Below are 72089 nucleotides of genomic sequence, written 5' to 3'. Positions count from 1 at the left end.
TATGGAATTTGATGGAGAAGTTGTGAAATTCAATATTTATGATGCCATGAAATTTCCTGACAATGATGATTGTGTATATTGTGTTGATATTGTGGATTACTTGGCACAAGATTGTTGTGAGTATGCAGGAAGAGATGAGCTAGAGGTGGCTATTGTTGCACCCATTCATCAGGATGATGGAGTTGGATTCAATATTGAAGAAGTGAAAGAGATTGAGAGAATTCTGAACAATGCTCCTGAACTACCTCAGTCAGGTAATGTCTCTTATTTATCTTTACCAATCTCTAATACTCGCCGCCTTCCATCTGTTTTGCAGGAGCCAGTGGTTGAACTAAAGACGCTTCCCAAACATCTTAAGTATGTTTTCCTTGGAGAAGGAGAAACATTACCAGTCAACATCTCCAACAGTTTGGAAGTCGAACAAGAGGAACAATTAGTCGAAGTGCTAAAGGCGCACAAGACTGCTATTGGGTGGACCATAGCAGACATCAAGGGAATTAGCCCTTCTACATGCATGCACAGGATTCTGATGGAGGAAGGAGCGAATCCCTCATGTCAGCCGCAAAGAAAGTTGAACCCACTTATGATGGAGGTGGTGAAGGCTGAAATTCTGAAACTTCTTGAGGTTGGAGTCATCTACCCGATTTCTGACAGTCAATGAGTTAGCCCAGTCCAAGTGGTACCCAAGAAAACCGGAATTACTATGGTGAAGAATAAGGATGACGAATTGGTTCTCACCCGAATTCAAAATGGGTGGAGGGTTTGTATAGATTATAGGAAATTAAATGCTTGAACCCGAAAGAACCACTTCCCTTTACCCTTTATTGATCAAATGATTGAACTTTTAGCATGTCATCCTTATTATTGTTTTCTTGATGGCTATTCTGGTCATTTTCAGATTGCTATTGCGCCAGAAGATCAAGAGAAGACAACGTTTACTTGCCCGTTTGGCACCTTTGCATATCGACGGATGCCCTTTGGACTTTGCAATGCACCGGCTACTTTCCAACGGTGTATGGTTAGTATCTTTTCTGATTTCATTGAGCATATCTCAAAAGTTTTTATGGATGATTTCACTGTCTATGGTGATTCATTCGAAAACTGTCTGTCTAACCTTGATTTTGTCCTTAAGAGGTGTGTCGAAACCAACCTAGTCCTAAATTCTGAAAAATGTCATTTTATGGTTGGGCAATGTGGTGTTTTGTGTCATGTCGTCTCATCTAAGGGAATTGAGGTAGACAAGGCTAAAATTAATATTATTCAGTCTCTCCCTTACCCCACATGTGTGCAGAAAGTGCGTTCTTTTCTTGGCCATGCAGGTTTCTACAAGAGATACATTCAGGACTTTTCCAAGATCGCATCTCCCATGTGCAAACTGTTGTAAAAAGATGTCCCGTTTGAGTTTGATGAACCATGCAAAACATCTTTTGACAAACTCAAAGACTCATTGACATCTGCAACAATAATCCAACCACCGGACTGGATCAAACCATTTGAGATCATGTGTGATGCCAACAACTATGCTGTGGGCACGGTTTTGGGCCAAAAAGTTGGAAAAGCATCGCATGCTATCTACTACGCTTCGCGTATCCTGAACGATTCCCAATGGAACTACTCCACCACTGAAAAGGAGCTCTTGGCTGTTGTTTTTTGCATTAGAAAACATTCGCTCTTATTTACTTGGTGCTAAAGTCATTGTTTATTCTGACCATGGAGCTCTTCGCTTTCTAATGGCGAAGAAGGAGGCAAAACCAAGACTAATAAGATGGATACTACTCTTGAGCGAATTCGATGTGGAAATCAAGGACAAAAGAGGAACCGAGAATCGAGTCGCAGACCACTTGAGCCGTCTAGTTCATATTGATGAGGAGCTGAGCTTGCGAGAAGAATTTCCTGATGAGCAAATATTTTCCGCAAGCACAGAATTACCCTGGTATGCAAATATTGTAAATTATTTAGTTACTAAAGGGTTTTCCTCTGAATTTTCCAAGGCACAAAAGGACAAAGTGAGAAGTGATGCTAAGTATTTTGTGTGGGATGATCCATATTTGTGGAAACACTGCACTGATCAAGTCATACGACGATGTGTACCTGCAAGCGAGGTAATCCCTATTATCACGTTTTGTCATTCTTATGCGTATGGTGGCTATTTTGGAGCAAAAAGGACAGCAAGAAAGGTGTTGGATTGCGGATTTTTCTGGCCATCCTTATTTCGAGACGCTTACATGTTCTGTAAGTCGTGCGCTCAATGCCTGAAGACAGGTAATATATCACAATGTAAGGAGATGCCCCAACAACCTATTTAAGTTTGTGAAATTTTTTATGTTTGGGGTTTCGAATTCATGGGACCTTTTTCAAGTTCGCATGGATATATATATATATATATATATATATATATATATATATATATTACTTGTTGTGGACTATGTATCGAAATAGGTGGAAGCAAAGGCCACCCATACTGATGATTCTAAAGTTGTTGCAGAGTATATCAAGCACAATCTTTTCTCTAGGTTTGGGATTCCACGAGCCATCATCAGTGATATAGGAACGCACTTCTGCAACCGAACTGTGGCCAGTCTGCTGAAAAAGTACCATGTAACGCACAAGATCTCCACTGCATACTGATAAGTGCATTTTGTATGCATTAGTTCGTGACATTTTTATGTTTATTTTGTGTGCATTCTGATAAATATATTTTATACACTTAATTTATATATGATTTTAATTATTAATTGTTTGTTTCGAGCAGATTTATGTGTGGGTTTTGTTGTTTTTGTGTTTGTAGGGAATTATGGAATTTATTTGGAGAAGAGAAGACAAATAAGAATTTAGAAGAGAAAGGAAAAAGAAAAGAATAAGTGAAAGAAAAAAAGAGATTGAAAAGAAAGAAGAAAAGAATCGATAAGACAAGGAGAAAGAAAGTTATTGGGCTTTTCATTGGGCCAAAGATTAGCGCTTCTTGTTAGCGCTTAATCTAGAGCAATCGCGCAATGCTATGTTTCAGAGAGAATTGAAATCGAGACTAAGGCGCGCCCGCGCCTTCACTTGGAGCGTCCGCCCCGATCGGAAATCTGAGTTTTAATTATTTCGGGCAATAAATTCATGGGCTTTTGAGTGGGCTTTTGAGTGGTCATATAAAAGGAATTTTATCAGACAAAAAATGAAGAGCCGCCATAATCATAATTACAGAATATCAGAGTTGATCGTGTGATTTTTCTGGAGGATTTTCTGGAGCTTAATTGAAGAACAAAGACGGAGTTTGATCGACCGGACACGGCATCGACGACGGATTTGTTTCTTATCTTTTATTTAATTCTGAATATGTTTGGATTTTTGAACATGTTTTGTTTTATTCATAATTTTATTATGAACTAAATTTTTAGAGTCTAGAGGTCGGATGGAACCTGGTGCAGACGCTTTTATGAATTTTTGATTTTATTGAATTGAGTTTCTTCTAGATTAATTATTTTTTCTAGAATTGATTGTCTTTTCAATTATCTGATCAATAATTGATTTGTTATATTTATTTGAAATCATTTTTCGGGAGAGGGGATTTTGAATAGGACATTAGAAACTACACTGTTAATTATTTATACAGCTCGGGAGAGTGTATGATTTTAACAGAGCTTTTAAAAAGAACATTGTTTTGTGATAGATCACTGCGATAAATTCTGAATAGGAATATTAGAATTGAATTGTAGTTGATAAACATTATTTGTTGCTCGGGAGAGGGAAATAATAAACTTAAGTGTTCTTGGCTATTAATTGACTGAAATTCATGAAGATTAATCATTTAGGATTGACTGTTGTTGAAACCAGGTGAAATCTATACCTCTAGAACAATTTTCTCTGATTGATTATATATGCAAGTTGTGTGCGTGCTATCAAAAACATCCTGATTATTTTTATTTATTGCAAATTTCTCAAATATTGATTTTCTAGATAAAGTTTAGACTATTTTAATTACAAGCACTAAATATTTTCATTTTACTCCCTGAGGGATCGATATCTGATTTAATCACTATATTAAAACTTGACACTCGTACGCTTGCGAGGAATTTTCACAACAAGTTTTTGGCGCAGTTGCTGGGGAGTAAATTTTGATTATTTTTTAATCTTGTTACCAATTAGTCTAGATTTTAATTTAGAGTTTTTATTTATGTGATTTTTAATTTTCTAATTTGTTTCTTTTGTTTTCATTGCAGTTTTAGTGAATATATTTGGCGTGTGAGAGTGAAGGAAAAAATCAACTAACACCGGTGAAAGTCGGGCTGACGACTATAAACCAAGCGCTACTTGGGAGGCAACCCAAGAATTTTATTTTCTTTTATTTTATTTGCTTTTATTTTCAGTTTATTTATTTTTTGTTATTTAGTTGTTTTTAAGTATTTTTATTTTAAATTTTTGAGCTTATTTTTTTCTTAGTTTTCAAAAATTTTCAGGCTCTAAAAATATCAAATTCGAGGAAGAGGGGCGCCCGCCCTATTAACCGAGCGCCCGCGCTACACCTGGGAAGAAAATAATGTTGAAATGCGGACAAACGGCGCGCTCGCGCCAATATTTTTGAGCGGCCGCACAGCCCCATCGCAAGAACACTTACGAACCGCGCAAGCCAAAGCTCAATCGCGCGTATCATCTGCGCAATCTCAGGCGCAAACAAGAACTCCCATCTGCGCAACTCATGCGCAAACAACATCTCATCTGCGCAGCTCCTCAACAACAATATCTTGCGCAAATGATCTCCTCAATTGCGCCCCACCAAGCGCAATCGCGCTAGCATCCTTAAGCGCATACCAGCAATTATCTGCGCTCCACCTTGAGCAAACGCGCAACACGCCCAAACTCTGCGCAAACAATTCTCAGCTGCGCCTATTGAAGTGCTATCGCGCTCCCAGTTGCCCAACATTCTTCAGCTGCGCAAAAAACTCATATGCGCCACCCCTTAAGCGCAAACCCGCGTCCCCAATATTCTCCATCTGCGCAGGCCCACCATGTGTGATAGCGCTTCTCCATGCGCCAACAACCCTCAACAGCGCACCATGCTCGAGCCTCCAGCTGCCACTCCTCCATGCAGCTACACATCCATGCACAGCTTTAACTTCCAGCAGCTTATCTCATCTTGCCCATACGATTTACCTCCAAGCATCCAAACCATTCAAGATCAAACATATGATCATGCTCACCATGACTCGCACTCTTCCTTATTTTCCCATTCATTAAGCGAGTTATATTGTTTATTTGCTCAGGATTCAATTTTATGTGTTTTATCTTATCGTGTGCATGTACTCTTTTCAGGTTAAAATGGATGTTAAGTCGTGTATCTCTACCTCCTCCACCTTGGTTTTGCGGCTGCAAGTTATTTTATTGGACATTTTGATTACGCTGAGTACTGATGCTCGGTGTCGAAGGTACGTGTCCCTTGTTCTCTTTATTGTTTTTTTTTAATCATTAGGGACAATGATTACATTAATTTTGGGGGGATGAATCAATGTTTGATTTAGTTGTTTGGTTGATAGTTGAGTAGTTAAATTTTATTGTGTGCTTAATAGATAAAATTTTTGTTGAAGTTTAGTTGTTGTGTTAGTTGAGTTGAGTTGAAAAGAAGTCAAGAAAGAATTGGATGCATGGCTGAAAATTTTTTGTTTTGTGCTATAACTGAAATCCATGACTGTCTGTCTATCGGACAAATATTTTGAAAAAATGGAACCAAGTGTATAAACAATTTCCTATATACTATGTGATTAATACTTGAATCTGATTTTTGAGACATACAGACATAGATATGATTGAGGCATTGTTTGGATTTTTTGGGCCTGATTTTCATTGAATTAATTTATCCCTTGTTGCCCATTTGAGCCTACACGTTTATTAGTACAGTGACGTACGAGAAAATCTGAAATTTGTTATGAAAATCATCGTTTACTGCTGATGATTGTTTTTTTCTGCACTGATTGAATTTGTATGATTTAATTGTGGATTGATACTTGTCTAGAACTAGTTCGGACACTCTTCGAGGCGCAATACGTGAAAAACTGAGATTAGGAATGATTTAGGCGATTTTTCTGAATTCGTCAGAGCCTTTCAAGCTACCTATTATATATGTTATCCCTAGTACCTTATTTGAGCTTTATTGAAAATCGAATGGCATGCGTGTAAACGTGTGAATAAACCCCCATTCGTCATTATTTCAAGGTCCTACATTGACTACCTAATTAGCCTAAACACTAATTTCTACCTTTAAGGGAGTAATTTGAATGCTAAAATGTTGTATGCTCCTAGTTTTATTTGTGAAAAATGGAATGGTGTGGTGGATGAATTGAAAAGATGAAAAGAGGTAGTAGAAGAAAAAAAAAATGTGGTTGGAAAAGTTATAAAAGAGAGTTGAAAAAAGTTGTGAAAGAAGTTGTGAGAAAAAGTTAACAAATCAATAAGGGTGAAAGAATTAAGTGTGAAAGTGTGAAAGAAAAGGAGTTGAAATTAGAGTTTAAGCATGAATATAAATTACTCCTTAATTTGAATTCTTATCCTTTATTTATAGCCATGAGCCAGGCCTGACATTATAAGCTTATTAAGTCCTATTGACCGATTCTCAGTTGCCCAATATACTAGTGGAGAAGAGTTGCGAGAATTTAGCCTATGGACTGTTGATTGATGCTTTTAATGATTATGAATTTTGATCGAAACACGCACACACTATTATTCTTTGCATTTACCTAATTGTGAGTGTTTTTGATTTTTTATCCTTTATTTGATCCTATGCTACCTTGAAAAGTCCTCATGATCTATAAATGTTTGAATTGAACTTGGATAAGGGTGTTTTGAACGTGAGTTGCAGAGATTGTGAGTTTATGCGGTTATTTTGTTATGACTGAAACTTTTAAGTGTTAGTAGGTTGGATGAGATTGGATTTGAAAATTCTTTGAAATCATTGTCGAGGCCATTGCTCCATAATATTTCTTGACTATTCTTGTGAGTTTATGATGATTTGAGTTTTTTTGAAGTTATTTGTTTTGAATTGTTTTGCTCGGGACTAGCAAAAGTCTAAGTTTGGGGGTATTTGATAAGTGTATTTTATACACTTAATTTATATATGATTTTAATTATTAATTGTTTGTTTCGAGCAGATTTATGTGTGGGTTTTGTTGTTTTTGTGTTTGTAGGAAATTATGGAATTTATTTGGAGAAGAGAAGACAAATAAGAATTTAGAAGAGAAAGGAAAAAGAAAAGAATAAGTGAAAGAAAAGAAGAGATTGAAAAGAAAGAAGAAAAGAATCGATAAGACAAGGAGAAAGAAAGTTATTGGGCTTTTCATTGGGCCAAAGATTAGCGCTTCTTGTTAGCGCTTAATCTAGAGCAATCGCGCAATGCTATGTTTCTGAGAGAATTGAAATCGAGACTAAGGCGTGCCCGCGCCTTCACTTGGAGAGTTCGCCCCGATCGGAAATCTGAGTTTTAATTATTTCAGGCAATAAATTCATGGGCTTTTGAGTGGTCGTATAAAAGGAATTTTATCAGACAAAAAATGAAGAGCCGCCACAATCATAATTACAGAATATCAGAGTTGATCGTGTGATTTTTCTGGAGGATTTTCTGGAGCTTAATTGAAGAACGAAGACGGAGTTTGATCGACCGGACACGGCATCGACGACGGATTTGTTTCTTATCTTTTATTTAATTCTGAATATGTTTGGATTTTTGAACATGTTTTGTTTTATTCATAATTTTATTATGAACTAAATTTTTAGAGTCTAGAGGTCGGATGGAACCTGGTGTAGACGCTTTCATGAATTTTTGATTTTATTGAATTGAGTTTGTTTTAGATTAATTGTTTTTTCTAGAATTGATTGTCTTTTCAATTATCTGATCAATAATTGATTTGTTATATTTATTTGAAATCATTGCTCGGGATAGGGGATTTTGAATAGGACATTAGAAACTACATTGTTAATTATTTATACAGCTCGGGAGAGTGTATGATTTTAACAGAGCTTTTAAAAACAACATTGTTTTGTGATAGATCACTGCGATAAATTCTTAATAGGAATATTGGAATTGAATTGTAGTTGATAAACATTATTTGTTTCTCGGGAGAGGGAAATAATAAACTTAAGTGTTCTTGGCTATTAATTGACTGAAATTCATGAAGATTAATCATTTAGGATTGACTGTTGTTGAAACCAGGTGAAATCTATACCTCTAGACCAATTTTCTCTGATTGATTATATATGCAAGTTGTGTGCGTGCTATCAAAAACATCCTGATTATTTTTATTTATTGCAAATTTCTCAAATATTGATTTTCTAGATAAAGTTTAGACTATTTTAATTACAAGCACTAAATATTTTCATTTTACTCCCTGAGGGATCGATATCTGATTTAATCACTATATTAAAACTTGACACTCGTACGCTTGCGAGGAATTTTCACAACACATTCATATTATTTTGTGTGGTATTATGTGTTTTATTGCATTTGTGTGCATTTTATTCTTCGGGTTCTATTTGTAGGAAAAATGAAATTTAAAATAGTTTTAAAGAGAGGAGAAGAGAAGAGAAGAGAAAAGAAAAAGAATAAAAAATAAAAAAAAGCGCGTTTGCACAACAATGTTGTGCAAACGAATTTGTTTGCATTACATGTTTTGCAAATGCACAACAATGTAGTGCAAACAAGCATGAAGAGGCGCTTTGATCTTTAGCGCATGGAAGAAAGAGTTTAGCGCCTAAAGCAGCGCAATCGCGCAAGGGCTGTACTGTGATTAGTTTTTCGGGCAGAAACATGCTCGCTCGAGCAAGAGTTTGTGCTCGCTCGAGCGAGAAATACGGGAGCAGAAATCTTCGGAACAGAGAGTCTCTCGCTCGAGCGAGAGGTTGTTCTCGCTCGAATGAGACGTCGGGATCACGAAAAAATTAGAATTTTTAGAATTAAAATCTCTTATTTTTCGGGCTTTTTTTCTTGGGCTTTTTATAACATATAAATAGGATATAAAAGCCGCACAACGGGGGATTCATCAGGGATTTTTGGATGCACAACCAGAGCAAGGCGGCTGGAGAAGATAAGAGATTTTTGCACTTTCTCTTTTCTTTTTATTTTAATTTTTGTTTAATTCTAGTTTTAATTATTGAGTAGTTTATTTTCAACCAAGACGGCGTGATTGGGCCGAACAAATTCATATAGAAAACTTGGATGTTTGTTTGGTTGAGATTTTTCAGAGTTTATTTTATTTTATTGATTGTCAGATTTATATTTGTCTTGTGAATAGTCTGATCAACTTTTTGCTTGCATGTTAATTGATTCCAAGTCGACAGAGGAGGTTTCGATTTTGATAACTCTGATAATCAACATATTGTAAAACCGACTAGAAATAGAATTTGATTTCAGTGTGCGGTCTGGGTGTAAACTGAATTTTCACAAATATTTAATGCATTCAAATTTAATTAGAATTACGAAAGATTAGTTCATCAATATTTGAATAGGTTTGATTGTTCTAGAAATAGTCCTTTGAACAAGATAGGAGAATTCCCGTAATTTAAGATTAAATCTGAGTCCTGAATCGACTACTTGTTACATGATTTGTTCGGTACCTACGTGTGTCTTGGTTGTCTTTGTTTTAATTATTTTTATCTTTAGTTATTTTAATTCTTATTTTTAAGCAGTTTTTATTTTATTTTATTATTTTATTTAAATCAAATTGCTTTTTATTATTTTGTCTAGATTAAGTAAAATAATTAATTCTTGAAAATTGACAACAGTCCTTGTGGGATCGATACTTGGACTCTCAGTCCACTTTACTATTACTTGACCTGGTACGCTTGCCAGTAGATTTATATCACACCGATTTAGCCGGTCAAGTTTTTGGCGTCGTTGCCGGGGACTGTTTAGTTAATATTAGGATAGATTATTTTTTTGAGACTAGACAATTTTTTTTCCTGCATTTTTTTATTTCTTAATTTTTATTTTATTTTTTTCTTGCTTGTGAGGTACTTGGAGATGGACCATCGACAGGTATTCACAAGATTTGGCCAGCAATACTTGGAGCCTTTCTATGCTGCTTGGGGGAGATTCAATGATTTGGCGAACAGATTTCAATGCCATCAGTTTTCGACTTACACCCTCACTAAAAATTTTTATATTGGTTCTGATGAGATTACAAGAAGTTGGATAGATTCTGGAGCCTTGGCCACTGGCAGTCAATTGTTTAGAAGAGATGAAGACAGTGCGATTCACTTGTTAAATGATATGGCAGATTTCGACTACCGTTGGCATTGTTATCCTTCATTGCAAGGTTGGAGTCACAAATATCCTCCAGATATCAACTCTAAAAATTTTGCAAACCAACCATCGGAGATTCAAGAAGAGTGTGTAGGGTGTTCTGAAGAATATGTGGCTCAGTTGGAGAATCTTTTGTGGCAACAGACAGAGACAAATCAATTCTTAGAAAGCCGTATCAAGTCTTTGGTCTTTTGGATGAACAGATTGCGCTTCTTAGAGAACCAAATTTGGAAATCTGCCAAGAGAGTGAAGTAACTGAGCCAGCGCATGAAGAAATAATTTTTGAGGAATTTTCTTGTGAAGAAGAGCCAATAGTGGACTTGGAGGAGGAAGAAACATACAAGGCTACATATTTTACCTCGTCAATGGTCGTTCCATGTACACCGTTAGAAGATTCTTTCTTGTCATTGACGCCACCTCCAGCATATTCCATCCTCTATGAGCTTCATCCTTGATTCGGAGTCTCCTTCCAAAAGAAAAATTTCAGACCAAGTGTTGTTGGACCGACGAGCTTACAAAGTATATATCACGCCAAGCTTGAGGGCGAAGGAAATCAAGACCCATACGTAGAGTCGTATGATTCTTACTATGGGCGGCAACCGCTCTTTGATGGTGGCTTCTGCATAGTCGGGCTATAGACTATAATTTTAGCGCTGACTGGGAGGAAACCCAGTGTTCTCTTTTCATTTTTTATTTATTTATTTATTTATTTTTATTATTTTATTTTGTAATCCACTGCCTTACCCGTCGCCTTTATTTGTGCAGTATATTGCCCCGATAAGTGAAGTTTCAATGGAGTTTGCAGATGGAGGAAGAGAAAGAATCGAAAACCAGGGGAGTGTTATTTTTGTTTTCATTGTGTTTTTGTTTGTCCTGCATTTGTGTGTTTGTTGCATTATGTTCATTGTTATGAAGCATTGAGGGCAATGCTTTGGATAAGTATGGGGGGTAGACTAGTATATTGCATTGTTTGTTATGTTTATTTGCATTTAGTTTGTTTTTGTTGTTGTTTGCATTGTTATGAGTAGGATGAGTCATAATAGCCAATGATGATGAAGTTTATTTGAAAAAATAGATTTTTGAAAAAATTTTGCTCTTGACTTGACATGAGAAACTGTAGGTTGAACCGTGAATATTTTTAAGCACTAATGTTAGACCAGTGAATTGTAGCGAAAGATTTGATGAAGTTTCTGTCTGTTTGACCATTGCACGACAATAGGTGGTTTGTGGATCTTGATTGTGTTTTATGAATTTTGATGAGGCTCTAGTTTACACTTATGATCTTGGGTGCACCTAGAAAAAAAAATATTTATTTACAATTCCATCCGGGCCTTGAAAGGATTAAAATCCTATAAAAGATTAAATTTAAGGCTAAGTATGCGGGTTAAATGGGATTGATGCTCCATCCGGGCTATAGACGAGGGGATTAGAAAGAAAAAATAGAATGATTTTCGTATCCTAGCAAGTTATAGCTAAGTCAGCGGGTAATTATTGGGGCTAAAGCAATACTGGGTGCAAAATCCGGAGGTGTGTAATTCATTATCTCAAGGGAGGTGGGTTTAGTCTAGAGGTCGTTGGAAGAAATTTGCACTAGATTGTGATAGTTGCACTGATTTGTCATAGGTCCCTAAACAGATTTGAGACGAATTCGATCTAAGTTACATGAAACCGGAATGACATTTCACACACACACGTTCACGTTAAACCGAAAGTGTATTATGAAAAGTTGAGAGCATGTCTGTGTTTTTTTTGTTTTGTGATTGAACTTCTCGGAGGCTGTGCACATTTATGAATCATCCTTACTTATGTTGTTGTGTGCATATTGTTTTTGCATGTCTTGCTCGAGGGCGAGCAAGGTTTAAGTATGGGGGTGTTGATAAGTGCATTTTGTATGCATTAGTTCGTGACATTTTTATGTTTATTTTGTGTGTATTCATATTATTTTGTGTGGTATTATGTGTTTTATTGCATTTGTGTGCATTTCATTCTTCGGGTTCTATTTGTAGGAAAAATGAAATTTAAAATAGTTTTGAAGAGAGGAGAAGAGAAGAGAAGAGAAAAGAAAAAGAGAGGCGCTAAACTCCGGGTTCTATTTGTGCAAACGAATTTGTTTGCACTACATGTTGTGCAAACGCACAACAATGTAGTGCAAACAAGCATGAAGAGGCGCTAACGCGCAACAAGTTGATCTTTAGCGCATGGAAGAAAGAGTTTAGCGCCTAAAGCAGCGCAATCGCGCAAGGGCTGTACTGTGATTAGTTTTTTGGGCAGAAACATGCTCGCTCGAGCGAGAGTTTGTGCTCGCTCGAGCGAGAAATACGGGAGCAGAAATCTTCGGAACAGAGAGTCTCTCGCTCGAGCGAGAGGTTGTTTTCGCTCGAACGAGATGTCGGGATCACGAAAAAATTAGAATTTTCAAAATTAAAATCTCTTATTTTTCGGGCTTTTTTTCTTGGGCTTTTTAGAACATATAAATAGGATATAAAAGCCGCACACCGGGGGATTTATCAGGGATTTTTGGACGCACAACCAGAGCAAGGCGGCTGGAGAAGAGAAGAGATTTCTGCACTTTCTCTTTTCTTTTTCTTTTAATTTTTGTTTAATTCTAGTTTTAATTATTGAGTAGTTTATTTTCAACCAAGACGGCGTGATTGGGCCGAACAAATTCATGTAGAAAACTTGGATGTTTGTTTGGGATTTTTCAGAGTTTATTTTATTTTATTGATTTTCATATTTATATTTGTCTTGTGAATAGTCTGATCAACTGTTTGCTTGCATGTTAATTGATTCCAAGTCGACAGAGGAGGTTTCGATTTTGATCACTCTGATAATCAACATATTGTAAAACCGACTAGAAATAGATTTTGGTTTCAGTGTGCGGTTTGAGTGTAAACTGAATTTTCACAAATATTTAATGCATTCAAATTTGATTAGAATTACGAAAGATTAGTTCATCAATATTTGAATAGGTTTGATTGTTCTAGAAATATTCCTTTGAACAAGATAGGAGAATTCCCGTAATTTAAGATTAAATCTGAGCCCTGAATCGACTACTTGTTACATGATTTTTTCGGTACCTACGTGTGTCTTGGTTGTCTTTGTTTTAATTATTTTTATCTTCAGTTATTTTAATTCTTATTTTTAAGCAGTTTTTATTTTATTTTCTTATTTTATTTAAATCAAATTGCTTTTTGGATAGCATTGGAGATGATACATTCGTTAGTTTGAAACTAAATTATAATGGAAAAATGAAGGGCACAAGTACATTGAAAGAATATATTGGGGGAAGTGTTGAATATTATGACCGGGTGGATGCAAATAAAATGAAAATGCTTCATTTGTATGGATTTGCTGAGGAATTATGTTACAAAGACACAGAGGTTCCGGTGTTTTGGCATAAAACAGGTCCTAGTACGAGTAATGGTAGATATCTGGGGAATGATGCAGAGGTATCGACAATTAAAGATAACATCCCAACCAACCACCAAGTCGAGATATATATAGCATATGAATGTGATGATGAGATTGATAGCAATAGTGCAACAAGTTCAGAAAATGAAGAAAGTGGATCAGAATACGATGATGATTACGTCGAAGAAGATGAGTTTCATGATAGTGATTATGAGTTTGAGGAAGATGATAGGGCTTTTGACAGTAATGTCGATCATGATGTGGGAATGTTGAATGATGTGGTGATGGTAAATCCAGACATTCCTAATAATGTTTTAGTTGTGATGCAGAATGAAGAAGGCGATGATAATTGTGTTGACAGTGATGACTTAGATAGTAATTTGGATTCTGATGATGGTGATGGTAAATCCAAGAAATTTCCAATTTTCGACCCAATCAAGGATGCAAAGAATCCTGACTTGAAAGTTGGAATGATTTTTAGCTCAAGAGATGAGGCTAAATTTGCAATTGGAAGTCATTGTGTTAGACGGGGAAAGTCTGTGAAGTTTGTTAAAGTTGATAAGCAGAGGCTTAGGGGTCGGTGTACGGTTGAAGGTTGTGATTGGGTGATTCATGTGTCACCAATGGGTCGTGATAGTTGTTGGCAGATAAAGACTTTCAAATCGGAACACAAGGGATGTTTTTGGCATAGCAAGAATAAAAATGCTACTTGTAGTTGGCTGGGAAAAACTTTTGTGAAAAAGTTTAAGTCGAACTCAAAGTTGGGCGTCGTACAATTCCAAGACCAGGTTCTTAATAGCTTGAAATTAAGTATTTCGAGGAAGAAATCTTATATGGCTAAGAGGAAAGTCTTGAGTTGCTACAAGGAACTACCACGCAACAATTTAGTAAGATCAGAAATTATTGTCTTGAGTTGAAAAGTATCGATCCAAGTGCGTCGGTTATCTTAAAACTGACTGAGGATGATGATGGGCCAAGATTTCAGCGCATGTATATCTGTTTTTCAGCGTGCAAGGAAGGTTTTAAGAAAGCGTGTAAACCTCTGGTTGGTGTTGATGGATGCTTCCTGAAGACTGAAATTGGTGGACAGTTGTTAACAGCTGTTGGGCTAGATCCCAACAACAACATCTTCCCTATCAGTTATGCGATGGTTGAAAGAGAGACCAAAGATTCGTGGATGTGGTTTTTACAGTTACTAGATGCAGACATAGGCTTTGGAGATGGATTTGGTTGGACCTTCATATCTGACAAACAAAAGGGTCTAATTCCAGCATTTGAAAGTTTGTTTCCTGCTGCGGATAATCGTTTTTGTGTGAGACATTTACACACCAACATGAAAAATGATGGTTTCAAAGGTATGTCAATTAAAAATGCACTTTGGGCAGCTGCAAAATCAACAACAATACCAGAATTTCGACAGAGAATGGAGGAGATGAAACAGATTGATGAGAAGACATATGAGTGGTTGGATAAGAAACCAAAGGAACAATGGTCGAGGTCACATTTGCCAATACCCCCAAGTGTGATGTGCTATTGAATAACATGTGTGAGTGCTTCAACAGTTTCATTTTGGCTGCAAGAGACAAGCCGATAATTCCAATGTTTGAAAATATACGAAATTTGTTGATGGTCCGATTTCAACTTAACAGAGAGAAAGCTCAGAAATTGGACAACAAGATTTGTCCTAAAATTCGAAATGTGGTGGCAAAGATATATATGGATGCGGCACAAAATATCCCACAACAAGCCGATGATACACAATTTCAAGTCAATGGACCATCTGGTCAACACACTGTCGACTTCGGTACGAATTCTTGCAGCTGTAGAAAATGGGACTTGACAGGCATCCCTTGCCAACATGCGGTGTGTGCCATCTGGTGTAAGCATCAAGATCCAATGGATTATGTCAATCCATATTATGAAGTCGATAGATATAATAGATGTTATGAGCATGCTATTCTCCCCATCACTGGTCTTGATCTATGGCCAGAATGTGAATTGGTACCTCCGCTACCACCAGTGTATACAAAGAAAGTTGGCAGACCATGTAAACTGAGAAGAAGAGAAGGAGATGAAGTGCCTAGTGGAACACATCTGCGTGGAGCTAAAAGAATTACCAAGTGCAAAAATTGCGGAGGAGATGGGCATAACAAAAGGACATGCAAAGAAACAAGGGAGCGTGTGGATGAACATCCAACACAACAAAGTCAATCAACATTGATAGTATCTTCAAAGCCAATTGCAAGGAAACTTCAGGTAAGTAGCTACATGTCTATAAGTAATTAACATTATCTATCAACACATTGACATTATTAATATGAATTTCATTTCTGTTAAATCTATCAACACAGGTTCGAAGGCCATCTTCACAGGTCAATATGAATTTCATTTCTATTACGTAGCTATATGTCCATATTTTTTATTTGTCTACTCCTAAACCAGTGAATGTATGATCTATTTTTGCAGGTCATGCAGAACCCTGTGTTCGTGAAAGGGGGAAAAAACTTCACCACTGTTTCAAAACTAAGAGATCGAACTTGTTTCTAATCAAAAGAATCAAAGCCAGTCAGTTCCAGTCCGAGAAGATTCAAGGAACACTTCAGACCAGGTTGATATGAGGGCTACTCCAGCACCAAGAAGAAGTACAAGATCAAATTCAAATGCTTCGATAAAGAACTGACATATGAATCTCGGAATCTAGCACTATATTTTGCAACACAGCATATGACTTTAGTGTATCCAAGCTTTTGGTGATGTTTGCTTTTGGATATGTACATTTATTTTGGAGGAGATTGTGATGTTTGCTTTTGGATATGTACATTTTGGAGGAGATGGTGATGTGTAATTTTTGTTACATTAGACGGATACATTTGCTGTCAATTGATGGATACATTTGTTGTGCTAGGTAATATTTGTTGTTGTGATTTTGAGGTTTTATGATATTTAAGGGAAAACTCTATCATGAATTTTGGTTATTTTATAACTATGTTTGCTTTAAAAACATATAACTAATCATTAGAGATTAAACAAAATAGTAGTGTTCATTCATTCAACACATAACATAAAATTTCAAGTCTGTTACATTCTTCCATCATCAAATTTTGCATGCATCCAAATAAAAAAAAACTAAAGTCACTACACGATGGAACCCTATCAATTAATCACTGTTATGAGCAGAGTCCATTTTCTTCTTAACATCTTCATAAAGCTCAGCGATCTTAGCTGCATTACGACGGTATGCATCAGCCAAATCCAGTTGAATTTTTATCATCTTCCCTAGTTCTTCAATCCGACTCATTGTTTCACCAGAGCTTGAAGATGCAGTTGCATTTGGACCCGAAGTTGAGCTCGAACTACTAGAACGATTTTGGGCAGTAGGGGCAGAGAAAGCATGTTTTTTCTTTTGGTATGCATCATAAGCTCTCAATGCATTCTCTCTAATGGGAAATGATCTGTGCAATGAACCATTATATCCATTAACTTGCTCCCAACATTCTTCCCTAACTATTATAAATACCGGGGATATATCCTTCAAAAACCACATATGTTTTTCCCTACATTTCAATAAACAAACATTTCAAAACATAAATTATACTCAAATAATATAGATTGTCAACATTCGAATAGGAAGCTGAACATCGAATCAAAGCGCTAACCATTATCGTACAGAAAGCAAGCTACGACACTGTTGCAATAATGTAAACAATAGCGTCAGCATATACACATATACACGATACAATCCCATAAAAGCATCAGTATGTCTACCACTTGGAGTAAGAAATACAACTCGTACACATATCAGAAAACTTGCTGCAAAATATGAAACATTGCTTCTCAAAATACCCTGAATCTATTTTGAATCAACAAAAAGAGAAACAAAACATACCTAATGAAATCTCGGGATTCCATGAAATCTCACCACTAGATTGGGATCGGTAGCATAAAAAAGAAGTAACAAAGAATAAGAAACATAAAAAAACTTACATTTGCTACTCTCGAATTTGCTGGGTTCCTGTCGCTTCCCGTCGCCGACCAATGGCCGGTGGTCCGATGGGGTTTGGAGCAAAGGGAAAGGTGAATCTTAGGGATTAGGGTTTGTCAATTTCAGAGAATGGTGTGTTGAGGTCTTCGATTTGGGTGTATATTGGTGTTTCCCGACTCATGTGCCTTGCACGTGACTAATCCGTTATCTCTTAACAGCACAGTTGACGGCAGGGATGTATATTGGAAATCAAAGTTAGAATAAGGGACATGAATGGCACCGAAATGTTTTGAGGGACATAAATGGGAAAACAACGGAACTATAAGGATATTTTAAGGTTTTATCCCATGTATTGAGTATGGATGAGTATTACTTCCCAAATCAATTTTCGACCAGATATTCATTTTTTTGATCTCAGCCCTACTACTATGGTGAGAATACTTACTACGTTCCCACGATTCTATTGGTATTGCATGGCTTGAGTTTCATCAGCAACAAACAACTTTTCCATGCCAAAGTCTGATATTTTGGGATTCAGCTCACCATCTAAAAGTATGTTGCTGGCTTTAAGATCACGGTGAATTATTTTGAGCCGAGATTCTTCGTGTAAATAGAGAAGTCCCCTAGCTATTCTATTCCTCCTATGATCTTGTATCGCCTCTCAGAGTCCAAATTCAAAAGTTCTAGTGGATCTGTAATTATATGTAAAAATAAATAAAAAATCTAAGCCTGAGTGCTCAATAGTATTTAACTTATTAATTCTAGATGGAAATATTATCGAAACATTACCGTATATATATCGGTCGAGGTTGGCATTCTCAACAAACTCATAGACAAGAAGTCTCTCTCTGCCTTCAATGGAGAAACCCAAGAGTCTCACAAGATTCCGGTGTTGTAGTTTGGCCACTAGTAAGACTTCATTCTTGAATTCAATGTCACCTTGCCCCGAATCCATAGCCAATCTTTTTACAGCTATATCATGTCCATTCGAAAGTTTACCCTATTATCAAACACTAACATATTCAAAAACCCATCCACAGCTATATCACGTCCATTCGAAAGTTTACCCTATTATCAAACACTAACATATTCAAAAACCCATCCACACTATATCGATATATATATATATATATATATATATATATATATATATATATATTCCAACGATTGGTACAAGTTCTTTGTTGTTGCCTGATATTCTTCAAGGGTGTCTCGTATAAAAAGGAAGCGCGACCCTATAAATTCTATTACACTATATCGATATATGTCACCACGAATATTGGATGAATGTAGCAAACTACAAAAGATTTTTATGGAATCTGTGTTTGATTACCTTGTAAACAGCACCAAATCCACCTTGTCCTAGTCTATTATAGTATCTGAGAAACCATATATGACAGCTTTGATCTCACAAAAATCATATCGCAGAGCTTCAGCTAAATTAATGTCATGTGCAGCTTCAAATCAAGAAGGGAACGTTTTAGAGAAGTTTCTGCTAAAACCTGAATGACAAGTTGGGAAAAAAGATAGAAAAACTTACACTCAAGTTCTTCCTTGTTCTGTTATTTTGCTCTCTTTATCAACAGGACGCTAGCACATACAGCTAGTGTAACACACACAACGATTGAAACAACAACGGCGATGACTATTCAAGTTTTACTAGCATCTTTTTTTCCTGTAAGATGTAATCAAAAATGATAATTCAAGAAGCATGATTTTGAATTATGAAGGTCCAGTCTCTGTTCATGCTATCGTTACGAGCGCCTGTAATTCTCGTAGCCTGGTTTCATTGTAAAAGGGTACATCTTCATAACGAATATTGCAGCTAGGATGTAGCGCTCGACATCCTCTCCTCTTGTCACAAAATCTTTGGATGTTCGCCGCAGCCCTGGTCAAACAATTACTGCAATCATCCGGAGACAAATCTGGAGTACACTGAACCAGGGAAAACACTGTCCGAAAATTGGCATTAGTTTTATTCCTAGCCGCCACCTTGATCAAAGAACCACCATCTGCTGCTTGCCCACGAAGATTGTCCAGCAACGTTGTAAGATCCGCCATAAACTGGTCAGGACTCGAGACATTCGGTATACTCCACACGTACACCGGTAGATCACCAGCCGTCAGGATCCCCACCATGGACTCATTAGAGTAACGTAACATGCAGAATTCATTCCACAGAACGGCTTGTTTGCGATTGGGACACCAGTTTGCTATCAATGGTGGCATTTTCCATACAACTACGGCATGTATCGAGCTGAACGTCCCCTCTACAGAGCACTTCCGTATGCCGTGTCAGGGGCCTGCCCCATCGTGGCTTTGTTGAATCCATTGCCATGGATACTTTGTGGCAGAGAAGAGAGGACGGAATCGAGATTAGACTTGTATGTGTTGTTGCTCGTGTAGTTGCCGATGTCTGGCCACTAATAGAATTGGGCTGTGGCTGTGGCTGTGGCTGTGGCTGTGGCTGAGGCCAAAAGGTTTGTGAGAATCAAGAAAAAATGGAAGCCACCATGACTCTGAATTTAGCTAGCTTCATCACTCCTCCATACATTTTGTGTTGGTAGATTACTAGATTCTCCCTTTCCAACTTAAACTAGTTTGATTTTTTTTTTTTTTTGACATTCAATGAAGCTTGCGTGCCCGCACATGCATGTAAAATAAATTGGGAAATATGCTGTTATTATTGTTTGGACTAAGAAAAGTTGCGGACGAAACAATAATTTGTATTCTCGAATTAATTATATATATAAGAGGTTGTTGTTCTCGTTATTATTATTGACCAAATGAAAGAATTATTATCTTTTGAATTCATGAATAAGTCAACTTACACCAACAACTCAAGAGGACCCGTTGATGTTACAAATCATGCTATATTTTACTAAAAAAAACTCGTTTGCAAAAATTATTAAAAATTAAATGCACTAAACAACATGGATAAACAAAATATAATTAATTATTAATAAAACTTTTGATTCGTCTATTTTTCAATTAAAAAAATCATCAATACATATTTTACTCATTTATCGTGCTTGAAACACAATTTATTGCCCATTTTAATTGAAAAAATAGGTTAATCGAAAATTTTATCAATAATTAATTATATTTTGTTCATCCATGTTGTTTAGTACATTTAATTTTTAATAATTTGTGCAAATGGAATTTTTTTAACAAAGTGTAGTACGGTTTGTAGCACTAAGTGTAGAAGAGGATTTTGTCCCCGAACGAAGCTGAATGCAAAAAAAAAAAAAAAGAGTGATCTTGCAAAGTTATAACGGTGTTGGCAATTGGCGAGGAGATTATGATTCCGTTTGAATTTATATTTATAAAATGTTTTTATAAAAAAGTGTTTTTAAATTTTTTTTTATAAAAGGTATTAGAAGGTGTTTTAAAAATAAATATTTGTTTAGACAACTATTTTATAAAAATATTTTAATATCATAAAAGTAAAATTTTACGTCATTGTCTTTCATAGTTTCATATGTATTTTGGGATATTTTCATCAATACGACCATCCGTTGAAACGAGGATAAGTTGAAAATAAATTGTGGCTAAGTATTTTGAGGTTCACATTCTAGAATTGTGTAAATACTATGTCTTCAACAAAATATGAGATATGTAAAGATGTTTATCGTTGCGGTGTCCAAATCCTACATTAGTTAAAAAATAATTAATATTGATTTATAATAATATACTATAATGAACTTTTATAACAACTAGAATTAATACTTTTTGTAAATTGAATACAGATATGAAATCTTCGGTATTTAGGATTTATTTTTCATATTGATTCGGTTGTTCAGGGTCAAAATTTCATTCCTCTTCATTTGAGCTGTGCCTGTCCTCCGAAAGATAATGCTAATGAACCCATTTTTCGGTTTTATGCTTATGTAGAACAACATACATGCCACATGAGCAAAAGACAATTGTGATGGAAACTTTCAATTTTTTCCACTACAAAAAAATTTCAGCATTTGTCACGGTTTATATTAAACTGTGGCAAAATTTGCCACGGTTTAACAAACCCGTGGTAAATTTCAACGGTTAAACGGAACCGTGGCAATTTGTCACGATTGTTCTAACCGTTGCAATATTTTTGTCACGGTGAAATTTAAACCGTGACAATTTGCCAATGTTTTTATTTATTCGTGGCAAACTTTGCCACGTTTAACTTGAACCGTGGCAAATTACCGCGGTTTTTCTCACCGTCACCATTTGCCACCGTTAATTTAAAACCATGGCAAAAGTATTGCTACGGTTTTTTCTAAACCTTCATTCTACGTGTTCGAAATAATTAATTATTTAAATTATCATGGTTTAAAATAAACCGTGACAAATCTAATTAAATAATATACATTATACGTTTGCTACAGATTTTTAATCGTGACTATATTGCCACAATTATTAATAAACCGTGGCAATATTGTCACGGTTTATTAATAACCGTGACAAATCTAATTAAATAATATACATTATACGTTGTCACGGTTGAATTTAACCGTGACTATATTGTCACGGTTATAGTTAAACCGTGACAATATTAAACCGTGACAATAAATAATATATTCTCTCTCCCCGATCCCCTTTTCTTCTTCCTCTTCCCTTTTCTTCTTTCCCTTCTTCTGCGAAACCCTACCGCCGCCCTCCGTCGCCGCCTGTTTCTGTACATCTATCACTCTAAATAATATGATATTTCAGATCTACGTTTTTTAGGCTTCATTTTCTTGTAGTTTTTACATTTTTCGGCCGCAACACCATCGCCCACCATGGAGCCACCGTCTGCCGCCGTGGTCTTCACTCCGTGACCGCCGTCGCTTACCCGCAAACGCCGCATTTGGTAATCAAATTTTGTTTTAAATTCTTGTAATTATTAGTTTGTGTTTGATGCTTTATGAATTAAATGTGTTTTTTTTTTGTGTTTGAAAAGTGTCACCCGCCTGCCGACACGCCGCTGCCGACGTCTGTCGTGCCGGTCCTCCTCCTCCGCCGCCTCCATTCAAGTATTTAATTAAATTCACATCATTTTGTTATAATTATTTGCTGTTAATTTTTATTAATATTCCAAAATTATTATTCATTATTAATAATAACATATAATTAACGGTTAACATGAAGCGTGGCAATATATTGCCACGGTTATTGTAACTGTGACAATTTTGTTTCCACGGTTGTTATTAAACCGTGGGAATATATTGCCACACTTTTTCTTAAACCGTGGCAATAATTTGCCATGGTATTCTTTAAACCGTGGAAAAATTTGTCACGGTTAAGGTAAAATTTAACCGTAGCAAACGTTTGCCACGATGCGTTTTCTGACGGTTTGAGTAAACCGTGACAAAACCGTGACAAATTCAATTTTGCCACGGTTTATGGCTCGCTAGAAGCGTGGCAAATGTCATTTTTTTTGTAGTGTTCCGTGTACGCCAAAAGTAATTAGAGTTGTCAAATTGAATTGAGCTCATTGGATTGATTCGTCTCGCCGGCCTGTTTTCACTGTTCTAATAGTCAGACAGTCTTTACAATCCTTGTTGTCATCTACAGAGCTGTTATATGAATTTGTTCAAGATGATATCCCAATAATTTTTTCATATTAAAGGTTTTGTTGAAAAAGACAAAATCTTGTTTTATTTTTTAAATTAAAAAAATGAGAAAATTGATTTTTTAGTCTTGTATGTTTGTCACTTTGCGATTTCGGTCCTTTATATTTTCAGATTTCAAATTTAGTCCGCTATCTTTATTTTTTTTTTGGCAATTTTAGTCATTTTTCTGATGTGACACCAATACAATGCTGATGTGAAAATGACGTGGCATTTCATTTTTGAATAAAAAGGATTGAAATTACCAAAAATCAAAACATGCATGACTAAAACTAAAATATGAAAACATAGATGACCGAAATCGCAAAGTGACAAATATAAAAAACAAAAATTACAAATTTCCCTTAAAAAATCTACGAACTTGTATTTTTAAAGAAAAAGAAATCTTCAACTAAAAACATATAATTAAAATATTCAATGCTTCAAGGTTTGTCAAGAGAAAAACATCATATTGTGAATAATTATTAATAGAATGCTCAAAATATAAATTAATAGATAATTTTTTTAAATACATGTGCAAATTGCATCTCTTATATATTCTACATATTTTTTTGTAATTAAATAATCATAAATATCAATTAAATAATATTAATTAATTTTTATAAAACTACACAAGAATAAGTCATTTCCTATCCATTATAGGATCATTTCAACATTAATAAACAATTATACAGAATAAGAGCACAATTAACTGATGTATAGGATGAATCCCAATAACATTTAATCGCGATGAAAAAAATCCCCAAAATTTGGGTCGGGACGAAAATAATATAAAATTCATGATATATGAGTAGAGAATTCGAGAAATTTTGTCAATCCTAAGAATTATTAATTCTATTCGCGTTATTTTATCTTATTATTTCATTCCTATGTAAGAATTATAAGTTCTATTCGCGTTATTTTATCTTATTTTCATGTAAATAACTTTCAACACCTTTTCTTTCAAAGTTGACATGATTTCTATTTATTATTGCTTCTTACATATGTAGTGGTTTCATAAAATCAGTTTTTGCAATTTTTAAAAATAAGTGATTATAAATTTTTCTTTCACAATTAAGAAAATCTTTGCTGCCTCTAAAAATAAGTGATTTTGGATTTTTTTCTTCACAAATTTATTTAATTTTTTTTTATTTTTAGAGGTTGCAAAAACTATCTAATACTAATGTGTGTTTGTATGGTGCTGGATGTTTGCCCAAACCATCTTGTGCACGATCTCTAGTATTTTATTATAATAGAAAGTGCGGTTTTCACTTCATTTGGTGAATTAATCCTGAATTTAAAATTATATATATCCTGTTTTCTTGTCTTTTTAACCAAAAAGAAAATCTATTGCTTGTATTAATTATATTTGAGTACCACACGCTCAAATCTCGTATGTAGTGCGAACAATTACTTTGTATCTTATAACCTAAATCAATATCATATTTGTACACTAAAAAATATATATTTGACACTGTTCATTTTAAGTTAATGGATGCTTCCTTCACATGGAAAATACGTGTACTGTATATTGGTCAAAATAATATATAAACTCATTCAATTTCTTTTTCTTTCCAAGAAGTAGACCACATATGTAAAATCAAACGTTTCCCATGCCCGATCCAGTGATATGGCGCCACCTTAAACAACGTGTGGGGAACGTAGCAACATATATATAAAATAAACCCCCCCCACCCCCCCACCCACCCCCCCCCCAAAAAAAAATATTAATTATCTCCAAGTCAATTTTGCTTTTATGACGGCGACTAAAGTCAATAGAGGCAAACTAAGTTTCAATATGTGATGTGAGTAATATATATTTTTTCAATGGCAGTCCTTTTCTTTCTTTTTTTTTTTGAAAATTATGGCAGTCCTTTTCTTACTCCTGTCATTGTGGGCTTCTTTGGAAAACAGATTTATTACAGAAGAAGGGAAAAACAAAAAAAAAGGAAAATGAAATTGAGATTGTGAAAGGTTTTGAGATTTATCCGTTTCAAAATATGTTCAATATTATAATTCACAATTTTTTTTAATTAACAATATATATCACGTATTCATGAATAATAAATGTTTTAATAAATCCAAACCATCATTTTAGTGTCATAGGTTCCAAGTTAGCATTAAACTTGATTCACCACTAATGCATGAAAGTCTTCCCACGGTTAACACTTTTGCATGGAAGTATGTAATTATTAAAACTAAAAAAAGGAGTGTAGTTTGGTCCCTATTCCAATAATTTTATAAAGAAAATGCATCATCATTTTAGAAACTGTGAAGGCGTAGAAGACTAAAATTAATATCTACATTTTCTAGAATCAAGAAAAAGTGTCAATGGCATGCACAAGATAAATCATTGATTCATCCGCTGCATATATATACTCCGTGGTTCTTAGAGATTGATGATGTCATTTGATCGAGGAGATACATAAAGTTTTGGGGGAGCAAAGATTAAGATAGTACGACAAATTTCCCAACTCAAGCTTGGAATAAGTTCCAGAAAAGAATGGGAAAATCCGAGAATTAATTAGGCATTTACTTACACTGGGTTTGGTAGGTGAGATTTGCATCGGGACCAATTACTACACATCATATTCCTTATCAATATCTCCTGTCTAATCTATATCTATATATGTCTAATCTATATCTATATCTATATATGTCTAATCTATATCTATATATCTTCTATGTATTATGGTTTCTTGTCAATAAATTGAAAATTAAAAAAAAAAAAACTTTTTCCTCCACTATCTCAATTTTTCCCCCCTCCATTATGATTTATTTATTTATTTAATTTAACCATTTATTTTCTTTTCACCTTAAATTTTGTATTTAATATATAATACAATCATTTTAATTGACAAAATTAATTGAAATATAATTTTATTATAAAAATAAATTATTTAGCACGTTGCTAGTTTGAATTAATGCTTGAACTTCTTGTTTTTTTTTTTTCATTTTTTTTATAACAAGTCAAACGTTTAGGATTCATCGTATATAAAAAACATGAGAATAAAATTTTACTAATATCTTATTGGCAATTACCAAAATCTAAAGTAAGAATATTAAAAAAATTAAGGCAATGGGCTTAATTTGATTTTTTGGGCTTGAAATGTTAAATATATAAAAACAAACAATTATATTATCGGTAAATTATATATTTATATATAGGAAAAATTGTTTTTTTGGTCTTTTATATTTGTCACTTTGCGATTTCAGTCTTTTATATTTTCATATTTCAGTTTTAGTCCACTATCTTTATTTTTTTGGCAATTTTAGTCATTTTTTCCGACGTGGAGCTGACGTGACACCAATTCAGTGTTGATATGGAGCTGACGTGTACAGTGTCACGTAAGCATTTTCGAATAAAAAGGTCCGAAATTGACAAAAATGAGAACATGCAAGACTAAAACCTAAATGTGAAAACATAAATGATCAAAATCGCAAAATGACAAATATACAAAACTAAATTTGCAATTTTCCCATATATATATTAATTTTTTTTGGCCCAATGTAACATGGGGTCATGAAACAATCATTTCTTCTGATTATACTCAAGTTTCGGGGGCCTGTAAACAACTAAGATAAAGGGTAATCGCATTCTTTCTAATATAAACAATTTTCAAATCCAAACAAAAAAATTAATCGAACCCTTACATAGCATTACAGTTCTGTCAATACTTAAAATACAATCCTTCAATGTAAAGATAAATAAATAGCATTCAATGCATTAACCATAGTTTTCAAAAATCATGTCGAATAAAATGCAGAGAATTACGTTATGTTTTTAGATGACTCAATAGAGGTAACTTATTATCAGACGATGTTTTTCCCAACTCAAACTCTTTTGAATCATATGCTCGAAATAATGCATCCTTCGGATCATACCCCCTAGTCGTAAAAAATGTTGGCTCGGAGGAAAGTGACACTGATATGGTAAAGCTGCTAAGCATCAAAATGATTGAAGTCATTGTTGGTCTGTCAACTGGATTATCTTGCACACATAACAGACCAATGTGAATATATCGTAACATATCATGTAACGAACCTAAACTAGCTCTTAACACAGGATCAATTATATCTTCAATGGTCCCTTGACGCCAACATTTCCATGCCTGCGAGATATTTTTCTTTTAAATAAACTAGCATTTAGTAGCATGTAAAATTGCATTTTTAGTCCACTATACTTGATTTTCGTGACTTTTGTTATTTATGTTATTAAATTTCAGTACTAATAATCATGCTATCTTCTAAATTTTTAATAACTTTAATTAGTCAATCTTTTCTTTTGTTTGCAATGCTGATGTGATATTACACATTAGCACTACATCAACATTGTTGATGTTATATCATCGTTTCGAAATTATTAAATTGTCAAAAAAAAGAAGATGGTATACTAAGTCTTAACTTTTACAAAATAGAAGACCAAAATAACAAAAATTCCAAAATTAATGACAAAATTACAATTTTTTCTAATAGCTAGCATCATGAAAAATATGGAAAGTTTCGATTCTTGAATTAAAGATGGTGATGCTAGAATGATAAAAGTTGATGATGCTAAAATATGTAATACTGTCAGTTAAACATGAAATTGTGGAAATATTATTAAAGACAATAAAAAGAGGGTGGGAGCAATTGTGAATGAACATTTACTTACCATACTCAAAAGGTCTTCCATGTTCTCTCCATTTTGAAGCGAGTGGTTTCTTTGGCCGGTTATGATTTCCAGGATTAGTACACCAAGGCTAAACACGTCGGATTTAACAGAAAATTGTCCATGCATTGCATATTCTGGTGACATATATCCACTATATAATATGCAAGATAGTAGTATCTATATATAAGTGAGGAATTCCATCACCTAATCACTAATCATAATCAAATTGCTATCATATAGGTACATGTATGGGAAGAAGTTTGCCAATCAATACAGTCGACAAACGAAATAGTAGCGTGGACCGGCCTTTAATTTGGGCGGGTTGATGAATTGTTAACCCAACCTACTTATTTGACAGGCCTAGCCATTTGTATTTTAGCTTTGACAAGGTGGCCTATAATATATTTGTTATTTGAAAGGGTTGAAAAATTATCAATTCAATCCTTTTATCTGATGAATTAAAAAAGTTGACATCGTAGACCTATCCTTTTTGACCGTTGTCTATGTGTGGGCCAAAGTCCAAACATTAAAATAGTACTTACTTAGTATGCAATTAGGATTAAGTAGCCTAAACAACAAAAAACGTGTAAAAAAAATTCATTTGGCCCTATATTTTTTAACATATTCGTTATTTACATTAATTTAATCCTAATTGCCAGCTATGTGTACGTCACACTCAAAATCTATTTATTGTTAAAAATAAAAATAAAAAATTGAAGTTTCACCCCAAATTAACCCTTATGAACCTACTGATGATTATGAATTATGAATATGTCCGTATTTGAAGTGAAACAACACTTACTATGTTCCCGCAATTCGGTTGGTATTTCCTTGAGTTTCATCCGCGGTGCACAACCATGCCATGCCAAAGTCTGCAATTTTGGGATTCAGCTCACCATCTAAAAGTATATTGCTGGCTTTAAGATCACGGTGAATTATTTTGAGTCGAGATTCTTCGTGCAAATATAGAAGTCCTCTCGAAATTCCAACTATGATCTTGCAGCGTCTCTCCCAATCCAAATAGTTGGGCTTGATTGGGTCTGCAATATACTCAATCACACTGTACACACTATAAAATAGCGAGATAAATATTGTTAGCTTGATATTATATTGCAATATTACCGAATATGAATTTTTCAAGACTCGTATTCTTCACGAACTCATAGACGAGAAGCCTCTCATTTCCTTCTATGGAGAATCCCAAGAGTCTAACCAGTTCGGTGTTGTAACCTGGACATTATCAAGACTTCATTCTTGAACTCCACGTCTCGTTGGCCCAAATCCATGAACAGTCTTTTTACGGCGATTTCTTGTCCATTTGGAAGTTTTCCCTTGCCAAATATTAACATATCCAAAATCCAATCTTACTTTAATTTAATCTATATATATGAATATGACCATGAATATACAATCAATATATGTTTGATTAATTACCTTATAAACAACCCCAAATCCACCTTGTCCTAGTTTGTTAGCATATAAGAAATCATTTGTTGCAGCTTTAATTCCGCAAAAATCATATCGTAGGGATTCAGCTACCATAATGTCATGCACAACTTCAAATTAAAAGGGGAAAATATTATATGTTTTAGCAAGTTTGCTGCCAAAGATCTAGCTTATACTTTCGGTATACGTAAACCATGAGGAAGAAAACTTACATCCGAGTTTTTCCTCCGACTTCTTCTTTCTTCTCTTCATCAGCAAGATGCCAACACATACAGCTGCCACAAAAAATACACCAATTGAAACCACAATGATAATGATCATTGGAGCTTTAGTACTATCGTCCTTTTCCCCTGCAGGCGGCGGTGTCGTAAGCGCCTGTAATTCTTGAAGCCCGGTTTCATTGTAAAAGGGCGAAACTTCATAACGAAGAATGCAGCTAGGCTTTAGAACTCTACACCCTCTCTTGTCTTTGCAAAATATCGGAACATCCGCAGTAGCCCCAATCAAACAACTACCGCAATCCTCTGAAGACAAATCCGGAGTACATTGAACCAAAGAAAAAGCAATCTGAAAATCTACCGAACTTCTATTCCCGGCTGCCACTTTCCTCAAAGAATTACCACCATTAGCAGCCTGGTCACCAAGATTGTCCAATAGCGTTCTAACATCCGCCATAAACTCGTGGGGACTCGAAGCATTCTCTGTATTCCACAAGTACCACGCTACACTAGCCTCCAAGATCCCGAACATGGGCTCATCGGAGTACCGTAACGTGCAGTATTCACTGAACTGAACTGCTTGTTTGTAACTTGGACACGACTCTACAATATCAGTGGTGGCATCTTGGATACAAGTGCGACAAGTACGGAGCTGAACGTCCCCTCTACAGAGAACAGAGGCGTAGACGGTATCCGGGTTCTGCCCCATTGAGGCGTTGTAGAATCCATTGTAATCGACGTTTGAAGATAGAGAAGAGAGGAGGGTGTCGAGGTTACTCCTATACGTGCTATTATTCGTGTAATTGCCGTTGTTGAAACACCAAGAATATTGCGCCGTGGCACAGGCTAAAATGTTTGTGAGAATCAAGAAAATGGAGGCGAGTTTAGAAATCATAACTCTCTGGATTAATTCAACACTACACAATTCAGGACTCTCAATGAGAATAATGGAATGCGTACACATTAATTTGTGTTGAAATCATTTGTATTATTCTTTAAACACTGGTGTGAACTTTGAAAGACACGCACTTGAGAAGTTTGAATAGCTGGTCAAAGTCTAGATTTACTCTTATTTACTATTTAATTAAAAATCCATCTCTTTTAAAAATTTTTGAACTTTTTATTTTAATTTTTTATAACTTTTTATTTTAATTTTTTAAAAAATATTATTTGACATATTTGCCCATCAATTTGTAGCAGATGAAGACGAAAAATATGTCATACATTTCAAGTTTGAATTTGATAAAGAGGAATTATTAGAGAAATATTAAGATGAACAAAGAAGTTGTATAGGTTCTAGACTTTTAATGACTTTTGTGGAGTTTAAAAGTCTAGAGGTATTCAATCTAGACTTTTATATACTCCATAAAAGTTTAGTGGCATTCAAGATGAGTTTTAAAAAATCATGTGGTATTCTAACTTGAATTTTAAAAACTCTATAAAAGTCTAGAGATATTCAACATGTCAATAGACTTTTAAAAACTTCAAAGAATTCAATCAAGTACAATAATTAAAGTCTAAGGTGCAACAATAACAAGTCAATAATTGTCTTTGGTTCAACCTAAAGATTTGGATTGACATTTTCAAACTCACACAGTTTTTTTCATTTCTATAAAATAGTCTATATATAATACTAGTCTCATACATATTTACTATATTAAAAATAATATATATACAGTTTCAAAAACAAATATATATATATATATATACAAACATATTTTTTTTCTATAATAAAATAAAAAATTTTATTATTAATAATTTTTCGAATTTTTACAAAACCGCACGAGATTTAAAATCATATTTAGTAAAAATTTTAAATAAATATTATAATACACGACAAAAAATATAATATTTTATTGATCATAAATTAAAAATAACAATAATTATTTTTTATGGTTAATTCATTATATAAAATTTGATGTTTAATTATTTTCTATAATTTTTTTAATCTGTAGCTTAATTTTTATTATAACTCAAAATATTCGATAGTGATTTTATTCACTTGAATATATATATATATATATATATATATATATATATATATATATATGAATATACATATATATTTATAATAATATGATGTATATGATTGATATATATTGACTTGATATATTAACGTAGTTTTAAAAATTTATTAACAAGCATATATATATATATATATATATATATATTATATAAATAAAGATACTACATAAAATTAAATATATTCAAATTTATAGAGTTAAATTAAATTATTAATTACAATAAATTTAATAATACTTATCAATTTTTGTAAACCAAATTGATAAGTAAAAATTATTTACATTGACAGATAAAAATATTTTAAAGAAATATAATTATTTTAAAGAAATATAAATAGAAGTTATTAACACTCGATTAATAATTCTAAGAATAAATTAAAATCATGAATTACAAAATTCATAAGATTCTAGAAAAAATTTACAAATATCAATAAAAGTCATGAAAAACAAATCTGCAAGATTCTGTGACAATCTTTAAAAATTTGTGAGATTTTATAAAAAGTCTATAGAAATCCATCAATTTTACAAAAAGTCTGTCATTTAAAAAGTCAGTAAATTTCTGCAACGAATACACCCCATTGGACTAAAAAACACCACTTAAGCAGATGAATTCGATAAAGACGTATTATTGGAGAAATTTTAACCATATTCTTCAGAATGATATATCACCTAGGATACAACTCGGTGATTGACATATCATTTTTCGACGATCCTTTATTTTTCGATGATTCAGAAGATTGAGTTGACCTGTTTAAGGATGACGATTTGCTTGTCAGGGCTTCATTTAAATCAGAACCTTGGAAGTTTGCATTGCTCGAGTTATAACCATGGATAGTAAAATGTGTTGTCTCCAATGGTACCGGCAAAGATATAGTGAAGCTGCTAAGCATAACAACAACTGAAGCCATCGTTGGTCTATCAACAGGATTGTCTTGCACGCATAACAAACCGATATGAATGCATCTCAGCATATCATGTAGGGTACTCGAACTATTTCTGAGCACGGGATCAATCACATTCTCAGTCATTCTTTGCTGCCAACTTTTCCATGCCTATGAAATACAAAGCATGCAAATTCCTCTTTAGTAAAGCATCATTCAACGATATCAAGCCTATTCTTATTTTTGGTCTTGTGAATACTTAAAATTTGGTATTAATTCAAGAAGCTAATATTTTTCCTTTTAATTATCACTTTTAGTCACTTTTCGTCAAATGCTAACTTGACACTAAATATTAGTATTGTGGCACTGACCGAAAGTTGAAAAAATTCAACTTATTAATTAACTATGCTATGACCACATGCACTCAATTATACATAGGCACACATGTGCACTTGTATGCACATTAACTACAGGTATGAATGAAGTGGATGACCCTAAATTCATGAAGCCGATCCAGATTAGACCGGGCTCGCTCCTGGTTAGCTAAATTTATTAATATAATAAAAAAAATATTTTATATTTAGAGTATATAAAATTATGAAAAATCATATAGAAAATAAAAGAGAAGGTTTTGTATTCATTTCATGTGGAGCACCCAACATATAAAAATATTGATATAAATGAAGCAAAGTGCTTACCAAACTCAAGAGGTTTTCCATATCCTCCCCATTCGATTGATTTCTTTGACCACTTACAATTTTGAGGACCAGAATGCCGAAGCTAAATACATCGGATTTAACCGAGAGATCTCCGTACATTGCATATTCTGGCGCCATGTATCCACTGCAATAATCATCTGATCATTAGTAGCTCATAAAAATCTTACTAAGTATGCATAAGCATGTAGCCTTCTTGAAACAAACAAGAGCTATGCTGCTAATCAACGGTGAACTCGGAATTTGTTTATTTTTAAAGGTTGCAATCACTATATAAATACAACTTGCGGTTCTGAGTTATTTTGTTGTTATATATCGTGAGAATATACTTACCGAGTTCCCACAATCATGTTGGTATTAGCTTGAGTTTCATCACTGAGAAACAACCTTGCGGTGCCAAAGTCGGATATTTTGGGATTCATATCAGCATCTAAGAGTATATTGCTTGCTTTCAGATCACGATGAATTATTTTGAGTCTAGATTCTTTGTGCAAATAAAGAAGTCCCTTAGCTATTCCCCCTACGATCTTGTACCGTATCTCAGAATCCAAATCCGAACGTTTTCTTGGGTCTACAGTAAGTGATGAAATCTAAAACATTAGATCAACTAGCTCAGTGAACTGATTGTCAATGTTAGAAAGTGAATTCGAGATCGCTAATCTCCTCAAGAATGAAGATTGAGAACAAAGAAGAAGAAGAATTTAGGGAGAGATATTGGCCATGTTTCTTATTGAATGCCCACAATTACAAGTCTTTTTCTATTTATACAATCAAGCAGTTAACTTTTGCTATAACCGTCTACCAACTACTCTTAACAAACTAACTATTATAACAATCTCGTATCATTACATTCTCCCTCAAAAACACCTTGGCCTCAAGGTGGAAGTCGGAGTATGTGCTCCAATAGTCGCAAGCTCATCCCAAAAAAGTTTCTATCAATGATAAGTCATTGAACCAATATTTGAGTGATGCATGTGTCCTTTGGCTTCTCTTCTCTTATGCCGGTACTCTTTGTCAAATGTTAGGTTATAAACTCATGAGGTGTGCATCCCAAAAGGCTTGCCTATTGGGTGGGGTTGCCTCATGAGTTTATAACTAACTCTTTATTAGTTTAACATTTCAATGTGGGATATCATAACATTGCCGACCCCTTGAGAAGCCGATATCCGCGGCGGCCTACTCTAAGCGACTTTCACTCACCTTTCAGTATTCAGTGCATGCACCTTAATCCGGCCTATAATTTTTTCAATTATCGACACTAATCCGATGGTAGCCCTTTCCTAGGTCTCCCCTTTCGCTACGTCGACTCTCAACAAGAGCACCAAATGTTAGGTTATAAACTCTTGAGGTGTCCATCCCAAAAGGCTTGCCTATTGGGTGGGGTTGCCTCATGAGTTTATAACTAACTCTTTATTAGTTTAACATTTCAATGTGGAAAACAAATGTTAGGAAGCGAATTCGAGATCGCTAATCTCCTCAAGAATGAAGATTGAGAACAGAGAAGAAGAAGAATTTAGGGAGAGATATTGGCCATGTTTCTTATTGAATGCCCACAATTACAAGTCTTTTTCTATTTATACAATCAAGCAGTTAACTTTTGCTATAACCGTCTACCAACTACTCTTAACAAACTAACTATTATAACAATCTCGTATCATTACATTCTCCCTCAAAAACACCTTGTCCTCAAGGTGGAAGTCGGAGTATGTGATCCAATAGTCGCAAGCTCATCCCAAAAAGTTTCTGTCAATGATAAGTCATTGAACCAATATTTGAGTGATGCATGTGTCCTTTGGCTTCTCTTCTCTTATGCCGGTACTCCTTGTCGTATCATTACCCACCCCATGAAGAAACACCTTGCCCTCAAGGGGGAACCGATAAAAAAGGCATTGACTGTAGCCAAGAATCGATATCTTCCCTTTTCTTCTTTTTTTTTTTCCATATTACGACCACTGTATCTTCTAATTAACTCGACTGTGAAGTGAACACTGCTTCTATATGAAATTATCATTTTAATTGATTGAATTCTATGTATCCTTGAGTTTTGCTCTTGAATATGGGCATTTCTGAATCGATGAGCAGACATTGTTCCATGAAGTTCAAAAATAGGATATGTCTTCACCAGCCACGTTACACCCTCCAATTTACCTTTTTTACCTGCTTTTGCAACTCCGACGTGATTCACGGCAAGCCAAATCGCAGCACTCCTTTCATCTTGCGGCCGCTCCTGTGCAGCAAATTTCATTGTCACGCTTTGCACCATGGATGACTTCTCCCCGCTGGTTGATTTTTTTCCAGAATCAATAGAAACAACATCATATGTAGGATAACATGCCGAGTTATCGCCAATTGAATGAATATCATCGTAGTCAAGTACCTTCACCATATCTCGAAACTCAATCTGACCCAGGATCTTCTGATGAGAATTAGTACCAAAAAAAACAGTAGGATCCTCGCATGATTTCAGTGCAACCCTATCCTTGTCAATCGTGCTCACTTCTCTTGTTGACTGAATTTTCGAAGGAATTGTAGGGAACACTGGTGGAAGAGAAGAAAAGGGGAGGTTCCTCGGCCCCTTAACATCAATAATCTTGTTGGGCAATTCATCAAACATATGGTGGAACTCTATTGATGAATCAGGTTGCATCACTTCACTTAATATACCAAAAGAATTCACATTGTCCGATACACCAAATTGTTTTTCTAAAGCCAACAAAAAGCCTTTCCAACAAAGGAAGAACTGAATTTTATGCATCTCTTCATACCAAACTAATGCATCACCATCCAAATAAAAAGCAGCAGTTATTAGGCGTTGTGGATCCGGAGTGTTATAAAATTCAAAATACCGTTGAATGGATGAAATCCAAGCCCTTGAATTCTCGCCAGAGAATCGCGGTGCCACTAACCACATCGATTTGGGATGATTTGAAGAATCTAAATAAGAGTGATTCCACGGTGGGTGGGAATGAGGGCTGGCATGCGCAGAAGATTGAATCGCCACGGGTTGCTGGGGTGGCCGATGAGGAAAACTTCTCAACTGGGATTTTCGATTTCTGTAACCCAATTTTGTAGTCCATCTTCGAAGTCGTGACCGATTCAATGCTCCTATGATGTTTTTCGATCAATAATTTGGAATTTTCATGTATAACAGTGAGTTTGGATAGAATTGCATCTAATGTTGTACCCTCATCCATGATAATTTGCTCACGATTTTCACCGGAATGCAGCAACAATCTCAGAAATATGAGATGAAAAGAAACGAGAGCACCAAATGTTAGGAAGCGAATTCGAGATCGCTAATCTCCTCAAGAATGAAGATTGAGAACAGAGAAGAAGAAGAATTTAGGGAGAGATATTGGCCATGTTTCTTATTGAATGCCCACAATTACAAGTCTTTTTCTATTTATACAATCAAGCAGTTAACTTTTGCTATAACCATCTACCAACTACTCTTAACAAACTAACTATTATAACAATCTCGTATCATTGTCATTGGAATTTAGATGGAAATAACATTAGAATATCACCAAATATGAATTTGTCGAGGCTTAAATTCTTAATGAATTCATATATGAGAAGCCTCTCTTTGCCTAGAATGCAGAAACCCAAGAGTCTCACAAGATTACGATGTTGTAGCTTGGCCACTAGTAAGACTTCATTCTTGAATTCTACATCACCTTGTTTTGAATCCATGGACAACCTTTTTACACCGGTTTCAAGTCCATTCGAAAGTATTCTCTATATATTACCAAATATACTAACATATTCAAAAACCAATTGTATATATATATGTGTGTGTGTATTATATGGATAAGGCAATAGATATATACTACAACATGTTTTATGGAATCTATATATATAATGTTTGATAATTACCTTGTAAATGGCACCAAATCCACCTTGTCCTAGCTTGTTAGCATCTGAGAAATCATCAGTTGCAGCTTTGATTTCGCAAAAATCATATTGCAGAGATTCAAATATATTAATCCCTTGAGCAGCTTCAAATTCAGAAAGCGATATTTCAGCGGAATTGCTACCAAAGCTTGAAGGTTAAGTTTGGAGAAAGATGAGGAAAAAACTTACAATATTATTCAAGATTTTCTGTTGGCTTCTTCTTTGTCAACAGGAATCCAGCACCTACAGCTAGTATTAGAGACACAATAACTGAAACAACAATGATGACGATGGTTCGAGTTTTACTAGCGTCCTTTTTTCCTGTAAGTTAGCAATGGATTTCAATTGTATTTCTGAATGTACGTATATGCACTTTTAACTATGAAAGAATTAGGCCAAACCAAATATAAGCTATAAACATGACAAAAAAAGAATATCAATTTACTATTACAAGGACGTTCGAACCATATATATATAGTTCATACTCTCATAGTGTTTGGGAGTAAAGCTTAGAAGGGCTTTACTACCTATATATATATATATATATATATATATATATATATATATATATATATATATATATCATTAGTTACCTGGTGGAGTACTCGAGGTCGAGGGGGGTACTGTTCCATTAAGTGTCGTCTGTAATTGTTGAAGCCTGGCTTCGTTGTAAAAGGGAACATCTTCATAACGAAGAATGCAGTTGGGTTGTTGTATTCGACACCCTCTCCTCCTGTCACAATATGTTGGAATGTTCCTAATAGACGCGACCAAACAACTGCTGCAATCTGCCAAAGACAAATCTGGGGTACATTGAACCAGTGAAAAAATATTCTGAAATTTTTCAGCAGTTGTATTCCCAGCCGCCACCTTGCGCAGGGAACCACCATTTGACGCCTGCGAACGAAGATCGTTTACTAAAATGTCAAAACCCGCCATAAACTTTTCCAGACTGGAGATATTCTGTAGACTCCACCCGGCCACCTGTGTATCAGATGGCATCAGTATCCTAAACATGGATTCACTAGAATACCGCAACATGCAGAGTTCATCGTACTGGACGGCATGTTTGTAATTTGGACACGATTTTACTATCTCGACGGTGGCATTGTCGATACAGCTTCGACAAGCATCAAGTTGGATGTCCCCTCTACATAGCACATTGGCATAGACTGCATCGGGGTCATTCCCCATGGAGGCATTGTAGAAACCATTATCATCTACACTTGAAGATAGAGAAGGGGGGGCTTCAAGATTGGACTTGTATACGCTATTGCTTGTGTAATTACCTTTGTCGAATCAAAATTTATCTGCAGTAGTTTCAAGGTTTGTGACAAGGAAGAAAATGGCAGACAATAGTTTGAAAATCATAATGATTAAGAGACTACTCTGTTTGGTGGAAGAGTACTTTCTTGAACATTATAAAATTGTGGTTTTTTCTCATACTTTGAATTGAATCATATAATTTATATATTCACTTAGCTATTAACCAATTTCATCACAAAAACTGTTATATTTCAGGGTTGACTCGAGACGAAGACTTGGGCAACTTGGCTTAAGGAGAAGGACAGGAGTAAGCCAGCACAAATGGAGTAATTTAGATCAAAATTGTATGGAAAAATTGCAAATTTAGTCCTATATGTTTGTCACTTTGCGATTTTGGTTCTATATGTTTTCACATTTCAGTTTTAGTCCTGCATGTTCTGATTTTTGGCAATTTTGGTCCTTTTTATTCAAAAATTCTTACGTGGCACTGTACATGTCAGCTCCACATCAGTACTGAATTGGTGGCACATCAGCTCCATGTCTGAAAAAGGACTAAAATTGCCAAAAAAATAAAGTTAGCGGACTAAAACTGAAATCTTAAAATATAAAAGACTGAAATCGCAAAGTGACAAACATACAGGACCAAAAAAGCAATTTTCCCAAATTGTATTTGTACTCTAAAAATACATTTAGAATGAATCATACAAGTTTATGATCTTTATTTGCAAAAAAAAAACATTCACTTATTTTAAATTGATTTAATTTAATAACATGCATGTGTTTGGACTCCATCTTCGGGTCCTTTAATGATGATCGCCAAGTAGAAGTGAGCATTTAGTTAATTTGATTAACAATTGAATTGAATTAACCAAATTTTGTTTCGAAGTTAAGAAAACTGAATCAAATTTATACTAAAACCGATTTAACCAAATCGAAGCAAATATTGTTACAAGTCTACGAAGACAACCGAGTCTTCACGCAATGTTTCCGTAATAAATATGTCTTTTCATGTGGTGCTCCTTTTCTAGTTTCTTTCTCGGAATTCCGAGATCTTAATTAATTTGAAAATTATATATTAATTAGTCAATCTTTATGACTTATCAAGGATTTTTATGGGATTTGGTGGGATTTGAAATTACAAATACTTTTTTGGTGTTTGGTAAAATGAGATTTCGAAACGGGATTGATATTTGATGAGATTTCATTTAACTGAATGAAATTCTTATGAAATTGGTTGAATTTTGTGGGATTTCATAGGATTTGGGTTTTAAAAATAATATTTTTTTTTCAAAAAATTATATTATATTAATTACTTTTAGATTTCAAGTCTTCTTAAAGTTAATTCAGGTAACTGCTGTTTCAAAAAATTATATTATGTTAATTAGTAGTTGAAGCAAGGAAAAAGTTACAAAGCATAATCATGGAGCCTCCATAAAGTAAATTAAATCATTAATGTTCGGGATTGGGAAGGAGATAATTTCTAAATCAAAAAATTGATGTAATTTTTAATAGGTAAAAAAAAATTCCCCAAGGACATTAACTTGTGATAATTTATAGAACGTGTAGTAGTCTAAGCTCCACATTTCATGAATCAAGACAAGTTGCTGATTCCAAAATCCATTCAATGCCAGTTGGGGTTGGCTATTTCCACGGCTACTGAAATAGAAAGCTTACCTAGTTCCCACAATTTTGTTAGTATTGGATTGAGTTTCATCCACAGCAAATAACCTTGCCATGCCAAAGTCTGCAATCTTGGGGTTCATATCTTCATCTAAAAGTATATTGCTAGCTTTGAGATCACGATGAATTATTTTAAGTCGGGATTTTTCGTGCAGATATAGAAGTCCCTTGGAAATCACCCATATGATCTTGACGATAGGGTCTGTATACTCAAGTACATGCATAAATTTCTTGAGCTATATGTATAGCCACAAACAATAATTACCATGAACTGAAGTAAAAAGGACATTGAAATATTATTACGGAATAGAAATTTGTCAAGGCTTCTATTCTTGACGAGTTCATAGACGAGAAGCCTTTTCTTGCCTTCCATGGAAAAACCCAAGAGTCTGACGAGATTCTTGTGTTGTAGCTTGGACGCTAAAAAGACTTCATTTTTAAATTCCATGTCACCTTGCCCAGAATCCAAGGATAATCTTTTTACAGCGATGTCTAGTCCATTCAAAAGTTTCCCCTATCAAGTATTACCATTAATCAGTCCCTAGCTACTCCCTATCTATGTTATCACAAATATTTCATATATCTATATATGTAACACAATACAAAACGTTTTAAATGGAACCAATATACTGAGTTACCTTATAAATGACACCAAATCCACCTAGCCCCAACTTTCTAGCAAATGAGAAATCATCAGTAGAAGCTTTGATTATGGAAAAATCATATTGTAGAGATTCAGCTACGTTAATGTCACGTTCAGCTTCAAATTAAAAGAGGAAGTTTTAGTGAAATTGCTGCTAAAGCCCGAAAATTTTGTTGGTCAAAAGATGCGATAATAACTTACGCTGATGATCAAGTTCATCTGTTGGATTCTTTTTATGTCTCTTTATCAGCAGGATACTAGCAAATACAGATGCTATTAGACCCAAACCAGCAGAAACAGAAACGAAGATCACAATTCGATTGTCAGAATCTTTTTCCCTGCAAAATATCATCACGGATTTGAATTATTTTCCTATTCCAAAATAATTGAAGTTTTTAATATATGTTAATTGTTTCTTGTATACGTACTCTTGATTACGTTTCATTTTCAGTAAACATCAGACCATAACTTTTCGCCAATCCATTGCACAAATCATGTTTTTTATGTACAATTTTAAATCTGAAGAAATATATATGTAATTCATCTTGACGTGCTTAGTAGAAACGATAGATCAAAAGATCAAAGATCGAAGTAAACAGAGAAATTATCAATATGATTCTAGCTAGAATCTTGATTTAGTACTATAAAGGCCCAAGAGTACATAATATCATCTCTTACCTGGAGTTGCCAGCTAAACCTGGTGGTGGCATCTGTGGCGGGCGCAGTGGCGGCGTTGGCAGCGTTGCAAGCGCCTGTATAATTCATGAAGCCTGGTTTCATTGTAAAAGGGCATATCTTATAACGAAGATTGCAGCTAGGCCACAGTACTCTACACCTTATGCAATTGTTGCAATATGTTGGAATATTCAAAGCAGCCACAATTAAACAACTAGTGCAATTATTCGGAGACAAATCAGGGGTACACTGAATTAACCAAGCTAGGAGAAAATAATCAGAAAATTTACAGAGCTTCTATTCCCAGTAGCCACTTTCCTCAGAGAACCACCATTAGCAGCTTGCCTGTGAAGATCGTCCAGTAGGCTCGCCAAAAACTTTCCAGAACTCGAGGCATTCGTTTCACTCCACCAGTACTCTGCCGAAAACGTATTCAACATCCCGAACATAGATTCATTAGAGTACCGCACCAAGTAGAGTTCATTCCTCGGACGGCTTGCTTGTAATTTGGACACGATTTTACTAATTCCGCAGTCGCATTTTGGATACAGCTATGGCATTCTTCTGGCTGTATGTCCCCTCTGCATAGACTGTATCCGGGGAGGCGTTGTAGAATCCATTGATATCGATGTTTGTAGGGAGGGAGGAGAAGAGTGTTTCCATATTAGCCTTGTACGTGCTATAATTGGTGTAATTGCCGTTGTTTATGCAGTTATATTGTGCTGCGGCGGAGGCCAAAAGATTTGCAAGAGTTAAGAAAATGGAGGCAAGCTGATACTAGATTGTTATAATAGTTAGTTTGTTAGAGTAGTTGGTAGACAATTATAGCAAAAGTTAACTGCTTGATTGTATAATAGAAAAAGACTTGTAATTGTGGGCATTCAATAAGAAACATGACCAATATCTCTCCCTGATATCTTCTTCTCTGCTTTCAATCTTCATTCTTGAGGAGATTAGCGATCTCAAATTCTCTTCTTAACATTTGGTGCTCTCGTGGCTTTTCATCTCATACTTCTGAGATTGTTGCTGCATTCCCGTGAAAATCGTGAGCGAATTATCATGGATGAGGGTGCAACATTAGATGAAATTCTATCCAAACTCACAATCCTACATGAAAATTCCAAATTATTGATCCAAAAACATCATAGGAGCATTGAATCGGTCACTACTTCAAAGATGGACTACAAAATTGGGTTACAGAAATCGAAAATCCCGGTTGAGCAATTTACTCACTGGCCACCACGGCAACCAGTGGCGATTCAATCTTCTGCGTATGCCAGCCCTCATTCCCACCCACCGTGGAATCACTCCTATTCAGATTCTTCAAATCATCCCAAATCGATGTGGTTGGTGGCACCGCGATTCTCCGACGAGATTTCTAGGGCATGGATTTCATCCATTCAACGGTATTTTGATTTTTATAACACTCCGAATCCACAACGCCTAATGATTGCTGTTTTTTTATTTGGATGGTGATGCACTAGTTTGGTATGAAGAGATGCATAAAATTCAGTTCTTCCTTTGTTGAAATGGCTTTTTGTTGGCTTTATAAAAGCAATTTGATGTATCAGACAATGTGGATTCTTTTGGTATATTAAGTGAAGTGATGCAACCTGGTTCATCAATAGAGTTCCACCATATGCTTGATGAATTGCCCAACAAGTTTATTGATGTTAAGCAGCCGAGAAACCTCCCCTTTTCTGCTCTTCCACCACCGTCCCCTACAATCCCTGCAAAAATTCAGTCACCAAGAGAAATGGGCACGATTGACAAGGATAGGGTTGTACTGAAATCATGCGGGAATCCTACTGTTTTTTTGGTACTAATTCTCATCAGAAGATCCTGAGTCAGATTGAGTTTCGAGATGTGGTGAAGGTACTCGACTTCGACGACATTCATTCAATTGGCGATAACTCGGGACTTTATCCTCCATATATATGATGTTGTTTCTATATATTGATTTTGGAAAAAATTCAACCAGCGGGAAAAAGTCATCCATGGTGCAAAGTGTGACAATGGAAGTTGCTGCACAGGAGTGGCCGCAAGATGAAGGAAGTGCTGCGATTTTGCTTGCCATGAATCACGTCAGAGTTGCAGAAGCAGGTAAAAAAGGTAAATTGGAGGGTGTAACGTGGCTGGTGAAGACAGATTTTATTTTTGAATTTCATAGAACAAGGTCTGCTCATCGATTCAGAAATACCCATATTCAAGAGCAGAACTCAAGGATACATAGAATTCAATCAATTAAAATGATAATTTCATATAGAAGTAGTGTTCACTTCACAGTCGACTTAATTAGAAGATACAGTGGTCGTAAGATGAAAAAAAAAGAAGGAAGGAAGATATCGATTCTTGGCGGCAGTCAACGACTTTTTGATCAGTTCCCCCTTGAGGGCAAGGTGTTTTTTCATGGGGTGGGTAATAATAAGACAAGGAGTACCGACATAAGAGAAGAGAATCCAAAGGACATATATGCATCACTCAAATATTGGTTCAATGACTTATCATTGACAGAAGCTTGTGACTAAGCATATACTCCGACTTCCACCTTGAGGACAAGGTGTTTCTAAGGGAGAATGTAATGATACGAGATTGTTATAATAGTTAGTTTGTTAGAGTAGTTGGTAGACGGTTATAGCAAAATTTAATTGCTTGACTGTATAAATAGAAAAAGACTTGTAATTGTGGGCATTCAATAAGAAACATGACCAATATCTCTCTCTGAAATCTTCTTCTTCTCTGCTTTCCATCTTCATTCTTGAGGAGATTAGAGATCTCAAATTCGCTTCTTAACAAGAGCGGCCATCTAGTCTGTAGTAACCCAGATTTCATTTTAAGATAATAATATGATAATCATGATTAAGGGTCTAGTCTAAACTGCTGAACTGATGAGCAGCTAGGGAATATGAGCAGCTAGGGAAACATGAGCAGCTAGGGAATATGAGCAGCTAGGGAAACATGAGCAGCTAGGGAATATGAGCAGCTAGGGAAACATGAGCAGCTAGGGATTATACAGCTAGGGATTCTACGGCTAGGGAATTCTGCTGTTAGTCTGTTAGGGAATTTCGTTACTAAGGAAGTTTGAAAAGCTGCTAGGGAATCCCGACCTGCTATTAAGGAATCCTGACCTGCTTCTAGGGAATCCCGAACTGCTATTAGGGAAGCCCGAACCCTCCAGGACAGGCAGGCAGGTGTGTGGACGCTTGCATGAATGACAGTTGGCGCCTAAGCATGAGCTGTCAATAATGGTAGTGACTCAGCTCAAGCATCTGATACGTGGCGTGCTTATAGGAGCTCGGACGTCTCGACGTCAGTTCAAGAATCCCGATCACCCCAAATATTTGTCTATAAATAGGAGCTAGGGATTCAGTTATTTTAGACATCACTTCCATCTCACTTCATATCTTAGCTCGGGAAAGAGTATCTCGGGAATTCGGGAAGGAATAGCTCGGGAAGGAAGAGCTCGGGGTCGGACCAAGAGACCAGTTTGGGTCAAGCTTGAGACCAGGTCAGCTCGGGAGTTGACCTAGGACAACTAGGGGTTGTCTTTTTCCAGCTTATTCAGACTTCGGTGTTAAGTACGTACACATTGACTGAGATTGCCAGCGAGTATACATGTTTATATGTTGCATTTATTTGGCATTATTATATGACATGATATATGATTTACCATTTTTCATATTCATATGTCATGTGCATATACACGTTGAGCCTATACCTTGTTATACCTGACTATAGAGCCGCTCATCTCTATACTCGATAGTCTATCACTGAGGGTAATGCCACGGCGGGGGCATTTATGTCTGTCTACTCTGGTGTACTAGACGAGTGTGGTTGCACCCAGAGGTTGATCCGTGCGGTGGCAGCACTCATGTGGCGCCGGTACTGAGCATGACTTTTCGGATGACCCTTTTCCAGTCATCATGTTGCATGCATTATATACATATGTTTACTCATGTCTATGTACTGGGCGTTAGCGCTCACGTCCTAGTTGTTATCTTGGACACCCTATTCCCTGGGGCAGGTCGCAGGATGGACGAAACTGGTAGTTCAAGGCAGGACTAGGGTGCAGGAGCCTTGAGGAGTTTTTTTTATGCAGCAGGATTTGATATAGCTGTATAATGTTTACTTTTAAGAATTTTGATATGGTTATATCACTACAGATTTAAGCCTGGATTTTATTACTAAGCTGATATGTAAATTATGGTTATGTTTCCGCACGTTTTACTCTGTTAAGTTCTTTTGCTGTATTAAGTTTAATGCATGCTATTAGTTGCCAGTTAGTAGGTGATACCATGCAGGGTCACTACATTTTTGGTATCAGAGCATGCATAGAATTTAGGATTAGTACTTGGGATTTAGTCTAGTAATTCTTGCGCATTGGGATTTTAATGTGCAATTCTTTTCAGGATATAGCTGACGAGAGTCACGGTAGTGTTGGCCAGGGAGGTGGTCATCATCATCGTCGCCATCATCATCAGGATGATCGACATCGTTCTCATGAGGGTAGACGTCGCTATACTATTAATAAGTTCATTCAGGTAGGACCAAAACCCTTGGTGGGAGGCGAGAATCCTGAACAGGCGAGGAGTTGGATGTCTAAACTCGAGAGTACTTTTCGTGCTTTCGATTGTACTGAGGATCAGAAGCTGGAAGTTCTAGAATTCGTTCTAGAGGATCGAGCACGTTTTTGGTGGGATGCCAAAGCTGCTCAGACACGTACTGAGAAAGGACAGGTGACTTGGGGAGATTTTTGTGAGCAGTTCCAGAAAATGTATTTTCCTCCGGCTGTTCGCCAAGCACGATCTATGAAGTTGCTTACTCTGAGGCAAGGATCAATGACTATTGATCAATATCAGCAACGATTTCTTGATCTGCTACCTTTCAGTCCTCATATCAATAAGAGTGATGCGTCGAAGTATGATATCTTTCTACAAGGTTTGAACCAAGATATCTACTCTCAGGTTGTCGTCTGTGATGACCCGGTATCTTTTGAGACTTTGGTGAACCGTTGCCGTCTTGTGGAAACTAGCAACAGGCGAGCACAGTTGATGATGCCAGCACAGCCTAGTGGATCTTTTGAGCCTCGAGCTCAATCTGTTGTGCAATCTGGACCTACGTCTTCTTCTACTCCTACTTCATCTGGATCTCGTGGTTCACGAGGTATGTTCCGTTTTGGGAAGAAGAAGAAGAAGGACGAATTTTGTAGCCATTGTGGAGGGAAGCATCCTGCTGCTTCATGTCGGAGGGCTACTGGGGCTTGTTATATTTGTGGGCAGTAGGGACATCTGCGGAGAGATTGTCCTCAGCGCATGGGTTCTGCTAGTGGATCGGGATCACAGGTTGGATCTCAGGCTTCTATTGTTCCACGTCAGCAGCCAGCACCAAAGAGTTCTTCTGGTTATCGTCCCCAGACTCAAGGGCAGGTGTTTGCTCTGTCTCAGGAGCAGGCTACTGAGGGAAGCGATCGCATGTTGGCATGTACCTTTCTGTTATGTGGTATTCCTGTACTTGTATTAATTGATACTAGAGCATCGCATTTCTTTATTTCTAGTCGCTTTGTTAAGAGACATAGATTACCTTATGTATCATTAGATATGGATTTAGTTGTATCTACTCCGTTGGAGCAAGAGATAGTAACTAAGCGTCTAGTGATGGGTTGCCTTCTGGAGTTTGAGGGTAATGTGTTAGCGGCTAATTTGATGATATTAGCGATGCCAGATTTTGACTGTATTTTGGGAATAGATATGCTGACTTTGTATCACGCTACTGTGGATTGTTATCAGCGTCTGGTACAGTTTCATCCTGTTGAGGGTGATAGTTGGTACTTTTATGGTGAGAGTGCGCGACCTCCGATGCCACTTGTTTCGGCTCTGAAGGCATGTCATGTCTTGGAGTCAGGTGGGGAGGGCTACCTCATCTATGTATTTGATATGTCTGCGAGTAGTTCGGGTATTGATCAGCTACCGGTTGTCAGCGAGTTTCCTGACGTATTCCCTGATGAGATTCCTGGTTTTCCTCCGGTTCGAGAGGTTGAATTTGGTATTGATCTAGTACCAGGAACTACACCTATATCCCGAGCACCTTATCGTCTGGCACCGTCATAAATGAGGGAATTGAAACAGCAGTTACAGGATCTGCTTGATAAGGGATATATTCGTTCGAGTGTTTCTCCGTGGGGAGCACCTGTGTTATTTGTCAAGAAGAAGGATGGATCGATGCGACTGTGTATTGATTACAGGCAGTTGAATCGTGTCACCATCAAGAATAAGTATTCTTTGCCGTGGATTGATGATCTGTTCGATCAACTACAAGGTACTTCTATCTATTCTAAGATAGATCTGAGATCGGGATACCACCAGATGCGGGTACGAGACTCAGATATTTCTATGACTGCTTTTAGGACCAGATACGGACATTATGAATTTCTGGTGATGCCATTCGGTTTGACGAATGCACCGGCAGTCTTTATGAATCTGATGAATCAGGTATTTCAAGAATATCTGGATAGATTTGTCATCGTCTTCATTGATGATATTCTTGTCTATTCTCATGACAAGGATGAGCATGCACAGCATTTGAGGATTATTTTACAGACGTTACGAGATAAGCAGCTGTATGCAAAATTGAGCAAGTGTGAATTTTGGCTTGATCGGGTAGTGTTTCTCGGTCATGTGATTTCTAGTGAAGGAATATCTGTTGATCCTAGTAAGATAGAGGCAGTGCTGAACTGGTCTTGTTCGACGACGGTTGCTGAGATTCGTAGTTTCTTGGGTCTAGCGGGATATTACCGTCGGTTCATCGAGAATTTTGCACAGTTGGCCAGACCTTTGACACAGCTTACACGGAAATATGTTGCCTTCATATGGTCCTCGGATTGTGAGGAGTCATTTCACGAGCTGCGTAGACGTCTTACTACTGCACCTGTGCTAGCTCTACCTTCTGGATCAGGAGGTTATGTTGTCTATGCCGATGCCTCTGGTCAGGGGTTAGGATGTGTTGTGACACAGCATAGACATGTTATTGCCTATGCTTCTCGACAGTTGAAGACGCATGAGACTAACTATCCAGTGCATGATCTCGAGTTGGCCGCCATTGTATTTGCGCTCAAGATTTGGAGGCATTATCTTTATGGTGAGAAATTTGAGATATTTACGGATCACAAGAGTTTGAAGTATTTATTCACTCAGGCAGAGTTGAATATGCGACAGAGACGCTGGATGGATCTTCTGAAGGATTATGATTGTGAAATCAAATATCATCCAGGTTCTGCCAATCTTACTGCTGATGCCTTGAGTCGGCAGGTGAAACTTTCTGCACTTCAGACTAATGAAATATCTCATATGATTCAAGAGTGCTGTTCATTGAGTTTTACGCTCAAGCACAAGAAAGGGAGGAATGGGATTCGTTTGTATACTATTCTATCTGAGCCAGCATTGTATTCTCGGATCAGAGATGCTCATATATCTGATGTTAAGACTCAGCGTTTGGCACGTATGGCCAATGGAGTTAATACATCTGGATTCCATTTTCAGGCAGATGGTTTATTGTGCCTATCTAATCGAGTGGTTGTACCTAATGTTGCGGAGCTCAGGAATGATATTCTTTCTCAAGCTCACAGGAGTCGATTATCTGTTCATCCTGGAAGTATGAAAATGAATAAGGACTTGCGAACTAGATTCTGGTGGAAAGGGATGAAGCGAAGTGTATATCAATTTGTTTCAAGATGTTTGGTTTGTCAACAGGTCAAGGCTGAACACCGACGATCAGGTGGATTACTGCAGAATCTTGAGATTCCCGAATGGAAGTGGGAGCACGTAACTATGGATTTTGTCACCCACTTGCCTATGACGTCACGTCAGTGTGATGCTATCTGGGTCGTTGTTGACCGTATGACAAAATCAGCACATTTCATTCCTTACAACCAGGAGTATTCTTATGATCGCATGGCACGCTTATATGTCCAGGAGATAGTACGATTGCATGGAATTCCAGTGAGCATAGTCAGTGATAGAGACCCACGATTTACCTCACGTTTCTGGGGTAGTTTTCAGCAGGCGTTGGGTACCACTCTGAGTTTAAGTACTGCATATCATCCGGAGACTGACGGGCAGTCAGAACGGACGATTCGTACGTTGGAGGATATGCTACGTTCTTCTGTCATGGACTTTGGTTTATCTTGGCAGGATCAGTTACCTTGATCGAATTTGCTTACAATAATAGTTATCATCGTAGTATTGATATGGCATCTTTCGAGGCATTGTATGGTCAACGGTGTCGTACTCCGTTATTTTGGAATGAAGTAGGAGAACGACAAGTCGAGGGTCCTGAGTTGGTGCAGCAGATTGTAGACAAGGTAGATTTGATCAAGCGGAGAATCAAAACTGCTCAAGATAGACAAGCCAGTTATGCTAATATTCATCGCAGGCCATTGCAGTTTGAACCTGGTGAATATGTGTTCTTGCGAGTATCACCTTTCAGGAAGGTGATGAGATTCGGTGTGAAAGGCAAGTTGTCACCTCGTTTCATTGGACCTTTCCAGATACTGGAGAAGATCGGAGATGTTGCTTATCGTTTGGCGTTACCGCCATCTCTTTCCAGTATACATAATGTTTTTCATGTGTCGTTACTTTGACAGTACATAGCTGATGAATCACATGTGATTCAGTCTTCTGAAGTTCAGCTAGAGCCAGATCTGTCGTATGTTGAACGACCACTCCGTATTCTAAACAGGAAGGAGAAAGTTCTTTGAAACAAGACTATACCACTTGTGATGGTACAGTGGCAACGCCGAGGCGTTGAGGAAGCAACTTGGGAAACCGAGAGCTATATGCGAGCAGAATATCCTGAGTTGTTTGCTTTGTACTTTTAAGTACCATGTAAAGATGTAATTACCGTTGTTGTAATAAAACATGGTTTTCTGTTTCATATTGTTATCTTAATTTGTCTTTAGATTTTATTTCGCGGACGAAATATCTAAAGGTGGGGAGAATGTAGTAACCCAGAATTCATTTTAAGATAATAATATGATAATCATGATTAAGGGTCTAGTCTAAACTGCTGAACTGATGAGCAGCTAGGGAATATGAGCAGCTAGGGAAACATGAGCAGCTAAGGAATATGAGCAGCTAGGGAAACATGAGCAGCTAGGAATTATACAGCTAGGGATTCTACGGCTAGGGAATTCTGCTGTTAGTCTGTTAGGGAATTTCGTTACTAAGGAAGTTTGAAAAGCTGCTAGGGAATCCCGACCTGCTATTAAGGAATCCCGACCTGCTGCTAGGGAATCCCGAACTGCTATTAGGGAAGCCCAAACCCTCCAGGACAGGCAGGCAGGTGTGTGGACGCTTGCATGAATGACAGTTGGCGCCTAAGCATGAGCTGTCAATAATGGTAGTGACTCAGCTCAAGCATCTGATACGTGGCGTGCTTATAGGAGCTCGGACGTCTCGACGTCAGCTCAAGAATCCCGATCACCCCAAATATTTGTCTATAAATAGGAGCTGGGGATTCAGTTATTTTACACATCACTTCCATCTCACTTCATATCTTAGCACGAGAAAGAGTAGCTCGGGAATTCGGGAAGGAATAGCTCGGGAAGGAATAGCTCGGGAAGGAAGAGCTCGGGGTCGGACCAAGAGACCAGTTCGGGTCAAGCTTGAGACCAGGTCAGGTCGGGAGACCTAGGACAGGTAGGGGTTGTCTTTTTCCAGCTTATTCAGACTTCGGTGTTAAGTACGTACACATTGACTGAGATTGCCAGCGAGTATACATGTTTATATGTTGCATTTATTTGGCATTATTATGTGGCATGATATATGATTTACCGTTTTTCATATTCATATGTCATGTGCATATACACGTTGAGCCTATACCTTGTTATACCTGACTATAGAGCCGCTCAGCTCTATACTCGATAGTCTATCACTGAGGGTACCGCGACGGCGGGAGCATTTATGTCTGTCTACTCTGGTGTACTAGACGAGTGTGGTTGTACCCAGAGGTTGATCCGTGCGGTGGCAGCACTCATGTGGCGCCGGTACTGAGCATGACTTTTCGGATGACCCTTTACCAGTCATCATGTTGCATGCATTATATACGTATGTTTACTCATGTCTATTTACTGGGCGTTAGCGCTCACGTCCTAGTTGTTATCTTGGACACCCTATTCCCTGGGGCAGGTCGTAGGATGGACGGAGCTGGTAGTTCAAGGCAGGACTAGGGAGCAGGAGCCTTGAGGAGTTTTTTTTATGCAGCAGGATTCGATATAGCTGTATAATGTTTACTTTTAAGAATTTCGATATGGTTGTATCACTACAGATTTAAGCCTGGATTTTATTACTAAGCTGATATGTAAATTATGGTTATGTTTCCGCACGTTTTACTCTGTTATGTTATTTTGCTGTATTAAGTTTAATGCATGCTATTAGTTGCCAGTTAGTAGGTGATACCATGCAGGGTCACTACATAGTCTGTGAAATCATAGCTCTCTAAAATTTGCTTGCCTCCTTCAACTCTATAATAATTATTAGGAGAGGCTGCTGAAGTTCATAAATATTTTGTAAGTATTTAATTGACACGCCTCTTGTCTCAGAAAAATTGTTATATATACCATGAAAATTACACATGGTTATATGTTATATTTGAATAAAACTATCCAGTGCATTTGAAATAATTTTGTAATTAATTCTAAAGATAACGTGAACTTTCATTGTACATAATAGAATATGCTAAAAAGTAAAAAATATTTACCCTAATTAATTTGCTAAAATTATCGGTTAAACTTTTATGAAAAAATTACTTTTTTAATCCTGTATGTTTGCCACTTTGCGATTTTGGTCCTCTATATTCTCAGATTTCAGTTTTAGTCCGCTATCTTTATTTTTTTGGCAATTTTAGTCCTTTTTCTGATGTGGCGCTGATGTGGCACCAATGCAGTGCTGATGCGGATCTGATGTGTATAGTGTCACGTAAGCATTTTCGAATAAAAAAGACTGAAATTGCCAAAAATCAAAACATACATGACTAAAACTGAAATATGAAAACATAGAACACCAAAATCGCAAAGTGACAAACATAAAGGACCAAAATTGCAGTTTTTCCAACTTTTATTATGATTAATAAAAATATTATTAATTAGTGAGTGACTTTTTTTCATATTATAAATCGATTGCAACTCATAACGACTCTCGTGCGACCAGTGGCGGAGAATTCATTTGTTGTATGACACACGCATGGCGTGTGGTACACTAATTAAATATTTAAAGTATAATTTTAGTGCAAAATTTTAATTTTTTGGCTTCTAGTCCAAATTGGGCGTAGTGCTTATGATTTACTGTCACATGACAAAATATTTAATGTGATATCGAAAAATACTGACATAAGAATTACAGAAATACCACATCCCCGAACCATGTTATACACTTATACGATCATATCATAAACGTGTGGTAGACGCACGTAACAAAATTTAAAATGAAAATAAATGCTCTTTGGAAAAAATGTGTATGTTTCTCCACATCAATCCAAAAGTTGAACTAAACCCCCAAAAGTGATACATGTGGACGAGCATTGACTCATCGACCTTATGACCGCGTCTAAAAAAAGTACAAATAAAACGTTTAGTAGACCTTTTCTTTCTCGTGTCGTCATTTTATTCATTTTGAAAATTATTATAGAAGACGGAACAGAAAAAGAAAAAAAAACTTTGAGGTGATATTATGTGAGACTGATCGACGACTATGTTCGTACCATCAATAAAAAGTAACATTTTGAACATAAAAAATAATATATTTTCATGAGTCAGGTTGGAGATGATCATCTCATAAAATTAAATTCGTAAGACAGTCTTATAGCTAGGAGTTTTTGTGTAAAACTTTAATGTGAAAATTATTTAGAACACTAAAAAGTTTAATTTAGAATCACATATTCGAGCAAGAGGAGAATTATATTTATAATCTAAAAATTTATAATTGCACTCCAATTTTGATATTTGATATATTTTCTTACATTTCAAGTATTTTTTTTGTATTTTTTGAATAATTTCTTGTGATTGAAACTTAAATCTTAGAGTTGAGATTTTTTTGAAATTTTTAATTGAAAAGTTTATGTTAATATTAGAGTAGATTTTTTTAATCAACAGTAGATGCTTCAGCATCAAAGATTTGTAATAAAAAAAAAACTTTATATTAATGGGATATAAATTTTCAATCCTAAATGAATAATTTTTTTTTTGTTTGTATCAAAAATCCAAGAAAATGTAAATTCACTGCCATTAACATTACCGTAACTCTAATTAATTTTGTTTGTGTTTAAATTTTGCAAGCAATTTTAATTAGAATTTTAAATATTTTCCCATCTACCATGTTAAATTGCTCTTTGTCTTCTATTGTTTTTTTAAGGAATCTTCATTTTCTTTTTATACTTTTTTTTATTTATGCACAAATTCAGGCAAATTTTCGGATGTATCAATAAAATTTTACAATTAAAGAAATCAGCGAGTATAATTATTGCATTTCTTCTCAAGAAATAGTTTTGACAAGGAAATGCATATAGCAATATTTCTTCTCAAGAAATAATTTTGACAAGGAAAGGTAAGATGCTCCATAACCCAACAAATAGTGAACACATCTGGAAAGAATCAAAGACATACATATACAAAGAAGGGTATATTTGTCTTTAAAAAATACGGAATAATTAAGGTGATATAATTTTGTAAGAAAACACATTAAAAATGATAAAGTGGAGCATTATTATAAATTTTTGAAGTGTAAAAATCACTCCCAACAATATCTTGATCCCCAAATAAAATACCATCTAAATATAAATCGGACTGAAATCCGCCCAATAACCAAAAGATTCAAGCTTCGACCAGTTCCAAAAATAATTGTAAAATAAAGCAGAGAATCAGGTATTTACACTAGACATGGACATCACAAAATAAGATCGTTCAACTTTATTGAGCAAAACATAAACTTGATCAAACAAACTTTTAATTAAGCACGTAAGCAAGCTAGCTAGCTAGATCAATTGCTATAACATTCAAATATTTTACCCTTCACAACTTATGATATATAGTAAAGCAAGAGAGATATCACACACCATGAACTTCAACCATATTCTTCGAAATCACCTTGGACGAAAACCAGCCATCGACATGTTGGTTTTTAATGAATCCACAGAATATAGATCAGTTAACCTATTAATGGCTGATGATCCACTTGAATCAAATCCTCTTGAACCATACCCACGAATGTCTGGAATTCTCGAGTTAGATCCATGGGTCGTAGAGTATGTTGGCTCGAAAGGTGCCGGCGGAGATATTTTGGAGCTGCTAAGCATAACAACGACAGAATCCATTGTTGGTCTATCATTAGGATTTTCTTGCACGCATAGCAAACCGATGTGAACGCATCTGAACATATCATGTAGGTTAATTGAACCAACCCTCAATACTGGATCAATGATATCCTCTGCTGTTCCTTGGCGCCACTGTTTCCATGCCTATAATAAATATGAAATATATAATCATAATCTCTTTATGGAAAACCAGCATTCACCACAGGATATTAAGCAAAAATCCGCCCAGTCGATCACCGATATGATCAGGGAACTAGACAAGATTTCGGCTTTTATCAGGTTTCAGCTTACAATCATAATGAATTCATCTTGCTTACCATACTTAAGAGATTTTCCATATCCTTTCCATTTTTAAATGTTCTATTTTGCTGACCGCTGACAATTTCTAGGACCAGCACACAGAAGCTAAATACATCAGATTTAGCAGAAAATTGTCCGTGCATTGCATATTCCGGTGACATATATCCACTACAATAATCGAGTTGTTAGTAGTTGAAGCAAGCAAAAGTTACAAAGCCTAATCATTTAGCCTACATATATCAAATGAAATCATTGCAGATTTTTGAAGAAGATCATTTCTAAATAAAAAATTTAGAAATTTGTGTAATATTTAAATCTTATTATATATGCAACTTAAATCTTGTTGAGCATAGTCTAAGCACCAGAATTTGATCAAGTCAAGTTGCTCATTAATTCCAAAATCCAATCAATGCCACTTGGGGCTACTATTGAAAGAACGCTTACTAAGTTCCCACAATTTTGTTGGTGTTGGCTTGAGTTTCATCAACATCAAATAACCTCGCCATGCCAAAGTCCGCAATTTTGGGGTTCATATCTCCATCCAAAAGTATGTTGCTAGACTTAAGATCACGATGAATTATTTTGATTCGAGATTCTTCGTGTAAATATAGAAGTCCCTTAGAAATCCCCCATATGATCTTGTAACGGTTCTTCCAATCCAAATCATTTTGTTTGATGGGGTCTGCAGTATAATCAAGTACATACATGAAGAATATATAAAACGCAAATAGTGAAATAATTACAATGAATTGAAAAGGACATTGAAATATATATTATTACCGAATAGAAATTTGTCGAGGCTTCTATTCTTGACAAATTCATAGACGAGAAGTCTTTCCTTCCCTTCAATGGAAAAACCCAAGAGTCTTACAAGATTCTTGTGTTGCAGCTTGGCTACTAATAAGACTTCATTCTTGAATTCCACGTCACCTTGCCCAGAATCCAAGGATAGTCTTTTTACAGCAATGTCTTGTCCATTTGAAAGTTTTCCCTAATAAATATATATTACAATTAATAAATCATTATTATATATCACAAATATTATCAATATTGTAACACAGTGCAAAAGGTTTTAAATTTACCTTATAAATGACCCCAAATCCACCTTGTCCCAACTTGCTAGCAAGTGAGAAATTATCAGTAGCAGCTTTGATTTCGGAAAAATCATATTGTAGAGATTCATCTACGTTAATGTCGCGTGAAGCTTCAAAATAATTAAAAAAAAGGAATGAGATTTGATTTAGCGAAATTGCTAGCTAGTTGAATCCTGAAAATTGCAATTAATAAATTACACTGATCAAGTTGATCTTGTTTTGGGTTTGGCTTCTTTTTAGCTCTCTTTATCAGCGAGATAGTAGCAATTAATACAGCTACTATTAGACCCACACCAACAGAAACGGAAGCGATTATGGCAGTCCGAGTACTGTTACCACCTCCTCCCCCTGCAAGTGCAATATCATAACGGATTACAATTAAAAGGGTAAATTCGCATTCAGTACCTAAACCCAAACACATATGCATGTTCAGTTCCTTGTCAGAAAAATATTTGTTTGAACTCCCTGGGCCCACATTTTTTTCTCGGATGAAAATGAGTACAAAACATTAAAATTAAGGTACGAATATATGATATTCCAGTACAAAACATTGAAAATCTGGTAGTCCGAGTTTCAATGTTTTGTACTGAAATATCATGTATTCGTACCTTATTTTTAATGTTTTGTACTGATTTTCATCCGAGAAAAAAATGTGGGCCCAGAGAGTTTAAACAAACATTTTTCTGACGGGGGACTGAACATATATATTTGTTTGGGTTTAGGTACTGAATGATACTTTACCGTTAATATTTCCCTATTCCAAATGATTTATATTATTATATATTATTTCATTAATTTATCGTCAAACCTTATTTCACTAGATATATTTAATTTCAAGTATTTATTATGAGCAAATTGGTCATGGAAATTTAATTGAAAATCATTACATGACTATTTTATTAAGGAAAAATTACTTTTTTGGTCCTGTATGTTTGTCACTTTGCGATTTCAGTCCGTTATATTTTCAGATTTCAGTTTTAGTCCATAATCTTTATTTTTTTTGGCAATTTTAGTCTTTTTTCCAACGTGTCGCTGACGTGGCACCAATTCAGTGCTGATGTGGAACTGACGTGTACAGTGCCACGTAAGCATTTTAGAATAAAAAGGACCGAAATTGCCAAAAATCTAAACATGCAGGACTAAAATTGAAATGTGAAAACATAGAGGACCAAAAATGCAAAGTGACAAACATACCGGACTAAATTTGCAATTTTCCCTTTTTTTAATAAAAATTTTTGCTTCGAATGTACTCGAAGTGATTAATGATAATAAAATAAGAAGTTTAAGAGTAATTGATGCATGAATCATGCATTCATTGTAAAGTTTCCTTTCATTGATTATGTTATAGTTATCTATTAGGAGAATCATGGCATTAGTTATTTAAAATTATTTGACAGGTATAGAATAACTAAATTATATTTTACGTGAGTTCAAATAATATAAATGAATACATCAAAATATATTGGTAACTTCACCTATTAATTATTATTTATTTCTAGCTATATTTAGATATTGATTGTGATAAGTATAATATTAGTTCTTTTCAGTGTTCTAAAAATCCCCGCCTAGGCGCTGGGCGGCGGCCTGCCGCCTGGATTTATGGCTGAAGGCATCGCCCGATTAACTGGTCGCCTAGGCGGCGCCTCAGCTGCCTAGGCGGTCTGGGCACTGCCTAGGCAGTTTATCCATATAATAAAAAAAACTTTAAATTTTTTTAAATAATAAAGAAAATTTAAAAAGAAGAAAAAAAACCAGAAACCCACAATCAAAAGAGAGAAGAAACAAAACAAAACAAAACAAAACAAAACAAAAAATGGAAGAAAACAAAGAAAAGCCGTCATGAACTTGTCTTCAATGTTCAACCTTCTTGTTGTCTTCCCAACTATTGAGTATTGACTATATTAGTATATATATTTTACTATATTATTAAAATTTTAAAATAATTTTATACAAAAAAACTGAAAAAATATAAGACATAAAAATTATTTTTCACAATAAAACTCATAAATATTTCATGATTATAATGTTTTAGGTTAAAGAAAAACTGCCTAGGCGACTAGGCGCTAGGCGGTGGCCTCGCCCGCTTGCCTACCGCCTAACGCTTTTTAGAACATTGGTTCTTTTATTTGACATCTAGTGTAGAAGAAATATATTTAAATCATGTACTTAGTTGCAGGGGCGGATTTACTGTAGGGCGAAGAGAGGCCACGGCCCCCCCGAAGATTTTTGAAAATTTTATAAGTATATAGTTAATTTTTTTTGTTTTATGTATATATATAATATTTATCCCCCGAGATGTTATATGTAAGAATTGGCCTGGTGGTTGCCTTTCCAAGTTTTAACAAATGGTCCGGGGTCGATTCCCTTTAGGCCATCTTTTCCTTTTTATTTTTATTATATATTCTCACTTTAATTAACACTTTTAAAATTTTTTTTATCTTATTCTTTTTGTTTTATTTTTATTTTTATCATATATTCTCACTTTAATTAGCACCTTTAATATTTTTTTCTCTTACTATTTTTGTTTTTAAATTTGAAAAGTTAGCACTTTTTATTTTGAACTATCTTACAAATTTTTATTTTTTTGTTATTTAAAAAATTACCATCACTTATCTAAGACAATAAAATATAATTGATTTTTTAATTTCTTAAATTTTTTATTTTACTCAGCTTTAATGCACATCTTGCTCAATGTTTCGCATATTTGAAGTGATTTTAAGGTTTGAAATTTTGGAATTTTTGATAGCTGGTAATCTCATTGTTTTTAAACCAAGTTTGGTAATTTTCGATTCTCTTAACATCAAAATTTGGTTCTGTTTTTTCATTTGGTTTCGTAACTTCGTTAATCTATTTCGTTATATTTTTGTTTTGTTCTATGATGTTTTTTATTATTTATATCATCTTGATTTTGAATCTTATTAAATTACTTGCAAGTTGCGATAGTTTTCTTTTTAATTGAAAAACTTATTCATCAACTTGAACAAAAAACAAAGTCATATTCACTTGTGTCTGCAAAAGAAAAAATTAAAGCTCATCATTGAATGAATATTTACATTTTACTTTTTTATTATTGTTATTTTGCTAATATATAGAATGAAACATCTCTGTGAATTGAGATTGTGGCTCTCGCTTAACATATTTTTATTGGTTATAAATGGAAAAAATCAATTATAAAATATAGAAAGACAACAAACTCTGTTATGTTCAATGATAGATTTTGATATATAATCGATAATATTTTTTAAGAAACATTTGGCTTTCGTTTTTTGGGAAAAAAATTATTATTAACTTTAGGTATTATTATATATATATTTATTTTTTAAAAAATTTTATTCATGTTATTGAAAGTTATACAAACATTTAATAATTATTTTCGTCATTTTGTATTCAAATGCGGCCCCCCGAACATGGAGTCCTGGATCCGCCCCTTTTTAGTTGTAACGTTATTTTTTTTTTAATAATTACAAATGGCATGAAGTGGATAAGGTGATCATAAAGAATTCTAATAAACATTGTATAAATAATTCAAGATTTTGATATTCTAACAATAAAATTTAAAGAGAGAATACATTTTTGGTCTCGTAACAAAATAAATTTTTTTAATTTCAATTTTAGTCATTTCAACCGTGACGCTGACATGACGTTGGGCGTTGGACACATCATCATTTTCTGATATATATATATCATATTAGTTACGTAGCACTCATTCCATTGGACAATTTCTAAAGTTTGAAAAAAACAAGCGTGCAAATTAGTTGACTAATCTTGTTAATTATCCTATTACATAACCAGAAATGAAAAGAAAAAGATACACAATAGGATAAAAAAAATTTAATTTCGAGACTTAAAAGTATAATTAAGATTGATTTTGTGTGTGTGTGTGTGTGTATTCACTATTAATTTCATTTATTTTTCATAAATTTTAATTTCATTATTATTTAATAATTCTATGAGTATTATATTTGAATACGAAAATTTATTTAAATAATAATTTCTTTTATTATAGAATATGTGATTGTGTGTGTGTGCGTGTGTTTTTTTTTTAAAAAAAAAACATCGATTTTTTTAAAATAATAAGAACTTTATTGTTTCATATATTGGGAAATTGTTAAATTTAAACTCTTTTAATTTATATTTTGATATGTTTCATCGTCAAATTTTGATTTTAGTACTATAACTTTGGATATTTGCAATTTCAATTTTGTTTTTCACCACAATTTTTATGAGACGCCAAATCGTTGTTGACGTTTATTGTTGGTATGTCAAACTCAACGTCGGTACTCCAGTGAAAAAATGACTAAATTGTAAAATAAGTATAAAAAAATGAAGGAACCTAATTTTTTGAGTCCATTAATTTGACATTTTTCGGTTTTAATTCGTTAACTTATAAATTTTGGGGCTTGGTGCAATAACTTTTGAATTTCGATTATTTCTCAGAATAATGCTGATTAGGTGATGGTTAAAGCACATATTTTTGGTGTCACAGCCATTAATGGTTCTAACTTATGATGAAATGCATAAACTTGTAGAGTAATACTCCTGTGAGACGATCTCATCCGTGAGACGGGTCAACCCTACCCATATTTATAATAATAAGTAATACTTTTGGCATAAATTGTAATACTTTTTAATGGATAACCCATACAAGAGATCCGTCTTATAAAAGTGACCCATGAGACCGTCTCATAGGAGTTTTTGTCAAACTTGTAAAGTTTGACAGATTTGTTCGACTTTGATTATGTTAAGTTGTTTTCAAATAAATCGATCGATTTCCCTCTAAAATAAAATAAAAATACATTTTTTTTGCAACATTAGCTTTAGCCACCGTCTAATCGATGTTTTCCGACATAATCGATGGACCAAAAGAGCACAAGTTATTGTATTAAAAGCATAAATCGAAAAGTTATTGGCAAAACAGAAGAAGAAGACGAGCTACTAGATTAAAAAAATTATTTTCTCAAAAAATGAATATTAGTTTTTGTTTAAAAACTTTTCAAAATTTTAAAACAAAAGTTTGTAATCATTTTTAAGCATGTCGAAGCACTACCTAATTGAAGACAAATCCAAATTAGGCAGGCAACATGTAAAAGGAGCAAGAGTACATGCATATTATCATCTCTTACCTGGCGGTGTGGGCTGCTGTGACAAACCTGGTGGCGGTGACGGTGATGGTGGCGGCTGTTGCGGACCTGGTTGTGGTGGTGGCAGTCGTGGTGGTGGTGGTGGTGGTCACAGTTGTGGTGGCAGTGTTGCAAGCGCCTGTAATTCCTGAAGCCTGGTTGCGTTGTAAAACGGCACTTCATGATAACGAAGATTGCAGCTAGGCCATAGTACCCTACACCTTATGGAATTGTTGCAATATATTGGAATATCCGAAGCAGCCCGAATTAAACAACTAGTGCAATTGTCCGGAGACAAATCAGGGGTACACTGAACCAAGGAAAAAATAAACTGAAAATCCGCAGAGCTTCTATTCCCAGCAGCCACTTTCCTCAGAGGGCCACCACTGGCAGCTTTCCCGCGAAGATTGTCAAGTAGTTTACCAACATCCGCCGCAAACTGTTCAGGACTCGTGACGTTCTTTGTATTCCACCAGTACCACGATGGAGAAGTCCTCAAAATCCCGAACATAGATTCATTAGAGTACCGCACCATGCAGAGCTCATTCCACTGAACGGCCTGCTTGTAATTTGGACACGATTTTACTAATTCAGCAGTCGCATTTTGGATACAGCTATGGCATTCTTCTGGCTGTGTGTCCCCTCTGCACAGCACTGCGGCATACACTGTATCCGGGCTCTGCCCCACGGAGGCGTTGTAGAATCCATTGATATCGACCTTTGTTGGAAGGGAGGCGAAGAGTGTGTCCATGTTAGCCTTATACGTGCTAAAACTGGTGTAATTGCCGTTGTCTATGCAGTAAGATTGCGCTGCAGCGAACGCTAAAAGGTTTGTAAGGGTTACGAAAATGGAGGCGAGCCGCCATCTCTGTGAAATCATAGCTGATCTCTAAATTTTACTTGCCAGCTACCTTCAACTCTATGATCTTTTTTGAGAGGCTGTTTTGAGGTTCATAACTATATGTATTTTTATTAGACTTGCTTGTCTCAACAAAACTAAATATTATAAAACCATGCACAAAAGTATAAAAACTTACTAAACTTATCATTTAAACTTTTATACATTTATTATTATTACTAGCTAGCGTCTCTTATACATTATGCACGCATATACATAAAATAATTTTGGATACATTCAACATTATTTATAAATTAAATATTCAAAAGTTTGGATTAAGATAAAAAATTATTTAGTAATTTAAAAAATTCTAAAAATAATAGATAAAATATATGATACACAATAATGGACAAGTGAAGAGATATTTTTTTGAAATAAGCTTGAGGAGCAGGGTATGTTTGTAAAATTAATTAACGCTTCACCAAATGTATTGTAAGATTACCATTAAATTTTATTAATTACATCATTTAATTGGGCATTTTTTCATATTAAATCAATTTACAACTCTTAATTTTGACGAACAATTTTTAATGGTATAAATATTTCAATATAAATTATGTAGCAAAGTTTATAACCTCAATACATGCCGTAATATTATTTTCACTTTGAATTTAAAAATATCCCGAAACATTATATCTTTTTCAACAAATTATTTTACATTACAAAATCAAGATATTAATTTCATTAATGAAAAAATGTTCATTTATATAATTAAAAAAAAACAATATTGTATTCTAGAGCGCTGAATTATAATAAAGAAGTAAAGATAAATGTTTGGCTTTAGTTTTGATTTTATAGTTTTCACCTTATATACAAATTACGAGATGAAAATGTAAGATTATTTCATTCACATCAGTGCAGTACCTTTTACCAATTTTTTTTATTATCACATTACTCATAATTTTCTTAAACAATGTAGAAATTAAATAGCACATGATGGATATTCCATTCACACAATCAAATTTTGAGGAGAGAATTTGGATGAACGGTCACTATTACTACTTACTAGCCTCTGGAGCAAAACTTTAACTGAAAAGTCAAATACTATATACATTAGTAGATTTTTTTTTTTTTTTTTTATCGTTTTATATGTTTTTCTAATTTATAATTATTATTTTTAAAACAAAATATTGAGAAATTGGGGACTCAATTTACCCAAAAAAAAAAAATTCTTTTGTTTGAAGGATTTCGGATTTTTTTTGATAATTAATTATTAAAAAAAATTATTTTCACCCACTCATGATCTAAATGAATCTTCTGACTCCGTCTCTAGGTTAAACTTTCGATGTTATGGGTGTCATTTAGACGTTTATCCAGAAACAAATATACCTTGCATAATTAAACACTCAAGTTGTTGCTTTAAAAATATATCCTAAAGACGTGACAATATATATAGGCTAGACTTTGTTTTATAATGTTCTTTAAGAAGATATCCTAAAGTACGTCATGTATACTGAGATCAGATGATGAATACTGATTTATTTTTAATCTATACGTACCAATTATAAAAGTGTGAGCCAAGGTCAAAGTTTTTCATTGTCTATTTTCAACTTTGTCCTTGGTTTATACACACTTGATAAATTTTGTGAGGATGTTTTTGTAAAATAAATTATTATGATAATGTCAAAATTGAAAAATTGTGTGCATAATAGATAAGGTTCCAGTTTCCAAAAAGAAAGAAATACCAAAATATTTTAGTTTTTATTTTCTTGTAGATAAAGTAAATAGATTTTTTCCGAAAAAAATCTTAATTAAATACTCGTCCAGTTTTCTAAAAGATTGAAACACCAAAATACTTTAATTTTATTTTTTTGTAGATTGAATAAACAGATTTTTTCAACAAAAAATACGATGTATTTTAATTTGTGTAAGGATCTATTTAGCTAAATAATTATATCATGAGTTCATAAATATAACAAAATATGAGATATTTATGTGATGATCTTGTAACTAACGAAAGAATATTTTTACAAGCGTTGGAGATGGATAAACCGGTTATAGTTTTCTGTAAGTTAAAGTTACATGTTTTGAAGGTAAATTTTTTAATTTGTTATAAATAAATCTTTACAAAAGTTATTCATTAGCATTACTCACCACTTTTCCTTATGACTAATAATAAAAAAAGGTTCAGCTCAAAACAACAACGGTCGCAAAATTTGTGTAAGGAGCTATTGAGTTAAATAATTAAATCATGAGTTCATAATTATATATTAGAAATATCAGATTTTCAAACGTTGTTAAAATATATATTTGAATAAAATACACATCGGTGTTGAAATAAATCAATTCAAATTGAGTTAAGTTTTGATCCAAAATAATAAATAAATAAGAATATGTATTTACTCTCCAAATAGACAAAATGGTTGAATAAAAGTTTTATTGGAATATTAAAATTTGTAATTAAATACATTCAAAATTCAATCAAAAAATTTCAGCAACGAAATCATTGTAAGTAAAAAGAGATCAATAGATTTCAAAAAATAAGAAATTAAGAAGAAAAGAGAATGTCCAACAAATACATTGATCGTTAAAGATATTGACATACAAATACGTAATAGAATGCATTTAAAATTGCAAGTAAATATTTTTAACATAAAGAAAGACCGTCTAACAAAATAATAAAATAATAACGATAAAAATGCAAATGATCGATGTAGATATCATCAAAAATTGTTATTAACGATGATGATAATATTGAATCTTTCGTAGAGAATAAAAAACGCATGGGATGAAAAAATCGTGAAAGCTAAGAGAAAATAATCCAAAATATAAAAGAAAAAATATTTTACGCAATAATTTAAATTAAGGTTTAGAATTTATTATCTATATCAATTTTTTTTCATAAATAAATAGTCACAAAAGAAGTAATCAACACATAAGATAGACAATTACAAAATCAATATTTAATTTAATTTGATTAACGCATCTCACTTATTAACAAATAAAAAATAAATCATATTGCTTCAAGGCACACATACATGAGATAAAAAAAAAAGATGAATTCATAGTACGAAACATATCATAATCGCTCAAGATAAATCAACAAAACAATGAAAAACTCGAGCTGTAATAATTGCATAAGTTTCAATATCAATATAATACTGTCAAGGTAAAACTACATTAAACACTATATTTATGCTCACATTAGTTATTGATTATGTCTTATTCTAAACTGTTATTGTAGATATAGAATAAATGACTGTAAATTATACAAACATTTAAATAGCAAGGGTTGAATTGTTCGACAATGTTGCAAATGTTTTTATTAGTTGCAATGTTGAAGATTATATTGATTTCATCATTAAGACATTTAATAATTTTTTCTTTCAAATATTATATATTATTACTATAAAAATCATTAATTAACTGCATGTTAATATCTTCTCATTTCAACTAATTTATTTAACAACTCTTATCGACAATAAAAGGTTTTCCACGTGCATCGCACGTGATTTTTACTAGTTAATTTAAATACATGCATGCATTCTTCTTATCAAAATCGTAGGTTTTATTTTTGTTACTGCTATGAGATATTACCTTAATCAACACTCATTATCTTAATCGGTCTTGTACGTGCTCTAACAAATGTAAAATCAAAACAAATTAAAAGGTATCATAAGAAAAAAGTTTGGCTTTGATAAAAAAAAAAAAAAAAAAAGAAAAAGGTTTGGCCATAGATCCAAGTGAATCGACAAGTACTCTACACACGTACAAGAGGTACAAATTGTACTTAAAAAAAATAAAATACAAACGGTCGCAGCATAACAATTTTTCTCCCCCGAGATTGTGATGTAGTGAATGAGATTGAAGTTTACTATGACAAGTAAATATATTATGTTGGTGTATTGATTTATGTCCCATATAGGTTGGCTAAATAACCTGAAACTCTTTATATGAACAAGGGCAAATCTCATCTCTCGATGCTAGCTTTTGAGGTAAGTTAGATCCAAGTTAATTTCTTAACATGGTATCAGAGCCCGAGTTCCACCGTTATGTGTTGGACGACCCATAGTTGGCCTCACCCGTCCCATATTTTGGCCACCCATTAATATATCCACGCTCTAGTCGTTTCATTCCTGAGCATGAGAGGGGTCGTTTCATTCCTGAGCATGAGAGGGGTATGTTGGTGTATTGATTTATGTCCCACATAGGTTGGCTAAATAACCTGAAGCTCTTTATATGAACAAGGGCAAACCTCACCTCTCGAGCTAGCTTTTGAGGTGAGTTAGGTCCAAGTTAATTTCTTAACATGGTATCAGAGCCCGGGTTCCACCGTTATGTGTTGGACGGCCCATAGTTGGCCACCCGTTGATATCTCCACGCTCCAGTCGTTTCATTCCTGGGCGTGAGAGGGGTGTGTTGATGTCTTAATTTGTGTCCCACATCGGTTGGCTAAATAACCTGGGAGTCCTTTATATAAACAAGGGCAAACCTCACCTCTCGAGCTAGCTTTTGAGGTGAGTTAGGTCCAAGTCATTTCTTAACATATTATAATAGTTTTTTCAAAATATTTTTTATTCACAATCTTTTTCTCAGATGCCTTTTTAAAAAATGTATGTAAGAGAGAATATAGAGAAACTTACAAGAAACTTCTCACGAGTTGAATTTTTTGTTGGTTTGGCTTAATTCATAGAATTTGCCGATGGTCTGATCATTTATATACGAATTTAAAACGCGACATCATTCATTGATATATTCCTAGTCTATTTTTGTAGTGTTTGGGATAGCTTCTAGGAATCACTTCTCAACTTTTCCTTAACAAAATTTTGAAAATTTGTGAAATTTTGTTAAGGAGAAGCTGAGAAGTGCTTCCTATAAGCTCTCCTGAACACTACCTTTGAATTGTTAAAACGGCTCCTAAATAAATCCAAAGTCAAAATAGAAAGAAAGAGATGTCTCGAAAATATAATTTTAAAATTATTTTATACAAACATAAAATTTTAAATTTTGATAATATGTATGATATAATTGAGAGAAAGTCATCCTTTGAATTAGTGTGAGTGATTATATGATTGACTCGTTGTTAATGAAAATTAAGTACCGAGGTCAACCAGTGTGTCATGTACTACGTATTGAAGTTTGTGTTTAAAGACAACAATTTGACATAATTTTTTTTTTTTTAGAGTTGACATAAAATTTTAGAGTTTAGGAGTTGGTAATTAATCAAATCGAATAGAGGAAAAGGTAGAAAAATTTTCAACAAAATAATTAACTAGCTAGGTTCTTTTGTAAATTCCTAATTTTTTGTCAAAATTTATAAATTGATCTCTAACTATATACAGTATAGATAGATATATCATATATAACATGTGGTCAAGTTTTAGAATAATAGTTGATGTCAGCATATTTATATCTTATATAACATTTTTATTTATATGCGTATTGGAAAAATTCATCTGTTCTTTTTAGCTAATTTTGTATTTTGTATATTTTAGTTTCCTTCAAAGAATTGGTCCAGTTGACTCTGCTCTTTGGTACTACAAAGTCTACAATTGTTTGTCTATTAATGGATTCCAATTTTAAATGTAGCATGATGTTTGAGCTAGTGTACAATTAAGTTGAATCACCGAAATCCAATTAATTTATGCCATATTACAAGACGGAGATTACTAATTTTGAGATCGTTTCAACTACCTTTACAGACATTATTCCATGATAGATCTAAAGATCATCATTTATCAATATATGCGGGGTCCCCTAAAAAATAATGAACTCCACATTTATTGATAAATCATAAATGTTAACCGTTAGATGTATGTTAGAAACTTGATGAATTTCCGGGGAAACATAAATGAAATTTAAGGTGACAACAATATATATATATATATATATATATATATATATATACATACTAGTAATTAAAATGCACGTGCGATGCACATGGTGTCACTTTGTTTTTATAATATATATTCATTATTTTTTATAATAATTATATTTAGGTATATTTTCATGGCCTCGTGATAAAAGTCATGTTTGAATTATTAATTATAAAAATCAACTAAAATAATAAAATAATCATTAACAAGTTTTCAAAGGTACATCTTATTATTGATATTTGAAAATATAATGATTCAAACTAAAATTAATGATAAATAAATAACTTAATCATTAAATTACTAAACTATTATATTTAAAAATTACTAAACTATTAAGTTATCTATTATTTTAACTCTTTAATTATATTTTTTAAATATAATTTTTATTATAAATTATTAAAATATAAATAAAAATACATTTTTCAACAAAAAAATCATATAAAAATAACGGGAAAAATTACAATTTTGATCTTTTTATTTGTATTTATGCTTCATTTTTTGTTCTATTAATGATGAATTTGTATTTTCAGTCTTATAACTCTTTTTTTTTTTGGTCATGTACGTTACAGTATATTTTCATTTGTACCCATGTAGCTTCTATATTGTTTTTATTTTTTTGTCAGTTAACTTGTATGTTATTTTCATTTTGATTTTTTTTACCATACTCCATCATGTTTATCAGTCATAAATGAGATCGAAAATTAAAATAAATACAAATTAAAATATAAAAAATAAAAAAAACAATAATAATAACCAAATAAAATTATAAATAAAACTATTCAATTTAAAATAACATTCTATTCTAATATCATAAAATTTATTTATAATTGGTTCAATAGTTATCATAATCATCATAAGAAATGTTCGTACCATGATTAATTTTATTTTATTGTCTTGGAATCATGCATAATCTAAAATCTATTAAAAGACATCAATTTTAATACACGCTATCTTAAAAATTAAGACAATTATTATTGATATAAATGACTTATAATAATTGAATTAAATTAAATTATTATTAAATTAATTAGATAATACTCCCTCCATCCCAATTATATAGTTCACATTTTTGTCTCAAAATATATAGTCATGTGTCGTATTTAATAATATTTTTACACTTCTTTACTAATATACCTCTATTGACTAAACCTTGCAAATTGTGCAATAATTTTTAAAAACATTTAAAGGAATAAAATTTGAAGTTTGTACGAATTTTTTTTTTTTCCAATTCTTTTTCTTAATATGTGTACAAAAAAGCCGGAGTACTATAATCGAAATAATCTATCAGCCCAGACGTCATGGTTCGATTGTTTTAACCAACAAGGACAAGTATTGCTCTCAACAATCTTCAGTGCACTCCTTGTAATCAATGAGAATCGAACTCATGACCTTAGCTCTGATACTAATTGTAGTACCGAACATTTGTCACTTTGCCAAAAGTTTACAGTTTCAATGTTCATCACTTACGGTCATCGTTATTCTACAGCTTTATATATTAACAGTTTAAAATAATACATTATCAATAACTCATGTTAGCATATAGATATAATGTTTAATATAGTTTTAATTTAACACAATATTGATATTGATTCTTATGCAATTATTAGCTCGAGTTTTCATCATTTTGTTGATTAATATTGAGCAAGTATGACATGCTTGGTACCATAAATTTGTTTTATTTTCTTTCTTATGTATGTATGCTCTGAATCGATATAATTTATTATGTATTTGTTAATAAGTAAGATATGTTAATCAAATTAAATAAAATATTCATTTTATAATGTTCTAATTTATGTGTTAATTGCTTGTTTTACGAGTATTTATTTATGTAAAAATAATAATAACAACATATATAATGCATTCTAAACTTTAATTTAAATTATTAATAAATATTTTTTCCTCTCTATGTTGAATTTTTATATATTTCACGATTTTTTTTCATTTATCATGTATTATTTTTTCTCTATGAAAATATCAATATTCTTATCATTTTTATTAATAGAAATTTCTATGGTGGGTCTGGCCAAACGCAAAGATACATCCGAACCTGTTTGTGAACCCATTTGGGTTAGTTTAAACTTGTCTCTACGGGGTGAGTTTAATATAAGATTAAGTTTAGACTCGGTCCATATCATCCCTATATTGATGTGTTGTCGTTCTTTAAATAAAGTATATTTTATAATAATTGGTAATATATACTATTTAAAAGAAAAACTATTGCATTCTTAGTTATGGAATCAATATAATTTTTAACATTGCAACTAATAAAAAAAATTTCAATAATATTTTAAAAAATGTAAACCTTGATTTTCAATATTTTTATCATTTATGGTCATCATTATTTTATATCTACACTAACAATTTAAAATAAATATTATCAATAACTCATTTAAGCTTATAAATATAATATCTAATATAATTTTACATTGTCACAATATTGATATTGAAACTTGCAATTATTTGAGCTAGTGTTTTGTATTTTTTTTTTCATTAATCTTGAGCAATTATGGTTTGTTTCGTATCATGAATTTGTTTTATTTTCTATCTCATGCATGCATGCTTTCAAGCAATATTATTTATTCTGTATTTGTTAATAAGTGAGATAAGTTAATTAAATTAAATATTTATTATGTAATTTCTTATCTTATGTGTTGATTATTTATTTTGTACGTGACTATTGATTTATGAAAAACAAATGTAATATAGATAATGCATTCTAAACCTTAATTTAAATCATTGCACAATTAATTTTTTTTATATTTTACATTTTTCTCTCTTTAATTTTTTTTCCATTTAACATCCGTTTTTTTATTTCTTTATGAAAGCATCAATATGCACATCATCTTAATAGAATTTTTTGATGATTTTTTTCCCAACTGCATTCTGGTATGAATCGTCTTCTATTATTTGTATGTCAATATCGTTAATGATTGATGTAATTGTTGGACATCTTTTTTTTTTTTTTTTTACTTTCTTTTTTTTTTTCAAAATCTAATTATCTCATTTTGCTTATAATGTTTTTGTTTTTTTTTTCTGTAACGACTCATGTCCTTCCACCGCATCCCTCCCCAGCCTATAGCATGGTGTGACGACCCGAGTTCTAATCTCTCAATAAACATTAATCAACAATAATAGACAAGTATCAATGTCTAAACAAAAGAATAAAAAAAAATATTTTTTTTTAAAAATGGATTGCCCTGCGCACGCGCGGGCATCACCCCTCGCGCGCGCGCAGTTCAACGAGCCCGAGGCTCCATGGGCTGGCTCGCGCGCGCGCGAGCAGTAGCTCGTCCGTGCGCCGGCCACGGCACCAGAAAAAAAATGCTCAGCTGCTGTCAAAATAGTTCTTCAAGTATTTCCATCCAAGATCAACTCAAACAAGGATTTATTCATGATCTAATCCATAGCAATATCTAACATGCATTCTAACATGCTATACAATGGATACCATTAGATCATAACAAGCCTTTCAATCATACTAATCAAGACTTTCCAAAATATGCAAGACACAATGCTATATAACAAGATCAAGATACTTCATGGTGTTTTAAGGATTTACATCAAATCTCAAATCCTATAAACATCAACAAGACAACAACTGGATCATTTACAAGTCTTGATACAAGTATCTAAAACATGCTCATGTTTAGAATTCAACTCTACAACATGACAGCTCACTCAACCATCTAACTCGGATCATCACGCTATATCTCTTCAACCCTTGTTCTTCAAGATTGCCTTTATTCTGCTCCATTTCCTCCTATTGCCATGACACATACAACATAACAATAGCCAGATAACTCCGGTGAGAAATATATTTCCCAGTAAAAGCAACTAAACATGCATATCAAACATATATCAAGATCATGATATAAAAGTAAATACAATGCATGTTTTCAAAACAAGGTTCATTTCATCATTCATCGGTTGGGATCCCGAGAAGTAGATATCATAACTAATCCACCGACTCTCCCGATCGAGGTGGGGTTACTTATCTTTTTTCTCTAGACTTTGAAGCAATCATATATGCAAATCAGACGCTAGGCTAAATCAACCACCCAGGCCATACATATACGATTCCTCAAATCGTCTATTCGAACGTTTCCGTTCATTTCAAAATCAAGGAATAAGTCTTCAAGATGAATGCAACATATATCATAATCAAA

At 34.2% G+C, this 72089-nt stretch overlaps 1 protein-coding gene and 5 pseudogenes across 1 annotated transcript; 1 reads left to right on the top strand and 5 right to left on the bottom strand.

Moving 5' to 3' along the window:
* The first annotated feature begins 15226 nt into the window (after positions 1–15226).
* On the top strand, positions 15227–16231 carry LOC140877627 (uncharacterized). Its single transcript, XM_073281162.1, has 3 exons — positions 15227–15940; positions 16036–16056; positions 16151–16231. Exons 1-3 carry the CDS (start codon positions 15227–15229, stop codon positions 16229–16231), a joined length of 816 nt encoding a protein of 271 aa, XP_073137263.1.
* Positions 16232–18110: 1879 nt separating this feature from the next.
* Positions 18111–22500, bottom strand: LOC140877626 (cysteine-rich receptor-like protein kinase 7; annotated as a pseudogene).
* Positions 22501–26847: 4347 nt separating this feature from the next.
* On the bottom strand, positions 26848–30470 carry LOC140881086 (cysteine-rich receptor-like protein kinase 15; annotated as a pseudogene).
* A 1776-nt stretch (positions 30471–32246) lies between these two features.
* Positions 32247–38877, bottom strand: LOC140877625 (cysteine-rich receptor-like protein kinase 6; annotated as a pseudogene).
* Positions 38878–40008: 1131 nt separating this feature from the next.
* LOC140877624 (cysteine-rich receptor-like protein kinase 7) lies at positions 40009–42623 on the bottom strand (annotated as a pseudogene).
* Positions 42624–54464: 11841 nt separating this feature from the next.
* On the bottom strand, positions 54465–62089 carry LOC140877623 (cysteine-rich receptor-like protein kinase 15; annotated as a pseudogene).
* Between the last annotated feature and the right edge of the window lie 10000 nt (positions 62090–72089).

Source organism: Henckelia pumila, chromosome 2 (genome assembly GCF_033568475.1).
Source record: "Henckelia pumila isolate YLH828 chromosome 2, ASM3356847v2, whole genome shotgun sequence".
Classification (NCBI taxonomy): Eukaryota; Viridiplantae; Streptophyta; class Magnoliopsida; order Lamiales; family Gesneriaceae; genus Henckelia; species Henckelia pumila.
Note: the sequence above shows the minus strand (reverse complement) of the source record. Positions and strands in the feature narration are given on the sequence as shown.

Excerpts from the sequence above, each read along its gene's own strand:
- LOC140877627 (XM_073281162.1), top strand. The coding sequence starts at position 15,227 with ATGTGTGAGTGCTTCAACAGTTTCATTTTGGCTGCAAGAGACAAGCCG. Across the intron at positions 15,941-16,035 it reads CAATTGCAAGGAAACTTCAG|GTTCGAAGGCCATCTTCACA; the intron begins GTAAGTAGCTAC and ends CTATCAACACAG. Across the intron at positions 16,057-16,150 it reads TTCGAAGGCCATCTTCACAG|GTCATGCAGAACCCTGTGTT; the intron begins GTCAATATGAAT and ends CTATTTTTGCAG.